The sequence below is a fragment of the Onychostruthus taczanowskii genome, unplaced genomic scaffold, assembly GCF_017590055.1.
Source record: "Onychostruthus taczanowskii isolate IOZ18803 unplaced genomic scaffold, ASM1759005v1 scaffold10, whole genome shotgun sequence".
Lineage (NCBI taxonomy): Eukaryota > Metazoa > Chordata > Aves > Passeriformes > Passeridae > Onychostruthus > Onychostruthus taczanowskii.
Window position 1 is genome coordinate 16,195,979 of NW_024496526.1, and position 71,336 is coordinate 16,267,314.

General features: G+C 44.4%; 1 protein-coding gene across 1 annotated transcript; it reads left to right on the top strand.

Annotated features, from left to right (window-relative positions):
- The first annotated feature begins 12,296 nt into the window (after positions 1-12,296).
- LOC121336338 (ly6/PLAUR domain-containing protein 6B-like) lies at positions 12,297-46,822 on the top strand. The gene is made up of 6 exons (XM_041405389.1): positions 12,297-12,374; positions 41,318-41,412; positions 42,488-42,633; positions 43,679-43,777; positions 45,158-45,288; positions 46,618-46,822. The coding sequence occupies exons 1-6, from the start codon at positions 12,297-12,299 to the stop codon at positions 46,789-46,791; spliced, it is 723 nt and encodes a 240-aa protein (XP_041261323.1). The 3' UTR covers positions 46,792-46,822.
- The last annotated feature ends 24,514 nt before the right edge of the window (positions 46,823-71,336 follow it).

A 71,336-nucleotide genomic window follows, 5' to 3' on the forward strand; every position in this document is an offset into this window, starting at 1 on the left:
TCTAATTTGAGCACGGTTTTACTCGAAGAACTGTTTCAACAACGGGCGACGAAGGTCCCAAAGAAAAGGGCTCATCAGATTCCCCTCGCTGGAGGAGAAATACCTCACACAACCATGACTGAAGTACTCCTCCACGGGGGGCAAAAAAGAGGGAAACAAGTGGGCAGGATAATCTGAATCTCCCCTTGCTGTGAGTGTTGTCCTCAGTGCGGCGGCGGGAGCCATCGGCTGTGCGGGATGGCAGCGCTGCCCGCGGGGAGCCGCGGGCTGAGGCGCTGCGTGGATTTAGCCCTGTCTAGTTTGTAAAGTGTGTACCGTGTACTGCAGATGTGTATTCTCTGGGCTCTATGTATCTTTACAGTAGTGTTCAATTTAGGAGAAAAAAAAAAAAAAATAGAGAAAAACAAAACAAAAAAAAAAAAAAAAAAAAAAAAAAGAAATAAATGGTGGACACGTTTTGCTGGTAACAAGGGGAAATTTATTATTTTTTTTTTTTGCCATTGCATCAAACGATGCTGAACTGTATTAAACTCTTGATAGCAGACCTGAACCCTCCTCCTCCCCCCAGCCCGTGGAGAGAAGTCTTTTATCTTCGTGCTGAAGTTCTGTCGGAGATGGATGGATACACTGGCAGACTGCATGATGTATCATTCGAAATCCGTTACAGTGGAAAATAAAACTGAACTGAACTCTGCCGTGTGGGCCTGGTGTGACACGGGACAGGGCACTCCGTGCAGCAGGGACAGCTCCCTGTGGCAGGGACAGCACTGAGGGGATGCCTGGAGCTGTGTCCGGGCATGTTCAGGGTGGGTGTCAGGGAAAGGTTCTTCCCCCAGAGCTGGCACTGCCCAGGCTCCCCAGGGAATGGGCACATTCCCAAGAGCTCCAGGAACGTTTGGACAGCGCTGCCAGGGATGCCCAGGGTGGGGTTTTGGGGTGTCTGTGCAGGGCCAGGAGCTGGATCCATGATCCTGTGGGTCCTTCCAGCTGTGGATGTTCCCAGATTCCATGGGGGACCCATTCATTGGAACCACACTCCAAAGCGGGCTGAGTCCACGCTCTGGATTTCAGCTTTCCTTCTGAACCTGTAGACAGTCATTCACAAAATGATAAAATCCCAGACTGCTTTGGGTTGGAAGGGACCTTAAAGCTCATCCCATCCCACCTCTGCCATGGGCAGGGACTCCTTCCACTGTCCCAGGTTGCTCCAAGCCCTGTCCAGCCTGGATTTGGACACTGCCAGGGATCCAGAGGCACTAATCAAAAGATTTGGGTGACTGGAGAATGAACGCAGCAGAGTTTTAATTTTTTCTAATCAATAATTTCATCATCTCTACTACCTCTCCATGGATATATTCCTTCTTCCTCCTCTTTTTCATTAGCCTGGAGGATGACAGGGAGACTCTTCCTTTGTGCATGTATTTCCATTTTTATAGGAATATTACACTCTATGTAAAATTTCGTGTGTCCCTGCCACTTCCCTAAAGTCATACTCGGGAGCTTTAGAAACAGCTTACTTCCAGTAATTATTACTCTGAGCATTTCACAATTAAATCATTACTTTTCTCCTCAGCAATGCAAATTCCAGGTGCTCCAAGGTTTCTGTAGGAATGGATTGCTCTTTTCTTTCTTTTTTTTTTTTTTTTTTTTTTTTTTTTTTTTTTTTTTTTTTTGCTGCTGAGTAGACTCCTAATGAGAATTACGTGGTTTTTGCACCATAAAAACATAAACAGACTTAGAAATTAGTCCAGTAAAATTTGGAGTCGATTGTTAAAAATGATGAATAAATTTTGGATTGTGATAAATGTTGGTATCGCTGCATAAGAGGCACTTCCTCACCCTCTGAGAAGCTCCTGCAGGATGAGGATGGCTCCACCCGGGTAGAAGAGGCTTTCCAGTGGAGATGGTTTATATTAAGGACAGCAGGTGGGAAGTCCAAACATTCCCCAAAAGTCCTGCAGAGGAAGGCAAACACTGCAGGGTGCCAGAGCTCTTTCCATGAGTCAAAAAATATTCACCCTTCAAGATCTCCCCGATAAAGCTCATGCCTGGAGGATGAACTCAATTAGAGAGCAGACGGTTTGCAAGTGTATCCCTACAATTTCGTTTTCGGAATGCGGGATTGCAGCTGTTAATTAACTCTATGAAAACAGCACAAATTACTGTATCCATTTCCAAGATCCACCTTTCGCAAGAGCGCAGGGAAAACAAAGGAATGGGAGCTGCATCCCTAGAAAAAGACCCACCGCAAGGCTGCCGCTGATTCAAACACTTTAAATTTACTTCCCAGCAGAGCTGATCCCAAGGCAAGCCGCGTTTATCCTAAAATGAGAATATCGGTAGCTCGGGATCCAGATCCCTGAGGGTCACCTTGATGCGCTCTGACGGAAAACAGACGCGCGGGTCCCGGGGCAGGGGGTGTCGGGGGGGTTTCAGCTCCAGGGACCCCCGGGAGGTTGGGGAGCAGCCCCCTCTCCCCGCAGGTGTCGGGGTCCCGCCCTGCCCGCAGGTGCCACCGCCCCGGGGGCGGGCACGGCGTGTCCGAGCCGCCCCTCCGCCCCGGCCCCTCCTCCGCCCGCTCCGCCCGCGCGGCCGGGGGCGAACATCCCGCTGTCCTGCTGCTCCCTGTCCCGCTGTCCTGCTGCTCCCTGTCCCGCTGTCCCGTGTCCCGTGTCCCGGCACGGAGGGTGAGTTCGGGGAAGGGGCCCGGGAGGGGAGCGCGGAGCGGGGCGGGCTCGGGGTCGGGGTCGCGCTCCCGCAGCCCCAGGTGATGCTGAACCGCGTCCCTGCCCCGGCGGCAGCGGGCACGGCGAGGTGGCAGCGGAGTCTGGGTGTCCCCAGCCCCACGGGGATTGGACCCGGGGAGGTGGCACCGGAGTCTGGGTGTCCCCAGCCCCACGGGGACTGGAGGGGGGCACTGAAACCTGGGTGTCCCCAGCTCCCGGGGAGGTGGCACCGGAGTCTGGGTGTCCCCAGCCCCACGGGGACTGGAGGGGGGCACTGAAACCTGGGTGTCCCCAGCTCCCGGGGAGGTGGCACCGGAGTCTGGGTGTCCCCAGCCCCACGGGGACTGGAGGGGGGCACTGAAACCTGGGTGTCCCCAGCTCCCGGGGAGGTGGCACCGGAGTCTGGGTGTCCCCAGCCCCACGGGGACTGGAGGGGGGCACTGAAACCTGGGTGTCCCCAGCTCCCGGGGAGGTGGCACCGGAGTCTGGGTGTCCCCAGCCCCACGGGGACTGGAGGGGGGCACTGGAATCAGGGTGTCCCCAGCCCCATGGGGATTGGAGGGTGGCACTGAAACCTGTGTGTCCCCAGCTCCACGGGGAGATGCCACCGGAGTCTGGGTGTCCCCAGCCCCCATGGGGAGTGGGAGGTGGCACTGGAATCTGGATGTTTCCAGCCCCCATGGGGATTGGAGGGTGGCACTGAAACCTGTGTGTCCCCTGCTCCCGGGGACTAGGGGGTGGCACCAGAATCAGTGCCCCAGCCCCACCAGAGGGTGAAGTGGCACTGAAATCTGGGTGTCCCCAGCTCCTGTGGAGTGGGAGGTGGCACTGAAATCAGGGTGTTTCCAGCCCCCACGGGGACGGGGAGGTGGCACCGGAATCTGGGTGTCCCCAGCCCCACCGAAGGGTGAAGTGGCAGTGGAATCTGGGTGTCCCCAGCCCCCATGGGGACGGGGAGGTGGCACTGGAATCTGGGTGTTTCCAGCCCCCATGGGGATTGGAGGGTGGCACTGGAATCTGGGTGTCCCCAGCCCCATGGGGATTGGAGGGTGGCACTGAAACCTGTGTGTCCCCAGCTCCACGGGGAGATGCCACCGGAGTCTGGGTGTCCCCAGCCCCCATGGGGAGTGGGAGGTGGCACTGGAATCTGGATGTTTCCAGCCCCCATGGGGATTGGAGGGTGGCACTGGAATCTGGGTGTCCCCAGCTCCCAGGGACTGGGAGGTGGCACTGAAATCAGGGTGTTTCCAGCCCCCACGGGGACGGGGAGGTGGCACCGGAATCTGAGTGTCCCCAGCCCCACCGAAGGGTGAAGTGGCAGTGGAATCTGAGTGTCCCCAGCCCCCATGGGGACGGGGAGGTGGCACTGGAATCTGGGTGTTTCCAGCCCCCATGGGGATTGGAGGGTGGCACTGGAATCTGGGTGTCCCCAGCTCCCGGGGACTGGGAAGTGGCACTGGAATCAGGGTGTCCCCAGCCCCACGGGGATTGGAGGGTGGCACTGAAACCTGTGTGTCCCCTGCTCCCGGGGACTGGGGGGGTGGCACTGAAATCAGGGTGTTTCCAGCCCCCACGGGGACGGGGAGGTGGCACCGGAATCTGGGTGTCCCCAGCCCCACCGAAGGGTGAAGTGGCAGTGGAATCTGAGTGTCCCCAGCCCCCATGGGGACGGGGAGGTGGCACTGGAATCTGGGTGTTTCCAGCCCCCATGGGGATTGGAGGGTGGCACTGGAATCTGGGTGTCCCCAGCTCCCGGGGACTGGGAAGTGGCACTGGAATCAGGGTGTCCCCAGCCCCACGGGGATTGGAGGGTGGCACTGAAACCTGTGTGTCCCCTGCTCCCGGGGACTGGGGGGGTGGCACTGAAATCAGGGTGTTTCCAGCCCCCACGGGGACGGGGAGGTGGCACCGGAATCTGGGTGTCCCCAGCCCCACCGGAGGGTGAAGTGGCAGTGGAATCTGGGTGTCCCCAGCCCCCATGGGGACGGGGAGGTGGCACTGGAATCTGGGTGTTTCCAGCCCCCATGGGGATTGGAGGGTGGCACTGGAATCTGGGTGTCCCCAGCTCCCGGGGACTGGGAAGTGGCACTGGAATCAGGGTGTCCCCAGCCCCACGGGGATTGGAGGGTGGCACTGAAACCTGTGTGTCCCCTGCTCCCGGGGACTGGGGGGGTGGCACTGAAATCAGGGTGTTTCCAGCCCCCACGGGGACGGGGAGGTGGCACCGGAATCTGAGTGTCCCCAGCCCCACCAGAGCGTGAAGTGGCACCAAAATCTGGGTGTCCCCAGCTCCCACAGAGTGGGAAAGTGTCACTGAAATCAAGACGCCTTCAGCCCCAGCAGTTTTGGGCAGTGGGAGCTGACACCAAAAGAGGGTGTCCCCCGGCCTGCTGGTTTTGGGGAACAGGAGGGAGCACCAAAATCAGCATGTCAGCAGCTGTGGTGGTTGTGGGGAGAAGGAGGTGTCACGGAAAACAGGTGTCACCAACCCTGGCAGTCTTGGGGAGCAGAATGTGGCACCTAAATGAAGTCGTCCCCAGCCACACAGCAAGCAGGAGGTGTCACCAAAACCAGGGTGTCCCCAGCAGCTGTGGCACTGGCAGGAAGGAGGCAGGCTGTGGGAAGCGCTGGGTGTGCAGCGTCAAGTGCCTGGGACCCAGTTCACAGCCTGTGTTTAACAGGTCCCTTGTAAAAGTGCAGTTATTACACATCTCCTGATGATTATAGAGCTGTAAAAAGAGCTGGGCTCCGTGTTCCACAGGTGTGGACGCCAACCTCGGGCTCTTTAGCAGTGGGGCTTCACCGTAGGAAGTGACAGAACGCCGTAAAAATGTACTTAGTGCAGCAAAAACTGTGAGTGAAAAATACAAGCTGCCCACCGTGAAGGCTGCAAGGGAATTTTGGATAAGGGCCTGGAGTGGAAGGACGATGGGGGAATGGCTTCTCACTGCCAGAGGGCAGGGATGGATGGGATTTTGGGAAGGAATTCCTGGCTGGGAGGGTGGGCAGGCCTTGGCACAGGGTGCCCAGAGAAGGTGTGGCTGCCCCTGGATCCCTGGAAGGGTCGAAGGCCAGGTTGGAGCAGCCTGGGATAATGGAAGGTGTCCCTGCCCATGGCAGGGGGTGGACTGGGATGTGTTTAAGGTCCCCCCAACCCAAACCAGCCCGTGATCCTATAAAAGGACATGGGCAGGTGCTGGGATGACTCTGGCAGGTTGGAAAAGCACTGCCTTTGGCGTGGTGTTTTTCTTCAGAATGGACACAGACATCAGGTCCCTATTCCCTACATCCAGCTGCGTATCCTTGTGCTGAATCAGGCTGTAAATCCCTTGGAACAACACCCAGCAGTGGTGTGGGGGACTGGGGGGGATCGTGGGCGCCGAGGGCTCGGTTCTGCACGAGCCCCTGGGTGCTCTGCTGATGCAGGGAGTGAAAACAGTTCTGAAAACAGGAGTGCACGTGGTTCACGCAGACAGAACTGGTTTGCAAGACCCAGCTGGTTGATTCCTGAGGGCAGTCTCAGGAAAATGGGATTGTGTGATTTCCCATCTGTCAGAGGGTAAGGCAGCGAGCCGCCGAGGCAGAGATCAGAGCAGTTGCAGAGCCATGTGCTGCAGCCTCCTCCAGAAATGCCGTGCTGGTAATCCCAGATGCTCAGAGAATGAGTCAAGCTTCTCTCCCTCAATCAACATGTTTTTGTATAAAATCATAAAATATTAAGTGTTGAGATCTCTGTTTCTCAGGTCAGTTTTGAACCTCTAATTTTTCAAGCTTCCTCCGTGACTTTGAGCCTCCCCATTGTCACTCCTCTTCTTGGATGAGTTTCTAAGAAGAGGACAAAAAGATTAAAATGTTTGTGTTTCTCTCCCTCAATCAACGTGTTTTTGTTTAAAAATCATAAAATATTAAGTGTTGAGATCTCTGTTTCTCAGGTCAGTTTTGAACCTCTAATTTTTCAAGCTTCCTCCGTGACTTTGAGCCTCCCCATTGTCACTCCTCTTCTTGGATGAGTTTCTAAGAAGAGGACAAAAAGATTAAAATGTTTGTGATGACAGAGAATAAAGTGTGAGAACACAAAGACCAGCTCAGAGAAGGAGAATTCAGAGCTGCCTCTGTCCCTGTTTTGTGTGTCTGTCCCCTTGCCCAGCCAGGCCCTGTACCTGCAGCGCAGGTGAATTCCAGAGGTAATTGCAGAGGGATGTTTTATGGCACGGAGCAGGGGAGTTGTCCAGGTTGTTCCACAGCTTGGTGACTCATCAACCTTTGCATGGTGATATTTTACTCTTCAGCCAGCCCACAATTAACTCTCTTACCAGAGCTCCCCCTCTTCCCGCCGTGCCTTCCTTGCTTTAAGTCAATTAGTGCTTCCCAGCGTGATAATTGCTCTGCTCCCCGCCAGTGCCATCCTCTCAGTGACATCCCTTCCAGAGGGATAATCTGCAGCCTTTAGCCTCAGCCTGGCTCTGCAGGGCCCTCTCTCTGAGGTTTGACGTCTGGGTGATGCTGGCTGTCAGGAACGAGAGATCCCATAATCGGCTTACACGGGATGGATCCCGCCTGCTGATCCTCTTGGGATGAATTCCCTTTGTCTGGCAGGAGGAGGAGGAGGGAAAGCACGGCCGAGGTGGGGGAGATGTGATCTCTAGGTCAGGGAGGTGATTGCCATTGGCATCCCGAGGTACTGCAAGGAAAATAATCCCTTTTTTTTCCCTTTTCCTGTGCCCTTGAGAGCTCTGTAGGAGAGACTGCTGTGCCTTGTTAACTCAAGGTTGAGGCAGGCTATCCCAATCTCTTCCTGCCTGGTTTTCCATTTTCCCAAGTTTCAGCTGTGGGAGAAGAAAGAGGGAGTATTTCCTTTTATCCTGTTTATGTGATTGTGGTAATTACATAGGAGAACCCTGTCCAGAATCAGGAGTTACAAACTCAGAAGTCCCCAAGTGGAAGATTCCCAACCCATGGAAGATTCCCTTCCCATGGCAGGGGCTTGCAACAAGATGAGCTTTAAGGTCCCTTCCAACCCAAACCCATTCTGTGATTAAAAATTTTTTAAAATAATAATTTTGCTGCATGAAGTCTGACACTTCTGAAAATTCTCCTCTTTATTTTTTCAAAGTCTCTGTTCCTCAATAGTTTAATTCCTTTCCTCAAATCTATTTGCTGGATCTTGTGGACTCAAAGGAAAGGAATGCTTCGGTTATTCCTGTGTGTGCCTCAAAGGCCTCCTGGATGAGCTGCATGTCCAACAGCTCAGAAGTGGTGAAAAGGCACCTTTGATAGTTCCATGCCAATAAACTTCAGAAGGAATTTCAGGTGGCAGCTTTCCTGAAGGATTGAGGTGGATTGAGTGATGCATGAGATGCTGGCGGGTATTTTTCCAGTAATTGCCGGGAGAATCTTTTAGCCTAAATAAGGAAGTTTCACCTGGGCTTTGCCCATGATTTCAGCAGATGTTTGATCACCAGGATGGTCATTCCAAGGGCCAGATGCTGGAGGCCAGCTTGGACAGGGCTTGGAGCAGCCTGGGACAGTGGAAGGTGTCCCTACCCGTGGCAGAGGGTGCAGTGGGATTAGTTTAAGGTCCCTTCCAACCCAAACCATCCTGGGATTTTGTGATTTTCAGTGAAGGCTCAGGATAACTGTTGGCATTCCTTGCTTTCTTTCTGTGCCCATGAGCAGGGAGCACGAGCTACGATCCAACAAAACGAGATTGGGATTTCTTGCCTGAAGCCTGAGGCTTTTTGATGTGCTTGGGTTGAACTAGAGGCTTTGGCTTTGGACCGAACTGGGGGTAAAATGGTTTTTATTTGGGTTTTGCTTTGATGTTCAAACAAATCTGAACTGTTGTGTGAAAGCTGTTTGGAATAAACTTACGAACCCCGTGGCTGATATCATCTTATAGGTCTGGAAAAAGGGCAGTAAAGGATCAGAACCTGAGGGTTTGTGTTTAAAAAACCCCAAAGAATCATCCTGGAATGGTTTGGGTTGGAGGGGCCCTTAAAGCTCATCCCATTCCCAGCAATTCTCCTGGGGCTTGTACAGGTGGCAGAGGCAGAACCCAGTCCTGCCCTCACTGCTCTGCAGGGAAAATTGTGGTTTCTTAAATTCCGTGTTTTCACTGCCCAGCTCTCAATCCAGGGAAAGGCCCACTCCATCCTTCATTTTCATCCTTCATTATCTTGCATTTTGTGTAAAAGGAGTACATGTTAAAAAACAAAGTGGGAAGAGATCCTTGCAACAACGGGGTGAAAAATCAGGTGTATAAATAGATTGGACATTCTGCTTCTTCAAAATGTTGAAATAGAGTTGTTCTCACACTCTTAATTAGTTTTGCCCATAAATTAGTGTGTCTTTGAGAACAATTGTCTTTCCTATGTCAAAATGTCTGTGTTTTCCTATAAAGAAATGTGTTTTTCTTCCTTGTAACCCAGTTACACGATTATTTCCAAATGTTAGGGAAGCTAAGACTGAAATCCTTCAGCCTGCCTACATTTATATGGATGAAGAGTTAACAAGTTGTAGGAGCAGCCTTGCCCTAGGTTTAAGTGCAAGATATTGTAATTTTTGTCCATCCTTTCTAATATAACAGGCAAAAAACCTGTGTGAAACACCATCTTTAGTGGTATCACAACAATTCCTTCCATGGTGGCCCCATGGAACTTTTCACCCCTTCAATCCCTGCTACAGAGCGCAGGGCTGATGTTGGAACTGTGGTTACTGAGAATTTTACATTTTTTATATTGATAGGTATTGATTTTTAAGAGAATATTGTGTTTGATTTGAGGCTGTAGAGAAACCATTATAGAGAACACTTTTAAAAATAGACATGTATGTGTTAATTGTTGTCATAGTATTTATACCTGGTCTATTTCAGTATATCTGACAGGGATTTAACAAAGCTCTCAGAACAGTGTCCATAATTCAGACAGGAGGGGTTCTGTTGGAACCCTGGTGCTGGGAATTTCAGAGTTTCTGTGCTGCCAGGTGCTGACCCCCAGGAGAACACTGCACTGACCTGAGGCCCTGGAGAACCTTCCAAAATGGAATGAGAGAACTGGGATTGTGGCTGTGCAGTTTGGATAGAAGTGTGTGATATCACAGGGTGGAGAACAGAGTTTAGGGTTTAGAATATAGTGATATATAGGGAGCAAGATGGAGGCTTTAGGGTAGAGGCTGGTCCTTCTTCATCTTCTTTTCCTTCTTCACCTTCTTCTTCACTTTCTTCTCCATGGGTTTGGGTGGTTTTGTATAATTGGATAAAAAGTCCACACTGCAGGCATGGGTGGTTGGTTATTGGGTTAAAAGTGAAAATAATTGAGGCGTCATTTCTTAATTGGACAGTTTATCCTTTAAATGCCTTGTAGAGAGAGACACAGCCCCATTTTTAGTGTGTCAGAGTGAAGTGCTGCATTGTGAGACTGTGACAGAGATAAGAACTGATAAACACCTGAGTCCCAACAAGAAATACCCTCTCACACATTTAATCCCGACCTTACAAAAACCCCCAAAGGATCCAGGCAGGCTGAAGCTGTTCGGGGCTGGAAGGAGCTGCCATCCCAGCCTGGCTCCTCCAGGAGCTGCCTCTGGCTCTGGGGAGTTCCTGGTGCTCCAGGGCGCTTTTCCACCCTCCCTTCCTCACCTCCCCACTGGGGCCAGTCAGAAGCAGCAAGGCAGACACCAGATAATCTCCCCAGCCCTGGGGATGTGCCCTGGAGGGTGGTGATTACCTGCTCAGGAGTCTAAACACGCAGATGGGAGCACTTAGCACTTAGCGTCATCTAATCCCTTTTTCTTTCTTTTTTTTTTTTTTTTTTTTGGAAAAATGCTGCCCCAGTTTTGTCCTGATGTGAAGAAACCTGTTGTGGCAAATTGCACTAATTCAGAGCTCAGCTTAGCAGACTGAAATGGAGCTAATAGCTCAGAGAGAAGCACAGCCAGGGGCCTCGTGTGCCTCCAGAGTGCCTCAAACCTTATTTTCAGGGCCTGGTTCGGGTTAAATGTCATTTAAGGCTGGGCTTGAGGTGTTTTGGTGCTCGGGATGTGAAGAGTTTTCATGTGTTAAGTGGGGGGCTTGGGGACTGTGGCTGCTCCTTCTTTCAGCTGGCAGCTAAGAAAATCCATTTTATGGAATATCCAGAGCTGGAAGGACCCACAGGATTGTGGATCCAGCTCCTGGCCCTGCAAAGACCCCCCAAAATCCCACTCTGGGCATCCCTGGGAGTGCTCTCCAAACCCTCCTGGAGCTCTTGGGAATGTGCCCATTCCCTGGGGAGCCTGGGCAGTGCCAGCACCCTCTGGGGGAGAACCTTGCCCTAAAATTCACCCTAAATCTGCCCTGGCACAGCTCCAGCTGCTCCCTGGGTCATGAGATGGGAGCTGTCCCTCAGGAGGAGGCTCCAGGCTGGGATGAGGCTGCCCTCAGTCTTTTCCCCAGGCTGGACACACCAAAGTCTCTTTGCCTGTGGTTTGTCTGGTAACATTCCAAATCCACAGCACAGAAGGGAAAAATTCTTTCCGTTTCAGGAAGGACTTTTGCTGTGGGTTTTTTATGTTTTTTTATGGCTTTTCCTTGGTTTTTCCTTTCAGAGCATCAGGTGCACGCTCAGGTCCCAGCACTGCTGTTTTCTGGCTGGGATCCTTTTTCCCTTGGAAGTTCACTGTCTCCATCTGTTGTACCTGGCTGGAGAAATGAAACATCTTCCCAGGCTCATCCTTGTTCCTGTAATTCCCACCTTGGACTGTGTGGGATAATCCCCTCCTGTTTCATTAGCAGCTGCTGGATCCCAGCTGTCCAGGAAAACGTGGCTGCTCCAAAACTGGAGTTTGCTCCCAGGGCAGCTCCTGTGCCCATGCTTTAAAACCAAGCCTACACTCCAAAACCCCAAAAATTAAGATTACAGTGGTGCCTCCCTCTTTGGGAAGGTTTAGGGCAGCTCATCTGCCTCACGTGGATGTAGAGTCAAATCCAAGGGTGTTTATATCAATATATAAAAAGGAATGTCCAGTTTATTAATAAGACCCAACAGCAGAGATTCTGCAGAAGTCAAGGAAGCAGAATGTCCAAGCAAGCCCAGGAGATCCTGGCACTGCAGCTGCTCCTCTGGGATATCCATTTTTGGGGCTGAGGAATCTCCCCGTGCAAAGCTAATTCCAGCCTGGGGCTGCTTTCTGTTCCTCATAATTATTTTATTTTTCTGAGATTCTTGCGACACTGCCTGATACCAATCTAGTGTGATAACATTGAAAATCCACAGCACAGAAAGGAAAAATTCTTTCTGTTTCAGGAAGGACTTTTTCTGTGGGCTTTTATGTTTCATTTTGTTGTTTCTTTATTTCAGCTTTTATTTATTTGTGTGTATATATATATATACATGTAAATATATGTGTGTGTATATATATACACGTATAGATATTAAATTATATATATATATATATATACACATATATAAATTGTCTCTATAACATTTCAGAATTTTCTTTTTGGCTTCATTTCTTCAAATGAAGAAACAGAAATTCCTATCTTTCCTATCCTTCCCTGTTACAATTCTCACATTTGGAGAGATTTGTGAAACCATGGCTAAAAAATTGACCGTGGCACCAATGATCTCCAATGGAGAAAACCTTAAAATAGATGTTTATAAAATTCATGAGGTATCAAAGAGCTGCAGATTTACAGCTGATCTGCACAGACTTGAAAATCTCTTTTCTGTGAAGCAATAAGTGAAGTTAATAATTACAGCCCAATTAGACCAGGAGAGTGATGTGTGGAGCCAGGTAGGATTTCTCCTTCACTGGTTACAGGAAATGAGAGATTTGGGGTGCAGGGCTGTGAGTGTCCTTTGACCTGCACGCTCTACTACAGGTGGACAAAATACTCAGAGTAGTGAGGTTTTGGTTGAACCATCCTGCTCATTTAGCTGAAATCTGCGGTTTTTTCCTTTAGGAGGCAGAGATGAAGGGCTGTCATTGCCTCCTCGAGTGCCCCAGGCTCTGTGAACTCTGTGCTAAATCAAATGGAATTTGGGGCTTCCACTGTCCCAGAGTGCTCCAGCCTGGCCTTGGGCACTTCCAAGGATCCAGGAGCAGCCACAGCTTCCCTGGGAATTCCAGCCCAGCCAGGAATTCCCAGTTCCCAATCTCCCATCCATCCCTGCCCTCTGGCAGTGGGAGCCATTCCCTGTGTCCTGTCCCTCCCTCCCATGGAAATCATTTCTCTCCATATTTCCTGCAGCTCCTTTAGGTGCTGGAAGGCCACAGTGAAGTCACCCCAAATCTTCTCCTCTCCAGGCTGAGCATTGCCAACTCCCTCAGCCTTTCCTCGTGGGAGAGGTGCAGGATAGTCCTTGTGGATCCCTTCCAAGTCAGGATATTGTAACCAAACAGATGAAATTTTCAAAATCAGGACATAGCAGTTTACATTATTTATGGATTTGTCTTGTAGGGAATCAAACCACAGCTCCTTTGTTTTTGTTGTTTTTGTCCCTTTGTGTCCCTCCTTGCCAGCTGCAGTCACTCCTGCCTGTGGCATTGATTGTTTTGAACCAGCTCCTCACATTTATTTATCCCTCCCACCCACCCACCTGCCAGGTCTGGGAGCCTCAGTTCCTGAGCTGTTGTGAATTCTCCAGGGAATGCTGGAGCAGCCTTGACTCCCTTTCCTGACCAGCCCTGGCTCAGAAATGCCCTGGTGGTTTGACAAATGGTGGCTGGCTGGTGGCAAAGTATTGTTTGCTGTGGTTTGAAGCCACATTTCAGAGGTAGAGAAAAATATATCACTTAAACTTCCCAGCAGAGGAGGAAAAGGCCTTTGTTCACATATTTCAGTGCCACAGGATTTATTTTCCCCTGGCAGAACTTGGTGAGCCCTCCAAGAGCAAGTTCCATAACAGGATAATAATGAGATGTGGATTTTTGATACAGAGAAGTTTCTTTCCTCTTCTTCTTTTTACCAAAAGGCACACGGGGTAACTGAAGTCACATCAGACACTTTAAATGCATTTTTGCTGGGTTATGTAACAAATGAAAGGAGCAGAATTTGTCTTTCTGCATCAGAATTTGGTGCATCGACTGGAGCCAGCTGGGACAGCAGATCTGATCTGATCAAAGGCATTTTCCACTTCATTTCCATACCTTATCTTGTCTGTCTCAGCAATAAAACCTGAGGATTTGGTCTTTCCAAAGAGGGTTTTTACTCAGGGAATGGTCAGGCATTGATGTGCTGCTGGGAGAGGATGAGTGATTGCCTTTTGCTCTTGTTTTATTTTAAATAATTTTTTAAAACTGCATTCTGCAATGGGATATTTTTGTCCCATAACTGATCACCCGAACCTCTTACTTTGTATTTAGGCTGCTCTTGGGTTTTCAGACCTCAGACTCTCACCCCTTCCTTGCAAAAGGCCTTTCAAGGCTTCAGGAATTGCAGCTGTGGGGTGGGACGGTGCCTCCCCAGAAGCTGGATGACAGAACAGCCCTGGGATTGAAAGGAGCTGTGTTTTCCCTTCCTTTTCAAAAAGCCCAGGGCAAACAGCAGCTCCTCTGATGCCTGAATTCTATGAAAAAATACCCCAAGAGCTGCAGCGTGGCTCAGGTTTTAACCTCAGGTCAGCAGCTGGAGTCAGAGCTCTGTAAAATCCGTGCAGGAATACCACAGGAGTGGGAGCAGAGAGCCAGGAAGGACCAGGGCCACTTGGAGCTGGTTTTTAGGGTTGTTCTGTCTTGGAAAAAACCTGTCCTGTGGTGTCCAAACCCCAGAAAATGTCACTGGACACGTGAATTTATTTATTCACACACCCTTTGTGTGCCAGGGGAAGCACAGTTAGGGACAACCCTGGGATTTCAAGGCTGGGTGCTGTCAGTGATGGAGACAGAGAAGACTGGCAGGTGATCAGAATCCAAATTTATTGTGGGCTACCAATGCTGATCCACCGTTTTGGGAGCCTGGTAATGGTTACTGCATTGACTGGGTTAAAATCACATACACAAACTTGTGCATTTGAAACTTCTCTTGCTTGCAGAGTTTAATGACATTTTCTTTTTCTGGTAAACCAGTCTGGTTTAATCTTCTTGCAATCTTGATTTAATTCTCCAAGTTCTGTTTGCTCTTGCCAAGGCATTTTGTCTGTCAAATCTCTGATGTTAACCAGGTCCAAAGTCCATCATCTCTCTTGTATGTCCCAGTATCCCAACAGATATTACTGAGATTTTACACTCAGTTTTTACATAAATTTTGAACAATTTTTCAGTCTATAGACACAGACATCTATCTACACTTGGAGCTGGTTTTCAGGGTTGTTCTGCTTCGGGGAAAAAAAAAAAAAAAACAACCTGTGCTGTGGTGTCCAAACCCCAGAAAATGTCCTTGGACACGTGAATTTATGGATGAACACCCTTTGTGTGCCAGGGGAAGCACAGTTAGGGACAACCCTGGGATTTCAAGGCTGGGGGGATGCACTGTGGACAACCCAGAGGTACCCTGCAGATGATTTTAGGCAGCACAGGAAGAGTTTCCTCTCCTTTCCTTGCCTGGGGCAGCCCTGAGAGGAGAACTGGGGAATGAATTCAGCGATTGCTCTGGTGCAAAACCAGCAGCACTAAAACACAACCCTGGTGGCAAAGCCCAAATGCCCCAGCTCAAATCTCGCTTTTTTTACCTGATCACTGCAGAGAAAACTGAAGCAGCTTTACAGCAACACCTGGGCTGAAAGCAGGGCTTGAAAGGATTTTTTTTTCTGCTTTTTTGTATAACTAAGAAACAGGAACAGCTCAAGAGTTGCGCTGTGGCTGCTTTTAGCTGTGTTGACTTTAAAATTGTCTGGAGTGCCAAGTTTCATGTTTCACCTCCCGCATGTGCCCGGACATGTGGTTTAGCACATTATCCCCAACCACTGCAGCCTTTTTTTTTTTTGTGGGAGCACCGCAGGAAAAACGGGGCAGTGCGGTGGCAGGGAAAGCAAAGCATTCCCTCCCCAGCCACAGTGGATTATCTGGGGAATAATAAACTGATAACATTCCTCAGGCACAGCAAAACCCTCTCAAAGGCACAGGGGAAAAAAAAAAAAATAAAGCACAAAGCGATTTAAATGTGAATTGTAGCATCAACACCTCACCTGTTACAGGCACAGGGAGACAGTCCATGATCTTATCTAGGGTGGTTAACCACAGGCAGGGTTGTAAACATGGATTTAACCAGTTAAGACAATCCTGACAATGCAGGGAAGATCTCGGCTCCCTTTATTTTGGCAGCTAAGCACGCAAGTAAAAATTCCTTTGGCAATTAAACGTTCTTCTTAGAAGAGTTTATTGTGTAATCGCTTCACTGTGGTGGTTAAACTACTCACAAAGCCACATAGAGAAATGTATTTTTAATAAATATATATATATAATATTTACTAATAAATCTATATTATATATAGAAATAATATATTTCATACAATACATAACATACTTTCATATTTTTATACTCTTATATACTTTTTATATTTAAATAAATATGTACTTTTAAATTTTTATACATTTCTTTTATATTTTTATACTTTTATATACTTTTTCTATTTTTAATAAATATACACTTTGCACTTAGCTGGGTATTAACTGAGAAGAAAAAACCTGGCTTCTATCCACACAGAAGAAAGGAAACTTTCTGTGGGAAGAGAGCTACAAATTGGATTTTCTGCCTCCTCACAGAGGCAACACCACATTTTTGGCAATATTAAAGAAAATGGGGCTATGGGTTTGAAATCCCCAAACCCTAGAAATGACATTATCTATTCTGAGAAGTCACCAAGCATCCACAGAACTCCACAATTAGAGTACCCAGGTGGAATAACATTCATAAAACAGCATTCATAAAATCAGATAAAATGCAGATTGGCAATATTATGTACCCCAAGTCTGAGTGATTACTCAAATAGATCCTGAAATAGCCTGGATTTTTGGATTAAACACAACCTGGTAACCAACTGGAACTAACCTGGTAACCCCACAGCTCATCCTTCCCAAGATCCCCAGGCCTCAGGTCAACCCAAAAGCCAATTTTTCCCCTCATTCCCAAATTCTCCTCTCAGAGCTGTCCCAGAATTAAAGCAGGGCTGCTCCAAGCAAGGAAAGGAGAGGACACTCTTCCTCCTCCCTCTGTGCTGCCAAAAAAATCATCTGCTAGGCACCTCTGGGTTCTCCACCCAGCCTTCAAAATCCTATTTTCAAAATCCAACCCTATTAGGATTGTCCCTAATTGTGCTTCCCCTGGCACACAAAGGGTGTTCATCAATAAATTCACGTGTCCAGTGACATTTTCTGGGGTTTGGACATCACAGAACAGGACTGTTCCCCAAGGCAGAACAACCCTGAGAACAAGCTCCAAGTGCAGATAGATGTCTGTGTCTATAGACTGAAAAATTGTTCAAAATTTATGTAAAAACTGAGTGTAAAATCTCAGTAATATCTGTTGGGATACTGGGACATACAAGAGAGATGATGGACTTTGGGCCTGGTTAACATCAGAGATTTGACAGACAAAATGCCTTGGCAAGAGCAAACAGAACTTGGAGAATTAAATCAAGATTGCAAGAAGATTAAACCAGACTGGTTTACCAGAAAAAGAAAATGTCATTAAACTCTGCAAGCAAGAGAAGTTTCAAATGCACAAGTTTGTGTATGTGATTTTAACCCAGTCATTGCAGCAACCATTACCAGTCTCCCAAAACAGTGGATCAGCTTTGGTAGCCCACAATAAATTTGGATTCTGATCACCTGCCAGTCTTCCCTGTCTCTCTCCATCACTGACAGCACCCAGCCTTGAAATCCCAGGGTTGTCCCTAACTGTGCTTCCCCTGGCACACAAAGGGTGTGTGAATAAATAAATTCACGTGTCCAGTGACATTTTCTGGTGTTTGGACACCACAGGACAGGTTTTTTTTCCAAGGCAGAACAACCCTAAAAACCAGCTCCAAATGTAAATATATGTCTGTGTCTATAGACTGAAAAATGGTTTAAAATTTATGTAGAAATTGAGTATAAAATCTGTTAAAAATTAATTCCCAGCAGTCACATGAGGTAGGCAGATGAGGAGTTTGTCCTCTAACAGAATGGAGCTCATTGCAGGTTGTTCTGCAGAAGAAATCTGTAAAATTATAAACTTTGCAACTGTGGAGTAAAGTTCTGATGTATTTCCATTTGAAACTAACATTTAAATCAAGGATTTTCTTCTGAGCACCTGCAGGATTTGATCATCCCCCAGACAAAGGCAGGAGTAGGAATTGTGTGGATTGTGGCAAGTGTCTTTCACTTTCATCCCTCCACTTTCTTGCAGCTTTTTGATGTTTTCTTCGTGTACTTTGCCAGATCATTTGATTCGGGATTTACATTTCTTTGCTCGGCCTCGGCACCTGATTTCTAGACAGAGGAGGAACAGCTGGGCTGGGATCTGTTCCAAAATCCCTGGATGGAGAATGCTGCCTCCCATGGCATGGGGATAATTTTGGGATTGTCTTTGTTTTTAAAGGTGCTGCCCCACTGGAAACTCGAGGTTCAGACCTGAGTGAAAAGTGATTTATTTGGAGCTACTGAATGAGGAGGCCCAGCTCTCCTGGCTGAAGCAAAATTCATTTATTTCTGTATTCATATGGGATAAAGCAATCCAAAAAGCACAAATCCTGTGAGGCGCAGATGGGGGATCCAGGAAGGGGCTGGAGAATCCCTGAGGGAGCTGGGAAGGGGCTCAGCCTGGAGCACAGGAGGATCCCCAGGGATCTTTTCCCTCTCTGGAATTCCCTGCCAGGAGGGCACAGCCGGGGGGTCGGGCTCTGCTCCAGGGAACAGGGACAGGAGCAGAGGGAACGGCCTCAAGCTTCACCAGGAAGGGTTTAAATTGGATTTTGGGGAAATTCCTTCATGGAAAGGGTGCTCAGGTGGAGCAGCACCCCATCCCTGCAGGGATTTCACAGCCCTGTGGGTGTGACTTGGGGACATGGGACAATGCTGGGAATGGTTGGACTCGATGCTCTGAGAGGGATTTTCTTTCCATCCTTGACAATTCCAATTTTTGTTCCACATCACTAAATTAGCCTGGGTTTCCTGGAGCACCATTCCCTTGGTGGCTTCTCTGCTGTGCCTTATTCCCATGGTATTTTATTTCTCTCCATGATGGATTTGGACCCAGTCCTTGTGGGATTTGGCTCCCTGCTGGGAGGATTCCTGATGGGAGATGCCTGGCAAATTCCCAGCTCCTGCTGTTCCCACAGGCAGCCTGGAAATGGGTGGGGCTGAGCAGAGGAGAAGCACCAAAGGTACAAAACTGAGATTGCCTGCTGGAATGGCAGCTGATCAAAGGGAAATCTATAAAATGAGCAGTAAAGTTCCTTTGAAAGTTTCAGGTTTACTCATTTTACTACTGCAGGAAGATGTAATGTAGATACAAGGAAAACATGGGTTTGTGTGGGGAATATGGGATTTATTCTCTGGAAAAGGAGATAAGGGGAAATCCCTTCAGGATTTTTCTGACAACTGTGCTCCTACGAATGGGTTGTTTTCTTCTGGGAAAATTTTAAACTCTTGTTTATTTGGGTTTCTTTACCTGAGTTGTTTCCTTTCTGCATCAAGGATGCAGTAGTTAATCAGCTTCTGAGTCTGATTGGAGGAGGGTTAATTGTTAATCAGCATCAGCAGATGCTGAACTCATTTGGTGAAATGCATTTTCCCTGCATGTCTTTAACAATCTGCTCTGATAGACATGCCTGAGCTCATTTGGTGAATTTTCCCTGCATGTCTTTAACAATCTGCTCTGATAGACATTGATTATCCAGCTCTGCCGTGTGCCTGAATCCACGAAATCTCTGATGCATTTTGAAAGCAGTCCTTAAAATAGCAGTGAAATCCAGGAAATGCCACGTGGGACCCTAAAACCGGATAGCTCTGCCGTGTGCCTGAATCCACAAAATCTGATGCATTTTGAAAGCAGCCCTTAAAATAGCAGTGAAATCCAGGAAATGCCACGTGGGACCCTAAAACCGGAGTTTGGGATTCTTTACTGCTAGCAGGGAATCCACAGCAGCTGTCAGGGGCCTCCTTCTACCTGTGGGAAGCTGCCTGGGGCTGTGGAGAGGGAGGAGAGGGAAAAAAAAACTTTTAAAACCACCTCTCTCTGGAAATAGGGAGCTTTATTCTGCTTTACCAGAGGCGTTGGTGCTGACTGGGAATGCAGATGTTTTATATGCCACAGTCACTGGATAAAAGAGCTGATAAAGGGAAACAAAGCCTGGAATGCAGCTCCTCCTCCTCCTCCTCCCAGGTGATGCTGGGGTTTCTGTGGAGTTTGGAGAATTTTTGGGGTGTGTGTGGAGGCTTTTTGTGTGGATGTGGTGTTTTGCTGTGTGTGTGTGAGCGTGGAATCTTTTTGGGGCTGTGTGTGGAGCCTTTCTCTGTGTGTTTCTCTGTGAATGTGTCTTTCTGTGTGTAGTCTGTGTGAATGTGGAATATTTTTGGGGGTGTGTGGAGCATTTCTGTGTGTGTTTCTCAGTGTGGGTGTGATTTCTGTGTGTGTCTTTCTGGGAGTTTTTGTGTGAGTGGGGTATTTTGGGGTGTGTGTGAGGTCTCTGTGTGTGTTTGAGTGTGAATCTTTCAGAGTCTTTCTGTGTGTCTGTGTCAGTTTTTCTGCATGTGTATTTCTTCATGGGTTTGCTCTAAGCCTGTCTGTGTCAGTTTTTCTGTGTGTGTGAGTCTGTGTGGGTGTCTTGTTGTGTGATGGGGTCATTTTGTGAGTGTCTTCCTCTGTGTTTGTGTGTGATTTCTGCGTGTGTGTGTTTGCGTGTGTGATTTCTCTGTGTGTGTGATTTCTGTGTGTGATTTCTCTGTGTGTGTTTGTGTGTGTGTGATTTCTGTGTGATCTGTGTGTGTGATTTCTCTGTGTGTTCTGTGTGTGTGATTTCTCTTTGTGTTCTGTGTGTGTGATTTCTGTGTGTGACAGACTCAGAGAATGACACCCACACTGACTTTCTGGCTATGAGTGAGAGGTTTTCTGTGTGTGAGTCTTTGTGTGCATCTCTGTGCCTGTGTGTTTCTTTCTCTGTGTGTTTTTCTTAGTGGGGCTTTGTGTGGATCAGTGCTGGGAATGGTTTGACTCCATGATCTGAGAAGGATTTTCCATCCTGAACAATTCCAATCTTTATTCCACATCACTAAGATTAGCCTGGGTCTCCTGGAGCACCATTCCCTTGGTGGCTTCTCTGCCTTATTCCCACCTGTATGCGTGACTTTCTTTTTTTGTGCGTATCTTTCATGTGACTTTCTGTGGGTGTCTTTTTGCATGAATTTTTCTCTGTGTGTGATTCTCTCTGTGTTTCTGGACCCTTCCTGTTTGCAGGGTGGATCTTTGTTGTTCCCTACAAGTTGTCTCAGCTTCCGTAAATAAATTCCTATAATTATATTATTTATTTATATTCCTATAAATAGGAATTTATTCCATGGTGCTTGATGGAACACTTCTTTGGAGAAACCACATAAATCCAGGAGGAATTCCCTCACATCTCCCACACCTGAGTGTTGTTTAACTCCTTTGAGTGGAGCTCCCAGGAGGGGCAGAGCCCCTACACCAGTTATTCCCTCCCCTCCTGATGCCTCAGGTTTTAGCTTTTATATTTTTCAGACCCTGTGCTGCTTTAGTGTAAAAGGGATAATGTTTAAGGGATGGTGAGCTCTGTGCACAGAGCAGGGACACAAAACAATTCCTGCTCCAGCTGGGCACCAAGGACAAATGATCCAAATCTCAGCCCAGGAGCACAAACCCCGTGGGCTGCAGAGAGAAAAACAAGCAGGATGGGAGTGCAGGGGCTGAGCTGGAATTGGACACTGAACTGCAATGTGCACATGGAGCAGAGCTGATCCCAGGGAGAGACCCCGGGAGCGCTCGTGCATTTTGGGACCATTTGGGTTCATCCTGGGGGCAGCCCTGGCTGGGCTCTTGTGCTGCCCAAGGTGCATCCATGGAGGAGATCCTTGAATCAATCCCTGCTTTATTCTTTAGCTCTGTCCAGCCCCTGCTCCAGCTCAGCCTCCCAGGGCATCTCTCCAGACTGGATCTGTCCCGGGGCCGTCGGGATCAGCCCCTCGGATGGAGCCCTGGGAAGGGCGTGTGAGTACAGGCAGGAGGCTGAGCTGGGAGAGGGGTGGGAGCTGCTCAGACCTGCCAGCTCTGGGTGTGCCTGGGATCTGAATTTTGTGTGATTACGGCATGGAAAACTTCGAGGTGCCTGGGGAATCCTGGTAGCAGCTGAGAGGGTGAATGTGAAGTTTGCGCTTATTCATTGCTCTGATGTTTTTCCTATTTTTTTTAAAACATAAATTCCTTTTGTGGATATAAAATCAGGTGCTTGAAAAGAATTGTCGTTTAATATCTGTAAAAAAACCATCATGTCATTATGGGTCACTCACTTTAAGAGCTGGGCTTGATGATCCTGGTAGGTCCCTTCCAACTCAGAATATTCTGTGATCTCATGATCAGCTCCACTCTCCAAGGTCCAATCCCAGCAATAATTTCTGGTGGTGGATTGATGTGTAGGAATGCCATGGAGTTCCTGACTCTATCGGGAGTGGTTCCTGGAGTTTAGGGTTTTCTTCAGCCTCTCTGTTGGTGGGCAGGGACTGCAATGGGAAGGATTGGCAGGTTGTGCTTGGCTGCATTTTGCCATCCTGGGCGTGCATGAAACCCCCAAACCCCTCCCTGGCAGAGGATTGACCTGTCACTGCGCTGACCAGTGGTTTAGAAGGCTGGAATTGTTATTTTCTGTTTTCTTGGGAAAGCCCGGGGCTGTGAATATGCATCGTGCAGTGCAATCCCCCAAGTGCACCAGGCAGAGAAAATTCCCTGTGCCTGTAGCTATATCAGGATGTTAAATACCAAGGTTATTAATCTTTCCTCACCTCAGCAACTCTTAGGCCAGGCATTAGTGTGTTTTTTTGTGTGAGATTTAATTGCTCAGGCTTGTAACAACTCAAAACCTTAAGATCCTGTTTCCCCCTGTGACTTCAGTGCTGAGAAATTGGCTCTCTGGAAAAGCAGCAAATGGTTGTCTGGATTGTATTCCATTTTCCACGGCATATGGAGGCTCATGTGTGGGTTATGGATCAGTGGAGAGCAAGGCTCAGACTGGGGCAGGGATTTTCCAAAAGTAAACAGCAGCCAGGAGTGATGCTGGGAAGGGAATTCCAAAGTCAGGGCTTGCTGCACTCAACTTGAATTGTGTCAGCTCCATATTTGCTGTCTTGGAGAAATTGCCACAATAAAACACCTGAATGTTTACATTAACTTAATAAAAGAAGGTGTTTCTATAAATTAAATATGATTAGACCCATGAAATAAGAAATCAGAGTTGCTAAATAAACCTCAGATGAAGGCCAAGTGGATTTTTTTATTCCAGGGCTTTGGCTTTCATTTTGCATAAGCTCCAGGCAGCCAAGCTTATTTTTAAGAGTTTAAAAAAAATTAAATAGTTAGAAAAAAAATTTAAAAGGTCTTGACATCCAATCTGTCATCGTTGTCTTCTCAAGAATGTTCAACAAAAAAAGGCAAAAGGTTTTGTTGAATGACATTGATCTTTGGAGTTCTTATTTGGTTTTCTGCTCATTAAGCTCCTGACGTGGAAACGGACTTGAAAAGGCCAAGAACTGTGACACTGGATGCAGATTTTAGCATGTCAGCAGGTCTGGTAATAAAATATAGCCTGAACTTGATTTTATTACCTTTTCTTTTAACAGCAGGAACCAATATTTGAAAATGATAGACCTCAGTGCAGTGATGGGAGAGACAGCACAGGAGACATAAATCAAACCCTGTGAATTTTCTTGTTTAAAAAAGGGCACTTTTGGAAGTATTTGGGAATTCCATTTGTGAATTCCAGGCCTTAATTTGTGTTATGGGCATGGGAGCAAATCGAGGCAATTAAAATATTTTAAATGTGCACCTGCTTATTTTTTTGGAAGGCAGGGAAAAAACCCAAACCAATACCACAAACCTCTTTTTGTTTGGAAAATCCGGCAAATCTTTGCCAGAAATTAAGTGATAGGAGATTTTTATTCTGTGATAGAATGAGACCCAGCCAATGTGTTTGTAGTGAAATTTATTTCACAGCAAAGGAAGGACCAGGAGAATTCCCTGGAAGTTGCCAAGGTCAGATGTGCCTCAGCAAATGCCTGGATGGAGGCTGGGAAATAAGAAGAGACATCTGAGAATATGAGAGGTTTAAACCTTTTTTTTTTTTTTTTAATTAACTTGTACCAAGTGTAAGGCTTCAGCCCATGCTAGAATTAAAGTTTTGGTCATAAATCCAAGTATGGCAGCTCCTGGAAAAAAAAAAAAACCCAAAAAAACCAGAACAGTCCCAGGACAATCCTGCTTGAATCTGCTGATGCTTTCTTTTGGGTTTCTGTTAACCTCAACACATTTTCCCCTCTGCTTTCATCACTTTAAAACCCAACCAAACATGTGTTCTTTTTGCTGGGTAACGCTGCTTTGAGAAAAGGCTTTTTTATTGATCTCCTTCACTTCAAAACATGGTTCCACATTTGAAACCCAAAGCAATCTTTCCCCAGGGATTAGCTCTCCTCCAAAGACTTTTCACATTCTTTAAGCTGCAGTTTCTTGAAGTGTCAGGAATTGATGTGGAGCATGGGCTTGCTTATTGTCTCTGTCATCAAGAAATAGAGGAGTTGTTTGTTTTAATGTGTGGGGTTTTCTCCAGGCCAGGCCCAAGCAGTTGTTTGCCTGAAGTGAGCATTAAACCCAGTTTTACTTGACATAAAACCCTGGAGTGAGCATTAAACCCTGTTTTACTTCACATTAAACAACTCTGTGGTGTCTTCCACTGTGCAGAAGGAAACAATTCTTCTTGAATTCTCATTATATTCTCCCTGTTTCTAAATAAACCCCACACACTTGTCTGAAATGATTCCCCAATTAAAAACTGGCCTTCAAACGAGCTGGGGTTTGTGTGAAAGGGGGGAAAAGAGGGGCTCCATGTGCCAAGGGGTGACCTCCAGGTGTGGAATCCTCAGTAATTCCCTTGGCTCCGGGCCACGGAATCAGCCACCCCGCTTTCTTCAGCGGGCTGGGAAAATTGCAAATGCCAGCTTTGTGTCTCCTTGGCACTCAGGAGTTTCTCAGGAATTGATTCCGAGGGGGATTCCAGACAGAGTCCCTTTGTTTGTCCCCAAACTGTGCCAGGAGCTGCTGTGGGATTAATGAGCCCCCTTCTCTTGGGGATGCTGCTGACAATTCTGGGCTTTCATCCTGTGGTAGCCACCTCAAAGGAGGGATAAAACTCCATTTTTAATGGTTTTAATTGTTGTGTGGGGGTCATTAGCTGGGCTTTGGCGTGGGGCAGGTGATGATTTCTCACCCTCAGCATTGCATTCCCCAGGTGTTGTGGGTTGGGGGTTGTGGCTTTCTCTGCCTCCAGCACTGCAGGGATGAACTCGGTAAGAAAACTGATCCAGCTAAAAAACCAGGGGGAAAAAAATCAACAGCAAGGAAAAAATCCTTCAACCGCGAGTCTGGTAGTAAAATATACCCTGAACTTGATTTTATTACTTTTTCTTTTAACAGCAGGAACCAATGTTTGGAAATGACAGACCTCAGTGCGGTGATGGGAGAGACAGCACAGGAGACAAAAATCAAACCCTGTGTATTTTCTTGTTTAAAAAAGGGCACTTTGGGAAGTATTCCCCTGCCCTCTGATTCCTTCTTTCCCCCTTTATTCCACTCCATCCATCTCCTTTTCCCTCCACATCCCTGTCCTGCCCAGAAAACATCAGGGCCATGGGGTTGCTCCTCCAGCTGAGGAAATTCTTGGATCTCCCAGCTCCTCTAGATGATGGTGGCCAAGAAATCCTCTGGGATTTCCCTGACCCCAAGGCCTGTTCCAAAAAAACAGTGGGGAATTGGGAAAAAATTCAGTTTATAACAGGCTGGGAAAGTCCTTGATGCAAACAGCACCTCGAGGTGGTGCTGGGAGTGCCTGTGATCCTTTCAAATGGCAATTCCGGATATTTCTACCCAGAAATATCAGAATTCAGAATTTCACCCCACTGCCCAGGCTGTGCTGAGCTTAGACATTAGATTAATTAATTAGAAATTAGGTATTTTTTTATCAGCTTTCAAAGATTGCTGCCACTGACACGATTAGAAGAAATTTCCAAGATTTTGAGTGAATCTCTTCTTGAAGTGTAACAATTCAGTTTTCTCAGATTTTCTCTGTTTTCTCTACAACGCAGCAAAAGAGGATTTCAAGTCCCAGTTTGATTCTCTGGGCTGGGGGAAGGTGTCCCTGCCCGTGGCAGGAGGTTGGAGTTAATTGAGTTTTAACCCCAAACCATTCTGGGATTTTTTAAAAGCCCATCTTAAAAGTTATTTTTGGTTTCCTATAAGAAACACTATTTAGGAGTCTTTGAAATAGCTGTATTTTGCTGTGAAACTTTGCTAATTTATTTATTAAAAAGAGATAGGAGGGGATTAAGAAAGATAAAATAAAATCAAGCAACCTTTGTGTCCACTTAGAAAAATATTTGAACGTGTAGCTCCTTTCAGGGAAAGCCTGATTAATGAGCCCTGAGCAAAGACATTAATCTAGAGTGATAAAAACCTCATTGGTCACATCACCTGAGTTAATTCCTCTTAAAACCAGTGCTGGGATGCAGCAAGGGAGGACTCAGAGTCAGGATAATCAATGGAAGAGATTTTGTAAATGTTAAAAATGGAAATGCAGCATTTTTTTTTTTACCAGAGCTTCCTGTGTTGCTTTTCTTTGGACTCCAAATTTATGGAAAAGCACTGAAATCTCAAAAAAAAAAAAAAAAAAAAAAAAAAAAAAAAAAAGAATTTAATCACTGTTTCTGTGCTAATCTGGTCCATGGGAAACCAGTTCAGTTTTTATGGACATAGATCCTTATAAATACAGATATTTTTATGGATATTTGAAGGTTTTTACGGTAATTGTGGAAAATGCTGTGATTTTATCAGTGTTTAGAGTTACCTTTCCACTTTAAATCACTTTTTGATGGTGACTTGCAGCCTTCTCCACTATGGGAATATTACTTCCATGTGGAATACCATGGGAAAAATGAAAACTAAAATGTTGGTTTTTATGTCAGAATAAGAAAAGGAGCGATCAGAATGACTTAATCATCTGCATTTAAGTAAACTCCTCTAAGTGAATTTAGGTTGGAAAAGAAATTACTCCTTTCCCAGAATTCTTTTTCTCAAGTTCATTTCTGGCCCTAGAGAGGGTGATGGGAAATTTTGCTGTTTCTTTCACTGATCAGGAATTCATTTATTGTGAAATTCCTTTTGTTGTTCTTATAATAGAGCACAAATAAGATTTTAAAATTTTCCCCCCAGTTTCTCTCTTCCATGATTTTCTGGGGTTTAATTCTTAACTCCTCTCTGCTTCATTTTCATTTCAGCCCCAGCGAGGTGATTTAATTATTAACTTTTTTAGTAATTTATGTGGAAATTCTCCTTTTATTTTTTTTCCATGTGGTGCAAGACAGATCAGGAGTCCTCAGGGTGGCAGAGTCAGTTCCAGGTGCTGGAGCAGGAGCCAGCGAGTGGCTCTTGGGTCAAACTAAAACCACATCAAAATGGTTTGTGGTGCAAGAGGAAATGTTCTGAGTGACGTTTCCACTTAGAGAGAGAGAGACTGAGAACAAAAGGAGGTAAAATGAGTTGGAAAGGATGATGTAGTCTTCAAATGAGTCAGTTGGACCTGAAAATATGTTATATATAATATATTTTATATGTTAGATATGATACATTATACATTATGTATGGTGTATTTTATATATTTTTAAATATGTATTTTATATATATTAGATATATTGTATACATTTTAAAATTTATATTTTATAATATGTAATTATAATTTATAATGTGTATTTTATGTTATATATGTTACATAGTATATATATATTATATATTATATATTATATATTATATATGTGCAGCCAGGATTTTTGAGTGGCTCATTTGGTTGTGTTTTGTTGTGCTTGAAGATTCAAATGCAGGATTTCACCCTCCAGCCTCCAACTGGGCAGCTCTGCCTTCACCTTCTGGGTAATCCCACCAAAGATTAATTAAAGAAGCAAGGAAGAAGGTTATGGAATCGCAGGAAAAGGTTGGAAAAGCCCTCCTAGCCCATGGAATCCCAGCTGTCCCCAACCCCTGAGTGCCACCTCCACGAATTCCTGGGACACCTCCAGGGATGGGCACTGCAAACCTCCCTTGAATCCCTTTTCCTGGATTAAATCCACACTGAAATGTGAATTATGGTAAATGTGAGTGCCCAGGGTGGGAATGTCAGAATTCCTTACTCCTCGCAGTGCTCCAGGCCTGGTTCTTCCCGAATTCCCTTCTCCTGAGGCACAGCCTCTCCTCTTGGATTTTCTCTTTTCACAGAGATCACTTTCCCAAAACAGAGTTCCTGAACTGTTTGATTGCTCTGTTCCTCACCAGTTTCTGCTTTTTCTTTGTCTAAGAGAATCACGGAATCCCAGCCGGGTTTGGGTTGGGAAGGACCTTAAATCCCATCCCATCCCATCAACAGCGACACCTCCCCTCATCCCAGGCTGCTCCAGCCTGGCCTGGGACATTCCAGGGATCCAGGGGCAGTCCCAGCTGCTCTGGGAATTCCAGCCCAGCCAGGAATTCCCAATTCCTAAGTCCCATCCATCCCTGCCCTCTGGCAGTGGGAGCCATTCCCTGGGTCCTGTCCCTCCATGCCTTGTCCCCAAATCACTCTCCAGCTCTCCTGGAGTGTCACCAGCATACCCAGCTCAAACCCAGCAGCCCGTGCCTCCCAAAATTGGGGTTTTTTTTTTGGGACAGTCCCCACCCTTCCCTGACCCTGCTGCCAGAACCCCTCGGGCTTTGCCTGCAGCGGGGGCTGGATTTTAGGATTCCAGCTCGGCTGGGTGGCTGAGGTTCCAGCCCCAAAACACGTCAGGAATGCGAGGCAGCTCCCCAGCAAGGGCTGGGAGCGGCAGGGAAAGGCCAGGCTTGGTTTTAGGGCGAGCTGGAGTTCGGCTCTGTTTGCTGGGGGGGAAAATGGGGCTGCAAAATTGGGATTTCCTGGGATTTGTGTCACCTGCCACCCTCCCGCGGCCTCCTCCCCAAAGCCTCTCCCACTCCTCACACCTCCAGCTCCTCCTGGCCCTGTCCCAAGGTTTTTTAGGGATGCTGAGTTGCTGGATCAGTGCTTCAGTTCTGCCCTAAATAATTCCCCATCCCGCCACGTTTTAGGTAAAAATTCATTGTGCAGATCTTTAGGAATTTGAGTGTGATTCAGCTCTTGCATTTCCTGTGGGAGAAGCTTGGGGGTTTGCCCCCGCACTGTTTAAAATGTTGTTTAAAATATGGTGGAAGGATAGAGCTTTTGGATTTGTTTTTTCTTGCCGTCTTCTTCCCAAATCATGGAACAGTTTTGGTTAAAAGGGATCTCGTGGATCCTCTGATTTGAACCCCCTGCCCCTATCCCAGGGTGTTCCAACCTGGCCTGGGACATTCCAGGCATCCCGGGCCAGCCACAGTTCCTCTGGGCAGCCTCCCTCACATTAAATAATTTATATTTGAATTTCTATTTGAATTTATTAGAAAATGCAGCACAGGAACCATTTGGTTTTTTATTAAGACGCATTGGTTAAAAAACAAAATCCCAAGTAGAAAAGTGCGATGAGATTTGTGGGAATGTGGAAGATTTCTAAGAAGGAAAATCCCAAACAGAAAAGTGTGACGACGCGTAGAGGATTTCTAAAAAGTAAAATCCTAAAGGGAAAAGTGTGATTATGTTTGTGGGAATGTAGAGGATTTCTAAGTAAAATCCCAAAGGGAAAAATGTGACATTTGTGGGATTGTAGAGGATTTCTAAGTAAAATCCCAAACAGAAAAGTGTGACAACGTTTGTGGGATTGTAGAAGATTTCTAAAAAGGAAAATCCCAAACAGAAAGTGTGATGACATTTGTGGGAATGTAGAGGATTTCTAAGTAAAATCCCAAAGGGAAAAATGTGACAATGTTTGGGGGATTGTAGAAGATTTCTAAAAAGGAAAATCCCAAACAGAAAGTGTGATGACATTTGTGGGAATGTAGAGTATTTCTAAAAATTAAAATTCCAAGCAGAAAAGTATAACAACATTTGTGGAATTGTAGAGGATTTCTGAGAAGCAAAATCTCGAAGAGAAAAGTGTGACAACGTGTAGAGGATTTCTGAAAACTAAAATCCCAATCAGAAAAGTGTGACCACGTTTGTGGGAATGTAGAGGATTTACAAGAAGTAAAATCCCAAAGAGAAAAGTGTGACAACACGTAGAGGATTTCTAAAAAGTCAAATCCCAAAGGGAAAATGTGATGATGTTTATGGGAATGTAGAGGATTTCTGTGGGATTTTTGTGCAGTGGATGGAAAAACCCAACCCCTTTTCAGCCCTCTGGGAGGAAATGTCCCGGTTGTGCCAGGCACCCAGCACAGGGGGATATTTTCCAGCAGCTGGGACATTTGTTGTGACAAGTGAAGCCTTGAAATTTCTCTTCAGCATTTTTACAAGCAAAGCACACCATTTGCAGAGCTCTGTGAGGAAAGGGATTACGGAGCACCAACATTTGGATTCTGACTTCCCAGTCAGTGTCAAGCCTGGGTAAGCAAAGGCTGACGAGGTAGAGCAGGTTTTATTCTTTGTGCCCAGGATTAAGCCTGGCTTTTACAGGGGGATGGGATGTGTTTGTGACAGGGAATTTTTCTCAGAAAGCCTCACAACCTTTGGGGTCCAACAGCAGCAATCTGGTGGAACCGGTGTGTTCGGATCCGGATTGCCTCCAAAAAGTGGGAATGTTTGTTCTCACCCCGGGTGTGAATCGTGGAGAACTCCAAATTTCACACTTTGTGCTTTCAAACACTTCCTAGAATGTTGCAGTGTCTTCGCTCAAGCAGCAGTTTCAGTTCAATCCAAAATATCCAGTAAAGGGGTTTTTTGGGGGTTTATTTACAGTTGTATCACAGTCAATGTAAGTTCAGCACTTTATTAGTGTTAATTGTGACTATTCTCAATGCTGGAATAGCTGACATTTCAAGGAATAACTTTTATATATTTATATTTATATGTGTGTGTATTATTCATATCTATGTTTAATATATCTTTTCAATATATTTTTTTAAGTAAATGCAGCTTTGTCCAGCACCTTTAGCTGCTCCTCTGTTTTGTAGAGTGATCTTTGCTCTTTATTCCATGTTCCATTTATTTATTTTTTGTTTTCCTGCTGAGATATCAGGGGTCATGCTAAACCTGAGGGATGCATTTAGATGTGGCTGGAATAGGGAGTTACAAAATCAGATAATAATAGGGAAAATAGTAATAATAATAATATGGAATTCAAAAATTTTTGCAGCTTAGAAAAAAAAAAAAGGAAATAGAGAACACAAAAAGATTCCTGGATTTTCAGAAGTTTAGGAGAGCTTTTTGTTTGGCTCTGGGAGTGAGATGTGAGGGATTCAGTGTAAGGACATTTCTGCTGGGATTTGTGCTCTCTTGAGGCTCATCTTGGGTTTTCCTTCTCCTCCGCCCCTCATTTCTGCTCCTCCCTCTCACTGTTTGCTGAAGGAGGGGGTAAAACATTCCAATTTCTCAGGAATAATGAGGAGAGCAAGGAGAATAAAGAGAAACAAAGAGCCCAAAACCCAAATCAAGTAAGAAAAGGAGGAAATTTTTTGGGCGTTTGGAGGACACAGCCACGCCTCCATCTCCCTGCCTTGTCCCAGCCCCAGAACCTCCAACCTGGAGCAGAATAACCAAAAAATGGAGCAAAATAACAAATAATAACAAAAAAATGGAGCAGAATAACAAAAAAATAGCAAAAAATGGAGCAAAATAACAACAAAAACCCCCAAAAATGGAGGAAAATGCCAAAAGATTCTCCCAGCTGGGTGAGGAGCAGCATCCCAGGCCCTCCTGGTGCCGAGGATTCCTGTCCCAGCTTTGCAGGCCCGGGAGGCACTTGTGGCACAAAGCTGGAGGATTTCACCTGGATGGGATTCTGCAGCTCTGTTCATAATTAAATGGGGATTATTTTCTTTTCACCCCACCCTGTTTTCCCCAGCCTTTGAAGAGAGGCCAGAGGCTGCAGAGGCTGTCCCAGGGCTGGTTCTGGAGCCATCCCAGGCTCAGGGAATTCTGCCAGCTCGCAGGAATTTGTCAGATGGGGCCAGGAGATGATCCCAACGCCAAAATTGCTGCTCCTTGGGGTGGCACAGTGAGGGGAGCTTGTGGAGATGACATTTGTTTTCTAAAGATTTTGGTTCAGATTGGTCGTAAAGATGGAGGAAGAGCCTGGTTTGGGCTCCCAGCTCTGCACCAGGTTTACACCTGGGTGTAAATCCAGCCCTAAGTGGATTAAATTCATCCTGGTTTATCAATAAAGGTCCTTGTGCTCATCACCTGGAGGCTTTTCCTTCTGCTCAGCAGGAATTCCTGTGGCTCTCCATTTTTCATGGAAAAAAGGTTCCTTTTTCCTTCAATTTCAGCACTGGTTGGATAAATCCTGGCTGTTTCTCTTTTTTAGGAGTGGACATAATCCCACTAAATTATATGTTGGATTTTGAAATCCAATATATAATTTATATATTTAAAAATATATTTATGCATTATTTCCATATTGTGTCATTTACATACTCAATAATATCTATTTATATAGAAATATACATTTATACATTTATATATTACATCGTTTTATTTATATATTTATATGAAATATATTTAAATTATATAAAATAATACATTATTAATACATTAATAATACAATATGTTTAAAATAATACATTATGTTTACTATAATTAATAGTATATAATAATTAATAATACATTATATTTATTTATAATTATAGATATTATATCTATTGGGCATATAGATATTTTTGGGGCCTGGTACTTAGGGTTTGACTTTTTTTCCCAACAAATCTGCTTCTTTTGAGGTTATGGATTATAAATTTCCATGTGTGTCTATAAAAACACAACATTTCTGGCTGCCTTCAAGTACCTCCCAGTCTGTCAAGATTAAATCATGTTTAAGGTGTGCAATTATTCCTTAATATTGGAAAAATGGGAGTTCTGGGGAGTTGTCTTGGATGGGAGAGGTTTGCAAGTTGGAAATTGGACCCTTCCAAGTCTTAACCAGATAAATTGACATTTTTAATATCAATTAATGTCAATTTATTAGGTTTTATTTATTATGTGTCTTAACCTAATAAATGGACTTTTCCCCTTGCTTGAAACTGACTTTTTGGAGTGCATTTAAACCTTATTATGAATAATGCTAATTACTCATTTGGAATCATTTCTGTGGAGGCTCCTCCAGCAGTTAATTAATTTTCCTGTGCCTGGTTATTGATTACTCAGATTATTTCCATTAATCTGCCCTCGGTCCAGCCCTTTCCACATCTCATCTCTTGTCTTTTCCTCACTTCTCCCGTGCCCCTTTTTTCTCTCCAAATTTGGCTTTATTTGAAGGGCTCAGGCCATAAAACCCTGCCTGAGTGAACTTTTTGACCCCATTTTTGATAACAGCAGCTGGAGGGCTTTATCAGTGCCCAGCACTTTGTGCTGTCTCTGCAGTGTCTGATAAGAGCTGGAGGAATTCTACCCCAGCATCTCCTCACCTTGGTCCAGGAAAAAATGGCATTTTTATGCTTAGATGCCTGAAAAAAGCAAAATCTCCTCACCCTGGTACAGGAAAAAATGGTATTTTTGTGCTTAGATGGCTGCAAAAAGCAAGATATACGTGAATTTTTAAAATTTCTAGATTCATTCTTTGTCCTGTGAGGAAAAGTTTTTTCTTTTTTTGCTCTCTTCTTGGCCAACGAGTTTCTTTTTTGATCTAAAAATCCTTCCTGCCATAATTATGTATAGATTATTTTTGTGATTTGAGTTCTTTGGGATAAGCTGATGAATATTTTAATGGGATTTTTGCTTTCAGGGCTGTTCTGAATCCATTAGATGATGGGTTTCATCCTGTAGATTTTATTGTTCATCCTGCCGTAGGTTTTTACAGGGAGAACTCAAGGGTGGGTGCAGGGTAATAATTGCTGTGTTCTCATGGTTGACCTTTGTAAATTCAATTTTTTTTCTTTTGCACAAAAAAAGCTGTGTGGTTTCGTGGCTGAATTCTGCAAATTGAATTTTTTCTTCTGCATAAAAGCTGCAGAAATGTGGGATTTGCCTGGCAGTGTCCCAGGCCAGGCTGGACGGACGGTGGGAGGTGGCAGGGCTGGGCTGGGATGAGCTTTGAGGTCCCTCTCAACCCAAATCCCACGATTTATTCCGAGCCTAGAGGAGGAAATTCCCACTTCTCTCCCAAGCATCTGGGTTGAGATCCAACATCCCAAAATCCTAAAACTGAGCAGCAAATGGCAAAGCACAAACCCTTTTCCCTTTTCCCAAAGCGTTCCTGCTCTTTGCTTGGGGGCTCTGGCATTTCTGGTGCCTCCTCCCCTCCCCTGCTTTCACTGCCCTCTCCCACATCCCTGCTCCTTTCCCAAGCTGAGGAATTTTTAATTTTTCCATGAAGTTGCAGCTCTTCATCTTTAGGGTCTTCTCAGCATTTTTTTTGTTCCTATAAATCGTGAAATCGAGGGGAAAGCAGCACAATGCGCATGAAAATATTGATTTATTTTTGAGTTCTGTACCCCAAACGAATCAGGATTTGTATTGAAACAGAAGAGAAAGTTAAATTTTCATTATTCCTAATAACATGTTCAATTTCCTTTTGTTAACTCTATTAATTTTCATTAATTACACCCATTATCCCCAGGTCAGAAATTCCTTCCATTAATGAACTGAAGCAGTCAAGGATTTTGGGAGATGGTGAGTGAGACAGGACAGGGTGTATGAATATCTCAATTATATTAATGTATATATTATATATTTATATATTAATATATTCAATTATTTTCAAAGATGGAATGAATATATGTATATTATATATATATCTATAATTATATATGTATTAATATATTCAATTATTTTCAAAGATGGAATGAATATATGTATATTATATATATATCTATAATTATATATGTATTAATATATTCAATTATTTTCAAAGATGGAATGAATATATATATTATATATTTTTATATATATTAATATATTATTTAAAAATATTGAATGAATATATACATTATATATAATTATATATGATATTATTTTAAAAAATTGAATGAATATATGTATGTGATATATATATATTAATATATTATTTTCAAAGATGGAATTCCCTTCTATCAGAGGCAGAGGAAGGGACAAGATGCACAATTTTCCACACTGTTCCCTTCAGCTGCTGCATCCATTTCTTTGTAGCTATTACAACATTTAGAATATTTTAAGCCTTTATTTAGATTATTTCAATTCCCGCAGGCACTGAGGAGATATTTTTTTTGGAGCAGCATCCCTTTATCCTGACAATTAAACATCCCTGAATTGGTCAGGAATGTTGGCTCTGGTTTATTTCCCCTTTCAGCCCCCAAAATCCTTTCATGGTGGGCAAATGAGAGCCCAGAATTGCAGCATAAACTTCTCTTATTTCAAAAGGTTGTTGAACCTTTTTTCCCCTCTGTAATAAAGTTTATTGCTTCCTCTGTCTTACCCTGGCATTGTGGGAGGGGGAACATTTCCCCTGGCTGGGTCATTTTGTTCTGTAGAATTTTCTAGGCTTAAACAAAAAACTCTAAAAAAGGCCTTAAAGCTGTAAAATGTGCTCATTCAGCTCATTTTTTATATTCTCCACTGATTAATTTGTCCTGACCCTTGTCTCCTTATTTTATATTATTATATTTTATTTTAAATTTATTATAATTTATTATTATATTATATATATTGTGTCCATAGTTTATTGTTATTTTATTGTCCATATTTATTTGTAGGATTATTTTAAATTTTTATTTATCAATTTTTATTTTTAATTTTTTAAAAAATATATATTTATATAATACACTTCCAGGCAAATCCCAAATTTCTGCAGCTTTTATGCAGAAGAAAAAATTCAATTTACAAAGCTCAACCACGAGAACACAGCAATTATTACCCCACCAAGTGCACACCCACCCTTCAGCTCTCCCTGTAAAAACCTACAGCAGGGTGAGCAAGAAAATTTATGGGATGAAACCCATTTGGGGGCTGGTGCTCATCTGATGGATTGAGAACAGCCCTGAAAGCAAAAATCCCATTAAAATATTCATCAGCTTATCCCACAGAACTCAAATCACAAAAATGATTTATAAATAATTATGGCAGGAAGAATTTTTAGGTAAAAAAAAAAAGAAAAAAAAAAGAAACTCATTGGTTTATAAATAATTATGGCAGGAAGGATTTTTAGGTAAGAAAAAAAAAAAGAAACTCATTGGCCAAGAACAGAATAAAAAATTCTGCTTTTTCAGGAGGAGGTGCTGGCTCTGGAAGGGTTCAAACCCTGTCAGGAATCACCCCTGGACAGCTCAATTAACCTCAATTAACCAAAGCAGCTAATTAAACATCAACATCTGCATCTGCTGTGCCCCAGGAATTGCAGATTTTCGGGTAGGAATATCCACAGGAAGAATTCTCCCTGGAATAATTTTTTTTTTTTTTCCATGGAATCATTCATTGCTGCTGGTTTTGGGGAAAAAAAGGAGCTCCTGACACCACTCCCACCTTCCCAAGGAAGGAACCCGAGAGGAAAAAACTTTGGAAAATTTATTTTCTCATGGGAGAAAGTCAAGAGAAAAATCCACTCTCATCCATTAAGGGCGAGTACTGACAGACAACTTGAAATATTTAGGTATTGTCAGGTTCTTAATTAATAAAATCAACCCAAATCCTTCAAATCCTCCAAAATGGAATGACCTGAATTTCCTGATTTTTTTTTTTTATCCTTTCCCATGATATCTTGAAGTGCTGAGGGAAATCTGTGTAACCTGGTCAACATTGACCTGAAAATGTAGTAGTAGGAATTGTAATAATGATAATAATAATAAGAAGAAGAAGAAGAAGAGGAAGTGGTTTTTTCTGTTGGGTTTTTTGTTTGGTTGGTTTTGGGTTTTTTGTTTTGTGTTGTTTTTTGGGGGTTTTTTTTGCATCCCTTTTTCCTCCTGAACAGCTGGAAAAAGGCCCCAAGGTCCCGAGGTGACAACCACGAGTAAAGAAGTGAAGGGTGATGTCACTGCAGACATCAGAATTGGGTTCAAAAAGCAGCTTTTCAGCTTCAGCAGCTCAGCTCTTGTCCCTTAAATCTGAATTTCAGCTGAACGTGAAGAATATTCTCAGTGATGCTGAACCTTTGGATTTCCTGATCCCAGGGAGGGGGTCACTTCAGGCTCCAGCAGATTTTGGTGGATTTAGGATTTGAATTTTAGGATTTGAAGTAGATCTGCCTGCCAGCCCTCCCAGCAAATCTTTCTGGTGTTGGGTCTTGATCCTGAAATTGAATTTGGAAGGGAAAGTGGCATTTCCTGGACAAGGGGAAATCGTGCAGGTTTGTCATTCACATTCTCTGAAAAATCCCTTTGCCAGGATTTCTGTCCTGGGAAGCTGAGAAGCCTCAGAGAAAAAGGAAATAAATAATTATCTCATTGCTTCTCCTCTGTTTTGCTGCTTTGGAATGTGTTTGGAGATTGTTTCATTGGTTTATGTGAATTATTTTGACTCATTGGCCAATCAGGGCCAAGCTGTGTTGAGGTTTTGTAGAGAGTGACCAGTTTTCATTATTATTTTTTAGCCTCCTGTAAGTATCCTTTCTGTGTTCTTTAGTTTAGTATCCTTTAATATAATATAGTATCACAAAATAATAAATTAGCCCTTCTGAGAAGATGGAGTCAGATCCATCATTCCTCCCTTCACCAGGGCACCCCATTCTTGTTGGGGTTGTCTGGAGTGGCTCTTCCTGTGCTGGCTGGAATGAGAAATGGAATTCTGTGACATCTGTGCCCCTGTGCACTGCGCAGGGTTTGTTTCAGAAATAGGATTTCACGTGGAAATAAAACCCAGGGGTGTTTCTGAGGTTGAATTGAACTGCCTGAAAAGTTTTGTTTTCTATTAATAATATAGAAATATACATTCTGTTTATGTATTCTATCTGTTATTATAATTATTCTATTAATAATATAGAAATAGAATATTTTTATTAATAATGTAAAATAGTGCAGAATATAGAGCAATGTAATATTGCTTGATTTTGTTGGAGCAGTGTTGTTTTGTCCCACCTTTTTCCTGTTGGAAAATAGGTCTGGAGTGTGCAGGGATATCTGGAGTGCTGCTGAAAATGAGTAACGTGGCAGGATTAAATAGGTCTTTTATTGATGTGGTCTGGAGCTAAACCTGGAGAAGAAAACCACTGAAAATCAGAATTTTCTCTCCTGTGTTGGTGTTCACTCACAGGTTACTAATGGCCAGATCCACTGAGGTATTTGATGAAATATTGTGTGCGTTCCATTTCGTTAAACCTTAATAATCTGTACATTTAATTTTGTGAAACCAAGTCTCAAGGAAAAAAAATGCTGCTTATTCCTGTAATCTCTTTTCTCCAGAGCCATATTAAATTCCAGTTTCCAGCCTTGCTCAGGTGAGGGGGAGATTTAAACCAGTTGCAGGAGAAGTATAAGAGCTGCTCCAAACTCAACTTCTGGCCATCCAGAGCTTTGGCAAAGCACAGTCCTTTGAGGAAATGGAAAACTGGCAGAAATTTAATCTCCTTAATGGATTTTTAGACAAAATAAATTATTTTCCACGTGGGGAAAATCCATCCATCCACGATGGGGGATTCTGGATTTTAACCTGAATGCCAGTTTGAGCTGTGAGAGGAATAATGCACTTTTCATTCCATGTTTTCAGCTCACAAATCCTTCACTCCAGTGCTGCTTCCCAGGTTTATCGTGTTTGTCAGGGATTATTTTCTTTCTGAAATCACCTGGTGTGCTCGGTGCAGTCAGACACCTCCCATGCCAACATCCTCCCCCGAGCTAAACCACGTTGTGCTTCGCTTTTACAAGATCTCAGATAAAGAACTCGGTAATTTCTGGTAATTAAGGCCAAATCTTAGTTCCAAGTGGGGCTGTGGGTGCAGCCAAAGGAAACGTGTGGTGCTTGAAGATCCGGTGGATGAGTTCACTTCGGTTCTGTCACCGTTGCTCCTTGCAGATGTCTGTCAGTGCGATGTAAAATCCGTTTTTCTGGGGTGTGTTCCACTAATAACAACGTGCTGTGAGGCAAAGAGTGAAAAAATACAGACTTAACTCAGCAGGGAAAAAAAGATAAAACTTCCACAGCAAAGAGCTGTAAATTTGCAGCTCTGCAATAATTTTTGGGCTGCTTTAATCTGCAAAATATTCGCTTTCCCCCACCTTTTCATTTTAAACGTGTCTGCTTGTTTCCTGAAGAAAATTTTGGGGTTTTTAAGGATTTATTCTGCCACTTCTTCGCTGGCTGAGTTTTGCAGGAATTAAATGGTCTCCAGAGGAGAACAAGAGAACGGGGCAGCCAGGGAGCTGGTTTTGCCCCTTGAGCCAAGCTGAATTTCCTTTGTGGCCTTTGGGATTTGTGGCAGGGCCACGTCAGGTGTTGGGTTTTACCTTTCCAGCCCCGAACAGAAAAATTCCTTTCTGCCCGTGGATCTCTCCCGTGTCCCGAAGAGCAATTTAACAAGCTTAACAGAAGCACTTGCAATTATCTAACAGCACCTGAAAATTGCTTGCTAAATGACAGCAGGAAGTTTCATTTGCATTCCATATCTGATGTTCCATCTGCTAATCCTCCACTGAGCCTGCCAGGAGAAACAATGTCAACAGACTGGAATTTTATTAAAATCAGAGCGCAGGGATGCTGCTTCCCACTTTTCCATCGCACCCTGTGAGGTTCCAGCCTTCTGGAATATTTTAATTCCCTCAGCCGTTGTGTTCCTGGTTGTTTTCTTGAAATGGGATTTAGTCACAGGGTTTTTTATAGCGCTCAGCCCTTCCCTTTTGGGTTGTCTTCCCTCCCCCAGGAAAGCTGGAGCTCCCTGTTTGCTCCTGTTTATATAAGTTAATCTTCCATGTTGTGACATTTTTCCCCCCCCTCATTAATGAGAGCTCCTAATTGGGCCTAATGAAACATTTACTCACTCTGCTAGACAATATTATCTGCCAGCTCGACAGAGATAAGGCTCTGTGAAGAAAATAAGCTTTTGAAAGATCCTGGGTGAGATAGGAAAGCCATTTTTGGGCCAATATTTTCTTGTTTGGTTGGAGAACGCCCTGGCGGTGCAGCTGTGTAACCAAGCCATGGCAAACAAAATCCATTATTTATTGGCCTGCTTGGCAAACAAGGACACCTTTGACTGCATCAGGTTGGGAGGTCGATTTACTGAGCCTTGCCCCCAGCCAGAGTCACTTTTTTTTTGTGTTTATGTTCCCTCAGATTTTCCATTTGGCACGGGGGAAAGCCAGAGGAGCCTGGGGAGGGGGAGCCTGGGTCTGCAGCAAGCTGGCACAAGTGGAATTGTGCCTTTTATTTCTGCCCAGGTGCTTCAGATCCAGTTACAGCCCATAAAAGGAGAGTTTCCCTCAGCCAGCAGCAAATACGGGACAAGGAGAGAAGTCCTGGAAATGTTGGAATGATTCAATTGCCTCCCTTCCTGCGGAGTGAAATGGAAATAATTTTAAAATGCTTGAAGTGCGCGGTGATTTTGTGGAATTCTTGATCAAAACTGGGTTGCTTGAGCTATTCCAAGGATATAATAAGGATATTCCAAGGATTTAAATGTCCCAGGCTGGGTTGGAAGGGCTTGGAGCAAGCTGAAGGCATGGAAGTGGAAGGGAGGTGGAACTGGATGAGTTTTAAATTCCCTTCCAACGCAAACCATCCTGGAATTCCAGGATAAACAGTTATTTGTGAGGCATCCAGGAAGGAGAGAGGGCTTGAGGCACAGAAAAGACTCTTCTCATCTCATTACCAACATCCCTAAAGCATTTTTAAGGTTAGGAGCCTTCTTGGAGTCAGGAAATCTGCATTCCTGATGGTGCAGGGGCACAAGGATGGGGTGATTGGGATCAGGAATGTGGCTCTGGCAATTGCAGCCTTGGAATGACCTGGAATTCCAGGAATTGGATCAGCTCCACACACTGTGGGGAACTGTTTGTTCATCAGCCCCTCACTGGTTTGTCTTCACTCCCTCAGGTTCCCTTGCTGCTGATCTGTGCTTCTGTTTTGGGCAGAATCCTGGGGAAAGTTGGGATGTCCCTGGAATGGGAATGTTCACTGGTGTGGTCCCACCCAGGCCATCCCCTCAGCAGTGGTTTTCCTGGAGGAAACTCATCCTCAGGGGTGGGCTGAGCCTCATTCCTTCGCTTTTTGTCTTTTATTTGTCTTTTATGGCACTGGAATATCGCAGGAAGGCGGGAATTTCAATCCCCACGGCAGGCACTCGGTGAGAGCCATATTGTGTAGTTCAAGTGCTTCTGCAGATATTTCGTTATAAACCCCTAATTTTTATCTTAATCTAATGCTAATTTTTTTTTCTAGAAAAGAGAATTTTGATGATCTGTTGCTGTTTGTTCTCCACAGATTCTTCTGCCTACTCCTTCTGATCCTGAGCTGCAGCCAGAAGAAATCTGGACCATCCTATGGAAAAGAGTGTTGGAAGTACACAGGGAGCAGAGGTAGGCTGTGACTTTGGAATTTCTCCTGAAATAGATCCATAAAGCCAAGGTTTAATTATCAGATCTCGAGAAGTGCGGTTAAATTCACAATAAAATTCACAATTCCTAAAATTCTGTTGTTTGCTTGGTTGGCAAAACCATCTCCACTGGAAAAGGAAAAACCCCAACCAATTCAAAAAATGCAGGGAAAAGAGGGAAATTCCTGGAATTCACTGCTGAGCACCATTTCCAGCCTGGCCAGGGTGTGCCTGGAAGTTTGGAGGGAATGCCTTTGGCTCTGGTTTGGCAGGAGCCTCCAGTCCAGCTTGTTTGTCCTGCTGGGAATTTGCATGGGAGGAGTGAGGCTGTGATTTGTAATATCTGAACCAGGCTCCAGGGCCACTGGAATTTGCCACAATTCCCTGTGTTTGTCTGGAGGTGTGGAAATCTGAATACCAACCTGAGCAAAATGCTCAGTTCACCTCTCTAAAGCTTTGGCAGAGCACCCAGGGGGCCCCAAGTAAATGGATTTTTGGGGTGATTTCATCTCATCCCTGTGTGCCCTTCTCCAGCACGTCTGTGCCATCTTCCTTAGCATTCCCTTGGGATGCGCTTAAAAAGAAATAAATTGAATTTACACTTAAAAATTTTAATGCTGTGACAGTGCAAAGTGCACTTAAAATTCAGATGATGCAGCTTGTCTGAAGTGAAATTTATTTATCTCAGGTAAGGGATTGGTTGTTGGTGTTAAAATTGAGATTCCTCTGCGTTTAGTGCTGTTTATTCCACCCTGTTTCAAGTCGCATCTAAGGCACCTCAATCCCGTTGATTTTTAGGAATCCTCTTGAGGGATTTTTAAGGCTCAGGAGGACAAATAGATGAAAGGAATAACGTGAACTTGAGTTTCTTTTGCAAGTCCCAGCCCTCTGTGAGGGGTTCTGGCCAGCAGAAGGCACCACCAGCTCAGCTTTGCGCCGCTCGCCGGCGTTCCCGGCTGAATCGCCACGCTTCCAGCAGGATTTGGCAGGAAATTCATCACCCCCCACCTCAGGTCCTCACAATTCCCACTGAATGATGTGTCCCCGTGCTTTTGCAGGCCTGAGGCGTGGGGGTTTCCCTGCGCAGTGATGCCCGGGATGGGGGCGTTGCTGGCCGCAGCCGTTCTCCCGTTCCTCGTCCTCTCCGGACATTGGGCTTCAGCTGAGAACATCAACTTCTACAACATCAGGCCTCCACTAGACCGTAAGTAGCTTTTTTTTTTTTTTTTTAATGGAATTCTGGCCTTTTCTGTACAGAATTCTAGCTTAAAATTGTAAATATTTGCCCCATCCTCCCGGTGGTTTGGGTTTCAGCTGTTTGTCTCCAAAGAAACTTTAAAATAAACATTTTGCTTCTCAACCCACAGCACTTTGCACTTAATATCTGACAAGCTGACTGAATGAAAATGAATCAAATCATTGCAAAATTAGAGTGCACGAGGAGTTTGGCATTTTAAGGGCTTTTCTCGTATTATTTCTGTCTCCCTGCAGAGGAAATTATGCAGCGGTTTCCTTATAAATAATCCAGAACAGGTGGTTTTGGTCTTTTATCTTGTTGGGGGTTTTGTAAGGGGAGGAATAGGTGTTGCTGCATGCAATTAATTCACTCTGAAGGTAATTAAAAACCTCGTGGGACCTGTGAAGCCAGTTGGCATTAATGGCATCTCTTTTTTTTTTTTTCCTCTTATCTGGCATCACCAGTGTTCCATCCCTTCATTTGCATTATCTGCAGCCAGGAAAAAAAGGATAAAAAAACCAGCCAGGATATAGTAGCTGGAAATAATACCTGCCCCTAGTGAACCCTGCACCTTCCAATAATTCATTGAATTAATGGAAATAAGATTTTAAAAGACCTTTTGTTTAGAGAATCCAGCTTCTTCTGAATGGGAGTTCAAGCTCTGGAGCTGCTTTGGAAATGCAGTTTTTCCATCAAAGGAAAATGTAGATTTATGTTTGCTCCACGAGGAGGGAGATAAACTCTTCCTTCTTCCCTGCTTTTCCCACCACTGCCTCAATTTTGGATTATGAGAGCGAAAACATGAGGATATATTTTCAGTTCAAGCCTAGAGAAAACAAAAAGCTTTCTGCAAAACTTGTTTTATTTGTCTGACAGCGAAAAGATGTAAATATATATAATTCATTCCTGTAAATGCATGTGTGTACAAGCATAATTTTGAATATCTTAATTTTTTTTTTTCTCAATACTTCCCAACTGGCTGTATTTTAATGCTTTTTTAACCCTTTCCAAGCCACTCCATTCCCAAACAGTTTCAAGTGCTTTACCTGTGACAACGCGGTGGACAACTACAACTGCAACAGATGGGCTGAAGACAGGTGGTGTCCTGAAAGTGAGTAAGGCTGGATGAGGAGATATTCAATATTTGTGACATTTAACCTTGCTTTTCCCTGCCTCGCCCCCTTGGAGAGGTCGGGCTCATTCGTGGCACTAATGTGCCAGCACAGTTTTGTTGTTGGTAGTGCTGAGTCAGGTCATTTCTGCTGATGTGACAGCTTTGGCCATTCCAGTGTGTAAAGCAACAGGGAAAAGTTATTCATCTCCATCTCCCTCATTTTTATATAATATATATCAAAATATTAATACACAAGCATTTAAATGTGGTAATATTTTAATATTAAATTCAATGTTAATATTCAATTTATTATTAATATTTTAATATAACGTTATTTAAAATAATTTTCGTATTTTTAATAATAGATCAGTATTAATTACCTGTGTATGTTTCTCTGTGTATATATATATATAATGATGTGCCTCCCTAGAGTCAATTTTAATCTTGTTAAAAAACCTGAAGAATTTCCTCTGTAGCTTTATTCCCTCAGAGTGTAAAGTGACAGTAAAAAATTATTTATCTCCATCTCTCTCAGTTTTATGTAATATATAACAATAATATTAATATACAGATTTTTAATAATATATCAGTATTAGTTAACTACCTGTGTTTTTATGTGTTTCCCAAGAGTTCGCTTTAATCTTGTTTAGAACACCTGAAGAATTTCCTCTGTAGCTTTATTTTCTTCAGGGTTGTAAAGCAACAGTGAAAAATCATTTATCTCCATCTCCCAGTTTTATATTACAAAAAAATTAATATTCAAACAGATTTTTAATAATACATCCATATTATTTAACTATGCTTCCCTGTGTATATATACATAATCATGTGCTTCCCAAGAGTTAATTTAAAGATGTTGTTTAAAAAACTTGAAGAATTTCCTCTGCAGCTTTATTCCCTTTCCTTTGGATGCCATCCCAAAATTTCATGTTCTTAGTGAGCAGCAGGACCTGCCTGACTGGGGCTCACACCTGTGCTGGGGAGGATAAAGCTCAGAAATAATGGAAACGTTTCCTCATTTTTCACCCTGGTGACATTCGCGGGAACGGTGGGAAAGGGGAAGAAGCAAAGCAGAGGAATGAGGAAACCAACCTGAAACCACGCAGGAACGTGCTGCCAAAAAGAGGGGAGAAATAAAAATAAACGCGTGGGTGATGGCGCTAATTAGTAATTTCAATCAAAGCAGCCTTGCTGGAGGTTTGAAGGGTCAGCTGAGATTTCACAGGGATTAATTTCTTGCTAAATGCTCTTTTCATCGAGTTGCAAATCATTCCGTAGAGCGATTTTCTGGGAATGTTTCCCTGAGCTGTGTGTGGATGTGAAGGGCTGTTCCCAAGGATCAGTGGTGGCAATCCAACCCCTGATTTGCTTCTGCAGGCACTCGGTACTGCCTGACCGCTCACCTCTTCACGGCGCGCGGGGAGAGCACCTCGGTCACCAAGAGATGTGCCACGGGCGAGGAGTGTCACCTGGTGGGGTGCCACCGCCGCGGGGACAGCGGCCACACGGTCAGCGCCACGCTGCTGCTCCTGCTCTGCTCCTGCTCTGCTCCTGCTCTGCTCCTTCTCTGCTCCTTCTCTGCTCCTGCTCTGCTCCTGCTCTGCTCCTGCTCTACTCCTGCTCTGCTCTGCCTGCTCATGTCCTACTCATGTCCTACTCATGTCCTACTCATGTCCTACTCATGTCCTACTCATGACCTACTCATGACCTACTCATGACCTACTCATGTCCTACTCCTGATCTGCTCCTGCTCTGCTCTGCCTGCTCGTGTCCTACTCCTGCTCATGTCCTGCTCATGTCCTGCTCATGTCCTACTCCTTCTCTGCTCCTGCTCTGCTCCTGCTCTGCTCTGCCTGCTCGTGTCCTACTCATGTTCTACTCATGTCCTACTCCTGCTCGTGTCCTACTCATGTTCTACTCATGTCCTACTCCTGCTCTGCTCCTGCTGTGCTTGTGTTCTATTCATACCCTATTCCTGCTCCACTCGTACCCTGCTCCTGCCCGACTCCTTCTCTACTCATACTCTGCTTGTATCCTGCCCCTGGTCTATTCCTGCTCTCTTCTGCCTGCTCCTGGCCTGCTCCTGCTCTACCCTGTCCTACTCCTGCCCTGCTCCTGTTCTACTCCTGGGGCTGGAGGAGGCCATTCCAGGGCTGGTTTTTCCAGGAGGATGTGCCAAGAGCTGCTCTGCACAGGGGAACAATGGGATTTCTGCATGCTCTGCACCGGGGACAATGGGATTTCTGTATGCTCTGCACCGGGGAACAATGGGATTTCTGCATGCTCTGCACCGGGGAACAATGGGATTTCTGCATGCTCTGCACCGGGGAACAATGGGATTTCTGCATGCTCTGCAGTGGGAGCAATGGGATTTCTGCATGCTCTGCACAAACCACAAAACCTGGAGGGGAAACCTGAGTGGGAACAAAAGTTTTAGAGTCAGAATTTTTCGGCTTAAGAAAAGCTGATATGTTGCAGAGCATATTTTGAGTTGATGTGTTAGAAAGGGAAGCTCTGTTTTCTGCAGTGTCAGTGTGGCTCTGTGACATCCCACTCCGGCTTGGGGACACACCTGGGGATGAGCGACTCCAGGCTCCTGATTTGGATAATTGATTCATGGATAAATTGGATTTTGGGATGATTTTTAACATATCTGCTTCACCTTCTGCCCTGGCCAGGACGGGTCTGTTCAGCCCAGCTTTGCGACACTGAATGCGCATTTCTCTCTTAAAACCGCCCTGAATTAATCCCCCTGAATTAATTACCTTGAATTAACTACCCCGAATTAATTACCCCGAGTTAATTACCTTGCGTTAATGACCCTTTTCTCCCGGCAGGAGTGTGTTTCCTGCTGCGAAGGCATGATCTGCAACGTGGAGATCCCCACCAACGCCACCAACGCGGTGTTCGCCGTGCTGCAGGCGCGCAGGACGGCCGCGGGCAGCCGCGCCCTGCCCAGCCTGCTGGCACTGGTGACACTGGTGGCACTGGTGACAATGGCACTGTCCTGACACAGCACCCCCAGACAGAGCTGCTGGGACAGTCCCCGGGCCAGGAACCCCCAGGGTCTCCGAGGAGAAGTGGCTGATGTTCCCTCGTCCCAGCAGATTTAAGGAAAGGCGCATCCTGCACTCCTCGCGTGTTTTACTGGGAATCCTTCCCCGTCAGTATTGGAAATAAACCCCACAAAAAAACCCCAGTGGGGAGGACTCAAGGTTTAATTCCCTGTTTTCTGAGGAAAATGCACATTTTTTGGGGTTTTGGGACGGAACTGTGACAATCACAATCAAAAGGAGCTTTGAGTGGTTTGTCTGGAAAGGTGGGAACTGGATTTAAACCTTTTATGTGCAGAAACAACTCAGAGTTTCTTATCAAGGTGTGTTTGAGCTTATCTTGATTTCATAGCGAGCACCTCTGGTTTTCATAGAGAACAAATATGAGATTGGGTTTTTTTCTCCTTGATCAGAGCTCTTATTTCTCCTGGCAGTAATACAAAGTTAATTATCTTCTTTCTGTAAAATGTCTCATCCTCCTCTTGTTTTAAAGCTGTGGGAAATGTAGAATTCCTAAAAATCCTGTTGGAGCACCCAGAGCAGTATTCCTGATCTTCAAAAGCAAAAGGATTATTTCCTTGCAATTGAGTCTCAACTCAGAATATCACAAAAATATTATTTTTGTGATATTGGGATATCACCACTTTCAAATCACAGTTTCATGGTCAAGCAGCTTCATTATCCTAAAAATTCCAAGTGGACACTTGGAATAAATAAGGGGGGAATTCTTCTGTGTTCTCTCTTGATTTGCACAGGTTTTTTTCCAGGAATGTTATTGTCCTGGTGGATGTTTTCAGGAAGGATGGATCACTTAAACTGACTCAAAAAAGAGATTTGGAGCTGTTCCCTAAAAAATTCGAGTAGCTACAAATTTGGCTTCTTTTACATCCATATTGCCTTAATTATTTGCTGGTTTGTGTCACTAATTATATTTAGTTATAAAAAAGATTTTGAAATATTTCCAGGCCTGTTGACATTCTGAAATTTCCTCCACAGTATTCTTAGAATGCAGACTGAATTGTGACTGAATTCGGTCTGTGGCTCCTGGACGGGCGATTGTGCAGCTATAAAATTTGGATGTAAAAGCTTTTTCCTTGCCAAAGGAAATGGTTCTTGATGTCTGAGTCAAGGTTTTCCAAGATCTGGATTCTCATGAATCTCTCATTCCTCAAGATCTGGATCCTCTCTTTTCATATCTGGATTCTGTGCCGTCCAACAGGGCTGGAATTCTGCTCTGAAGCCAGGCTAGGAGAGCTGGGAATGTTCACCTGGAGAGGGGAAGGATGAGGGGAGAGCTTCCAGCACATTCCAGGGCCTAAAGGAAGTACAGGAGAGCTGGAGAGGGACTGGGGACAAGGGATGGAGGGACAGGGAATGGCCTCCACTGCCAGGGATGGATGGGAGATTGGGAAGGGATTGTTCCCTGGGAGGATGGGGAGGCCCTGGCACAGGTGCCCAGAGAAGCTGTGGCTGCTCCTGGATCCCTGGGATTGTCCAAGGCCAGGTTGGATGTAGCTTGGAACAATCTTTGTGAAGGCTGCCCTGGAGCAGAGGCTGGAATTCCAGAATAAAGCAGGGATTGATTCAAGGATCTCCTCCACGGATGCACCTTGGGCAGCACAAGAGCCCAGCCAGGGCTGCACCCAGGATGAACCCAAATGGTCCCAAAATGCACGAGCGCTCCCGGGGTCTCTCCCTGGGATCAGCTCTGCTCCATGTGCACATTGCAGTTCAGTGTCCAATTCCAGCTCAGCCCCTGCACTCCCATCCTGCTTGTTTTTCTCTCTGCAGCCCACGGGGTTTGTGCTCCTGGGCTGAGATTTGGATCATTTGTCCTTGGTGCCCAGCTGGAGCAGGAATTGTTTTGTGTCCCTGCTCTGTGCAGAGAGCTCAGCAAGCCTTAATGTGAAGCTCAGAACTGCACACTGAAGCAGCACAGAGTCTGAAATATAGAAAAGCCGAACCTGATGCATCGTTGGGACGGTGGGAGGTGTCCCTGGATGATCTGGGTGGGCTTTAAGGTCCTTCCCAACCCAAACCATTCCAGGATTCTCTGATATCCCATAATTACCTTCATCCTTCTGCTCCATTTTTGCAGATGAAAGGATTTTTTTTTTTTTTTCTGGTGGACAAAGCATTCCAGGTTTCTCTCTGCTCCACGGGGAATTCCTCCAAGTGGAAGTTGGCTCCCACATTTTGGGTCATTGAATTTTTCCTGCACAAATTGCTCCTAAATTCAATTTTGGGGAATAATTCTTGGAATCTCAACGAGGCCTCCAGGAGCTCTGTGGTCTTGTAGGGGTCGCTGTCAATAATTTACAATAATCTCAGTACTGAGGGTTTTTTTATAGTGGAATTGCAATTCCAGAGCTCTTGGGAATGGCAGGGAGGCCCTAAAAAACTGCTGCAGCAACAAAGAAAAGCACATTTCAGGAGGGCTTTTTTCCTCTGTTGAATGATTTTTTTTTTCCCCTCACTGGAAAGTGAAGAAATTATGAAATGAAGATTTTAAACCTCATAAAATGCCTCTGCTTTTGGGAAAGAATTGTTTGGGATAAACCCCAATAAATCAGCTGAAGGTTTAAGGATGCAGCCTGGGCCTGTGAAGGGATTTGACCTTGGATTTAATTTTTTTAAATCAGAATTTTAGAATTCCAAGAGTGGAGGATATTAGTGATGAGGTTTAATCATTGGGATGAATCAATCCCTTTGTTATTGCAAATCTTGGGATTATTTTTAACGGAGAATTGAATATGCAAATGCTCTTAATGCAATGCAAAGAGGCACTTGGTAGAAGAAATATGGAATTTAAGAGAGAACTTCAGTTTTTCCCCTTGCTTCATCTCTTTTAATGGAAAACCCTGCTTGGATTTGATGTTAAATGCTGATTTTGTAGGAAAAACATGCTGAGAAAAAAGAGTATTGAAATTCACCATATTATCGCCAGGATTAATGACTGTACAGAAATCCGACCTTAATTTATGGCAGAATTTTTATATTAAATATTTTCAGGTATCACAATTTTCAGATCTCTGTCTGAAGAACTTTAAAAAGTATTACTGGATTTGATAAAACCAATTTTCATTGATGTCCTTGTCTCAGTTTGGGTTCAGATGTTGTAATTTAAATTGCAGGTGTTGTAATTTAAATATATTCAATTTTTCATGTGATAAGACAAATTTTCAGTGATCTCTTTATCTCAGTTTGGGTTCACAGTTGTAGTAATTTAAATATATTCAATTTTTCATTGCCTAAATCCACCCCTAAACTTTGGGAATGATGTTTCTGTAAATCCATAAATTTTTGAACCTGAAAATAATTCAGAAATAATGACAAATCCATCCATTTGTGCAGTTAAATGTATTTTTTATGATATATATATGTGTGTGTAATATGATTTTTATTTACATTGCACTGGACAGCCTATAGAAGGTATATTTTTAAAACTTAAATCCTGATAAATTCTTCATTATTCAGTGTTTGGATGTTTTCTTATTGCCGTGTAACTGCTTTAAATCTTCTCCAGAAATGGCACTTTTAATAAAAAATATTCAAATATTTTCTGGTGAAGAACGTTTCTGGTGACAAATATTGCTTGGTAAAATCTTAATTTAAATTAATTTCTGCCCTGACTTCAGCTTAATTTAAATTTAGTTTTCTTTGCTGTATCCCAGGATTATTTTTGGGAATATTTGCCCTCCTTTTTTCGGGTAATTTATTCTGTTAGAGACCCTCGGTGCCCAGAGATATTTAAAAGCTTGAAGAAAACTTCATTTTATTTGCATTTTTTTTAAAACTCTGATTGCTGGAATCGTGGCTAAAAGAATTTTAATTGTGGTTTTGTAGTGTTTTAATGAAGATAAAAAGAAATCTCATTTATTCTGCTGTTGGCATCAAGGAGAGGCAGAAAAAGCAGCTGCAGGCTGGGGGCAGAGAGTGGCAAACAGAAAAATAAAAATATATTGAATATTCATAATTATTTTTGAATATTTAAAAGGGAAATTATTTAAGGATTTCAAGGTCACCTCACAAAGTTCATTTGGGGTAATTTGTGCCAATTTCAGTGGGGGTTGTTGGGGACTTTTATTTTTTAATTTTGTGAGGGGAGTTGGGATCTTTATATTTGTCCTTTTTTTTAGTTTTTTATATCTATTTATTTTTAATAGACTGTGTAATAATTTGGGAGTTTTATATTTATCTTGGAGAATTTTAAAGTTGTTATAATTTTTTTTTTTACTTTTTGTGGTTTTTAATTTTTGGGGGGTGATTTTCAAATTCTTTGGGTTTGTATCTCAATTTTTTACTGTTATTTTTTGGTGGCTTTTAAACATTTTTTATCTTTTTTTCTTCTTTCTTCTGCTTTTAAAAGTTTAACAAACCCAAGTTTCAAAGTTGGACAAATCCAGGTTTAAAAATTTGACAAATCCAAGTTTAGATGTTTGTCTAATCCAGGTTTGAATGTGTGACTAATCCAGGTTTAAAAGTTTGACAAATCCAAGTTTAAAAGTTTGACTTTACTCAGATTTAAAAGTTTAACAAATCCAAGTTTAGATGTTTGGCTAATCCAAGTCTAAAAATTTGACTAATCCAGGTCTAAAAATTTGGCTAATCCAGGTTTTAAAGTTTGACAAATCCAAGTTTAAAAGTTTAACAAATCCTAATTTAGATGTTTGATTAATCCAGGTTCAAAAGTTTGGCAAATCCAAGTTTCAAAGTTTGACAAATCCAAGTTTAAAAACTTGACAAATCCAGGTTTAAAAGCTTGGCTAATCCAAGTTTAAAAGTTTAACAAATCCGAGTTCAAAAGTTTCATTTACTCAGATTTAAAAGTTTAACAGATCCAAGTTTCAAAGTTTGGCTAGTCCAGGTTTAAAAGTGTGACTAATCCAGGTTTAAAAGTTTGTCAAATCCAGGTTTCCAAGTTTAACAAATCCAAGTTTATATGTCTGGCTAAACCAGGTTTGAATGTGTGACTAATCCAGGTTTAAAAGTTTGGCAAATCCAAGTTTAGATGTTTGACTAATCCAAATATTCCGAGAGTTTAAAATCTAATTCCTATTGTAACTTGTCAGGCCATTAGGTTTCTCTGCCTCCAGCAGCTCTGTTTCAATTTTATTTAAATTTCCAAAAGCTCCTGCGATCTCCCCTGTGAACATTCCTGAAAAGTTTGGGGTTCAGCTGAAATGCCACCATCAATGCCCTTTGTAATTTCATTTCATGGGCTTTATATTTTTAATTCAAATGTTCTGTTTTTTTTAAATTATTATTATTCTTAATCCATTTTCTTAATACCTCTTTCTATTAAACTTCTTTCAGACAGGGAATTTAAAAAAAAATATCCAGAAAAATACTGGATTCACATTTTTGCATCAAAATTGGCCTCAGCCTCTGGCTGTAAATGAAACTTGAAAAGTCTTTGGGCTTTAAAGGAGAGATGAAATAGAAATATTTTAATGGGAAGTGGGAAGATTAGTTTTGTTAGGCTCAAGCTAGACCTAAGAAAAAAAATCCAAAATAAGTGTGGAAAAAAGAGAAATTCTGCAGAAAAAGGAGGACTGGGAAAGTGCAGGAATTAGGAGAGAAGGAGCAAGGAATGTGCTGTCCCTGCACAGCCTGGGGAGAGAGAGGCTCTGGAAAAAACAGTGACAGGGAAATTTGGGAATTCTGGGGGGAGGAAAGGCAAAACGCGTGAGGAACCTTGATCTGGAGAAATGTTCCTTAAAGGCAGCGTGGGGACTGAAAATGCCCAGGGATTCATCCTGCAATTCCAGGGTGGGAACTGCTTGTGGGACCTGAAACTGTGGCTGGGACAGGGAGGGAAGAGCTTTGGGAAGGGAAGAGGTTGTAGGGCCCAGCTGTGACTGGGATCTGGGTTTGCACATCCCAGTTTGGGATCTGGGTTTGCACTATTCCAGTTTGGGATGCAGATTTGCACATTCCAGTTTGGGATCTGGGTTTGCACATTCCAGTTTGGGATCTGGGTTTGCACATTCCAGTTTGGGATCTGGGTTTGCACATCCCACTTTGGGATCCGAGTTTGAACATCCTAGTTTGGGATCTGAGTTTGCACATCCCAGTCTGGGATCTGTGTTTGCACTATCCCTGTTTGGGATTTGGTTTTGCACATCCCAGTTTGGGATCTGCGTTTGCACATCCTAGTTTGGGATATGGGTTTGCACATCCCACTTTGGGATCCGAGTTTGAACATCCCAGTTTGGGATCTGTGTTTGAACATCCCAGTTTGGGATCTAGGTTTGCACTATTCCAGTTTGGGATCTGCGTTTGCACATCCTAGTTTGGGATATGGGTTTGCACATCCCAGTTTGATATCCAAATTTGCACATCCCAGCTTGGGATCTACGTTTGCACATCCCAGTCTGGGATCTGGGTTTGCACATCCCACTTTGGGATGCAGATTTTCACATCCCACTTTGGGATCCGGGTTTGCACATCCCACTTTGGGATCTGCATTTGCACTATTCCAGTTTGGGATCTCAAAGGAACAGAGTGCAGCTGCTGCTGCTTCCAGAGACACCTTAATTCCTGACAATCCTTGTCCAGGGGAATTCCTGCTCGCAGCAGGATGCTGGCACAGGCAGCAGGACAATTCCCATCTGTCAGCAGCCCTTCCAGAGCTGTCATTACCCCTCAGCTCCCTGCAACTGCTGCGGAATTTGCTGTCCTAGGGCGAGGAATTTCAGAGATCCCCCCTGTGACCCCCGGCCCTGGCTGCCATCAGTCCTGTAAATCTCTCTGCCCTCAATCCAGATGATTTTGGAGATAGTAAAAGTGGCTGGATTTCATTGGGTTTGGGGCTTTTTTGTTAACTTTACTGTTGAAAAAAAAAAAAAAACAAAAGCCACAAAAAAGGTGGGGAGTAACTGTTTGGAGAAGGGTATCAGTGGTTTGGATAAAAGGATAATCTGATGGATAAAAAACAAAGAAAAAGCTTCCATAAATATCCAGAGTGCTGCTGAAATGGAGCCCAAACACCATTCCAGCATCTTTGGGTCCATCTGGATGTCTCATCCCAGAGCAGCTCCATCCCCCTCACAATGGAGGCTCCAGAACTCTCCTTGTCCTCATTCCCTTCATTTCTGCACCTCATTCCAGTGTGATGATTGATTATTCCCATCTTTTATCTTTTTGTTGTTGGTGTGATGGGGCTGAAGGCACCTTTGCAACCCAACAGAAATCCTTTTTGGATTCTTTTGGGGTTCTTTTTGGGCTGTTTTTGAGCTCTTTTTAGGCCTTTTTGGGCCCTTTTCAGGGTCTTCTCAGGCCCTTTTCACTCCCTTTTTAGATATTTTTCAGGTTCTTTTTATGCCCTTCTCAGGCTCTTTTTAGGCTCTTTTCAGGCTCTTTTAATGCCTTTTTCAGGCTCTTTTCACTCCCTTTTTTGACCTTTTCTGGGTTCTTTTTAAGCTCTTTTCAGGCATTTTTAGGTCCTTTTCAGGCCTTTTTTAGGCCCTCTTTAAGGCCCATTTTAGGCTATTTCCAGGCTCTTTTCAGACTCTTTTTAGGCTCTTTTCAGGATCTTTTAAGGCTCCTTTCGGGCTCTTTTCAGGCTCTTTTTAGGCCTTTCTTAGACTCTTTTCAGCCTCTTTCTAGATTCATTTCTGGTTCTTTCCAGGCTCTTTTCAAGCTCTTTTCAGGCCTTTTTTAGGCCATTTTCAGGCTCTTTTTAGGCTCCTTTTTTGGCTCTTTTCAGTCCCTTTTCAGTTTCTTTTTAGACCCTTTAAAGGTTCTTTCCAGGCTCTTTTTTTGGCTCTTTTTAGACCCTTTAAAGGTTCTTTCCAGACTCTTTTTTGGCTGTTTTTAGGCCCTTTTAAGGCCCTCTTTAGGCTCTTTTTTGGGTTCTGTGGGCTCTGTTTCCCAAATCCCAAGCCATATATGCAACAAGGACACGTGGCCTTTATCCTGCTTTTTTCCCTGGCCAAAAGCTGGGGGCCAACATCTCTCAAAAAGGGAAGAATTAATGTGGGGCCTCAGGCTAAAAACTCTCAGGTTTCCTTCTCCCTCACAAAGTGAAGCAAAAGGATCCATCTGCCAGAAAAACCCCCAAACTTCAGAACATAAACTGGGAGGGTTGTAAGAAAAAACAAAACTCTTTGGAGGGGGAAAACATAAAAAAAAAATCTATTTTTTGTTTTATTCTCATGGCTTGCTTTGGTTTTTCACCAGAAAATGCCTCAGCAGGTAAAATAATAAATTAAAATAGTATATTTTTTTTAAATCCCATTTTTTTCTCCAAACTACAAGTCCTGGTGTTATTTTGTGCCTTTTTAATGGGATTTTATTTGGGATTTTTGGTCCATTTAAACAGATTTCACCAGGGCTAAAAACATCAAACCTTATCTTGCCCTGGTGTCCAGATCCAGCTTTTTAAATCCCTGATACTCCCAATGATTAAGCAGTAATTGAACCCCTGGAAAAGCTTCTCCTCATAAAGATTTTGTGGAAAAAAACCTAAAATGAATGGTTTGAATATTGGGGGAATTCTAATTCTTCTCCTGCAGTTACACTGTGTAATTATCTCTATATTTTCTCTCTCTAAAGTAATATTTGTGTGTTAGAAGGGATATATCCAAAGGCAGTGAGCCTGGTTTAATTAACAATTAACAAATGTAATTTTATGTTATAAATGTTAAAAATGTTCCTAAAGAATAACGTTAAAATGTTAATAATATAGATAATATTTAAACAAGTAGATAAATATAAGACATCTTTTAGGTCTAAAACTTTACTATAATAGGTATAAAATAGATAATAATATACAAATACAGTATAGAAATAATCTATAAGTAAATATAAAATAAAAAATAATTTTTAAAATGTTAAGATAATTAAACCAGGAGCTAAGCTGGACTTGTTTGTCATCCCAGCCAGTTTTGTGTAACGCCTGGCATTAAAAAATTTAATTCTGGGACCTTCAAGGACCAAAATGTCCTTTGTGAACTAGAGAAGGGAGGGGGTGACTGGCATTCTCCTCACTTTCAATAACAAACAGGGCTGAATTTTGAAGTTGCTGCAATTTATATTTCACAGCAACCTTAAAACCCCCAAAAATACCAAATCCACATTTCTAGGCTGGTCCGTGGTCTGGAAATCAGGAGGAAAATTAGAAATGTTGCCCAGAGAGAATAAAATCATCCTAATTTCTATGAATCCAAATGGTTTTATTGCTGAAGCTGTCAGAGGTGCATTAAGAGCAGATTTTGGAGGGGTTTAAGCTGATGACTGATCCTGCCTGGGTTCAAAGGGGACAGCCAGCAGGAACACGAAATTCCTGCCAAATAAACGCAGAGCAATTTGTCTCACGTGAAAAGCTTGGCTGGCTCTGCCCTCCTCCCTCTGATTGTCCCCAGCTTCGATGCAACGACACCGGTTGCACCCAAAAATCCAGTAAAAACTACCAAGAAGGGGATGAATTTGCATTTTTTGGATTTTATTTTGGTTTTTTCAGTTGCAATCCAAGGCCAAGGCGTGCTGGGGAAGCACTGGGGTGATCCCGAGGGATGGCAGAGCTGGATGTCACCCGCTCCAGGGGACAGGGAACTGAAGCTGCAAAGTGCACGGCAATTACATCAAATTTGCTCAACTTTTTCCCATATCTGCTGAAATCTAGGAGAGAGGAATGGACTTTGGGAGGATGGGACCCTGGACAGGCCTCAATGGCTCTGTGTTTCCTGCCTGGATCCCCTCAGTATTCCCATTGTTAGCCTGAACTCCAGAAATCCAGGGAGGTGGAGCCCCTGGGAGGATGTTTGTGGGCAGGGAATTGTGTTTTCCCTCCTGCCCAGCCACTCCAAATCTGTACTTTTAATTCTAATTAGAGATTCAATCACTTTTATTTATATTATATTATATTATATTATATTATATTATATTATATTATATTATATTATATTATCATATACTATATTACACTATATTACACTATATTATACTATATTATACTATATTACACTATATTATATCTATATAATATTTAATTATGTAATATAAATATTATATAGATTATATAGAAATTTAAAATATAAATTATATAATATAATATAATATAGATATGTTAACATATTTACTAGAAATATATTATATTTATATTTACATTATATTTAATTATATTTGTTATATTTATCATATTATTATGTAATAATATAAATAATTTAAAATTAATAAATATTATACATAAAAGATTATAAATAACACATAATACTTATTTAATTAATATATTTATTTATAGCCTGGAATGCCTTTAAAGCCCCCCCAAACCTGCTCCTGGTGATCCCAAAGCTGCAGATTTCCCAAAGTGGTGTAACCCTAGCGTTGGGCACTGATAGGGGGCAACAATGGTGTTATTCATGCTGGGTTCAGGGACTGAAAATGAGTTTGGGGAGGCTGAAAATGATGAAAGGGGAAATCAGGGCTGGGCTCTGCTCCACAATTACAGAGGAAAAGGGATTTTGTGGGGAGAAACTGCATTTTTCATTCCAGGGAAGCAAGATCCACTGCTGGTTGTTTAAGCCATTTCCTAAGTGAAAATCAGATCAATTAAATATATTTTATAAATCCAGATACATAAATATATTATATATAAGGCAAATGTACGACATTAAATGTATTTAAAGTATTTGATAATATGCTGGACCAATAGATATTGGTGTTCATCCTTTGTGCTTCCAAGCAGCTTTTCCCTCCACCTCTTCCCGTCTGGGATCTGATTCTTCGGGATGTCAGAGCCAGAGCTCCTGATTTCACTCTGGATGGTGGCACCGCCTCTGCCTTCCCTCTCACTGGGAGATCCAGGCTGGATCCTGAAGGTACGAGTTCCAAAATTCCCTGGGAATGAGGGTTTCCTTTCTGTGTGCGGGTTTGGGGCTCACACACCTGCAGGAAGGGGAGGAACGTTTTCCCCATGGAATTCCTTACCGCAAAAAGTTTGTGTTCAGTTAAGACCAGCTTTGCCCAGGCTCTGGCTTTGCAGAAATGTGGTTTGGTCAGAGCCTAATTTACGATCTAAAGGGAAGAATAAAACCCCCTCTGTGACAGTTCACTGGAAATTTCCAGGAGATTTTTGTGTAAAGGTTTTCAGCACTCACCAAAACCTTCACCTATAAATCAGCTCAGGCTGAGGGAAGGATTTTTCATTTGCAGGTGCTGCAAACGTGAGCAGCGTTTGATTGTGGGACAACCTCTCCCTCTCTTAAAATGCCCCTCCACCTGTGGTCCAGGAAAATAGGATTGGCTCCTAAATCTCGCAAGAACGCTTCCATAAATTCCCCCACTAATATAATATCAGCCATAAATCATTTTGCATGAGCAAATTGCTCTCGAAGGCATTTTGTTTCATGTTCCCCTTCCCCCTCTCCAGTTTCTGCTATCAATCTTTAAGACAGTGATCTCTTTCCAGCCTTTCAGATTAACAAGATAAATTATTCACTAATGTGTTGGAAAAACAAGTTAGAACTCCCAAACGCTGCTTGGAGTGTCCTGCATCCCTGGAAAAGGGCTGGGACTGCTGATCCTTGTCAAGTTGCTCTCAAAGTCTGGTTTGAGGAGTTTTTGGAGTGTCCAAGGCCAGGCTGGACGGGGTTTGGAGGAAGCTGGGATGGTGGAAAGCATCCCTGCCACGGCAGGGGGGGAACGGGATGAACTTCAAGGTCCTTTCCAACCCAACCCATTCCATGAATCCGTTGTGCCCGGGCTGAATTAATTGTCTCTTTAAGGGTGACAACCTTGAAGGACCCTTCCAACCTGAAGGAATTTCCCTCTGATTTTGTCAGGAAATGTCCGTGGGTTGAGCAGCTCCCACCCACCCTTGGACCTCTCTCCGGTGTTGTGAGGTTTGAGCTCTGCTCTTTCTTCTTCCTCCCTCTGAGGTTTTCCATCCTCTGCTGGTTGGGCCCCTTTGTCTCTCTCTCCTTCCTGCCCTAAATCCATGGCATGGGAGGATATGGGTGTCTGCAGAAGGTTCTGGGAAGCAGGAGAGGGAGGAGAAGCACAGGGAAAAGCGGGAGGAGGAATGTGAGGCTGAAGGACTTGGGGAAGATCAGGATCACCAGAGCTTTTCTTCCTTTCCAGTGGACCTGTTCCCATTGAACTGGATTGAATCCCAGTCCAAAACTATGGTGGGAACATGGAATGGGTTGGACTGGGAGGGACCTTAAAGCTCATCCCATCCCACCCCTGCCATGGATTGAGCTGGATTGAATCCCAGTCCAAAACCATGCTGGGAACATGGAATGGGTTGGATTGGGAGAGTCCTTAAAGCTCATCCCATCCCACCCCTGCCATGGCAGGGACATTTCCACTATCCCAGGGTGCTCCAAGCCCTGTCCAACCTGGCCTTGGACATCTCCAGGGACCTGGTGAGCTTCATCTCATTCCCATTCCTGATTAAAATCCTTGCCTCTCCCATTCCTGAGCCATGGCTGCTACTGTTTGCCTGAGCATCCATCGTCCTTGAACAGGGAATAATTTTTTCAGCCTTTCTGTTTTTCGTGCAATGAACTCATCTTGGTGATGAAAATTTTTCTTGGATGAAAATAGTCCGGAGAAAATGAGTTTCCACTGTGCTATTTTAGGAACAGAATCATTCAAGTGGCAGCTAATGAGCTTGAAAATGTGCCAAAAAAAAATTATCAGCAGGAAAAAGTGTGAAAAGGGGTTTGGCTCCCACAGGTTTCCACTTCCAAGGAAGCAATAAATCACATTCACCATTTGAGATTCATAGTGAAGATTTGAAAAAAAAAAATTAAATCTGAATTTTTAATTTTGCGGGAAGAACCACAAAAGCACATTTAGGATTTTTTTAAAGATATCTGTGCATTCCAAGAGGAAAAAAAAAATTGGGAAAGCAGCACTTGTGCAAATCCTCTGCGGGGCAAGGGCTGGATTTCAGTGGATTGTGCAGGTTCTGTGTTGCCCAGTTACTATCGGGGAGCGTTTGTGGGAGATCTCATCTCGCATTCCTCCCTGCTCCTGTGGATCCCTGCTGCTCCCAGGTGAGGGATTTATCTCCGCCCTGATGCAATTTTCCAGCTCCTCTGGTTTCTGTGAGGAGCAGACAGCTCGGCTCCGTGCCTGGGACACGAAAGGGTCCTGGGGAGGGAGCAGAGAGGAGGAATTGTGTTTGTCCTTCCTTAGAAATCCTCCCACATATTTATTGCCTGCTCACCTGGTGGATGAGAGGATTCCTTGGAGCAGCTGTAATGCCACCACTCTCATCTGGAATTCCCTGGAAATTGCTATTAATTTAGGGGGAAAAAGTGAAGTTGTTGTGATAAATATAGTTTATATGTTATATAATATTGCATATACAAAAGAGATGGTGGGACAGGACCCAGGGAATGGCTTCCACTGCCAGAGGGCAGGGATGGATGGGATATTGGGAATTGGGAATTCCTGGGTGGAATGGAATTCCCAGAGCAGCTGGGTCTGCCCTGGATCCCTGGCAGTGCCCAAGGCCAGGCTGGATGGGGCTTGGAGCAGCCTGGGACAGTGGGAGGTGTCCCATGGCAGGGGAATGGGATGGGATGAGCTTTAAGATCCCTTTGAACCCAAACCAGCCTGGAATTGTGTTCAGAACAGCTTCCAGAGCTGGGCTGGCAGCAAGGGCTCAGCTGAACTGTGAAATCCACATCCCAGCTTTGCCCTCCAGCCGGGTTGGGTGGCAGTGCCAGGAGCCAAAGGGACCCGCAGGGGACAGCTCAGCACTGAGCTTGGGACTGGGAACGAGGTGCACGTTGGGCATAGCCTGGATCCCAGGAGTGAGTGAGGAAAAGGGAATGGAATCTGGGATCAAACCCTGCTGGGGAAGCTCCTGGCAGGAGCTCAGCCTGGATTGCATCACTTCGATCCCAGAATCTTCCAGGCTGGAAAAGTCCTCTGAGGTCATCGAGTCCAGCACTGCCAAGGCCACCACTTGTGTCCCCAAGTGCCACATCCACGTGGGTTTGAGATCCCTGCAGGGATGGGGACTCCACCACTCCTGGATCGTTGAATTTGTATCCCAGGAACTCTCTGCTCATCCCAAAAAAGAAGCAGGAAGGAAACACAGCTGGGCTTTCAGAGCCCTGTCACAGTCAGTAACCAGCACTGGAGTGAAATAACTGCACCAAATCTGTCCAGGCCATCTTTGCCTTCAAATTCCCAAAGTTTATCTCATCCTCTCTCACAAAGATTCCTTTTCAGCCAGCTTGGGAGCAGCTTAAGGGAAAATGAAGGGAACAAAGATGGGATCTTGGAGTGACATCCCTTAATGAGACCTCTTGAGCTTTCTCATTGACTCACAGCAACTGCAGACATCCAAAATTACACCAAGATTTTCTCCCCTAGCCCATAAATAGTCTGTGCTTAGGGTCCCCCACATTGTCTCCATCTTCTTGGCTTCTTCCCAGAGCTGCTTCTTTTGGCACGCTGGAGCTGATGGGAATGATCTTGTAGGAAGAACAAAGTGCATTTTTTTTCCAAAGGAAATAATAAATCTGCTGTGGGCTTTCAAAGCCAGCTGATATCATCAGCAAGGGAGGCTTTTTATGTGTTTTGAGAATGTAGGAAGAACACAGATGTCAGTTTGGACCATTCACATCTTAACTCTAAAGAGGTGCAAAGGATTTCCCAATGGATTTTCCTCTTTCTTTTGTTTATTTTATTTTTTTTTTAATTAAGCTCAAAAAATTGTGGATGGAATTTAATTATAGGGAAAAATTAGATATATTTATTTCATTTCCACAGGAATCCCAGGATGGTTTAGGGTGAAAGGGAGTTAAAGCTGATCCCATTCTACCCCTGCCATGGGCAGGGACACCTCCCACTGTCCCAGGTTGCTCCAAGTCCTGTCCAGCCTGGCCTTGGAGACACTTCCAGGGTTGGAACATCCACAGCTGTGGTTGATGCTAATTGAATTTTATTGCTGGTGGACTTCAGTTCAGGGTGGAAAGAGGAAAAACAGAAAGAAATCCTCAAAAGTTGTCCAAAGCCCCTTAGGAGCTCTCTGGTGTTTGCATTTTTCTGCCAATCTGAGAGGAAGAGTAGCCGGAATTCAGAGCCGTTGTATTCCAAATTTCCCACCAGAAATTCCACAAAACCTCCAACCCCACTTCTCCTTAGGCTCCTTCTTAGTTTCCACTCCAGGAATTAAAGTCCTGGTGCTCCTGGCAGACAATCAGAGGCAAACAGGGTCTCTTTCATTCCTGTCATTTGTCTTCCTTCTTTGGCAATGAAAAAAAAAAGACTGTGGGGAAAAAATTAACCCCTTTTTACACCATTTTTTTTTTTTTTTTTTAATTCTTCATTCCATGCTTTTTCCAGCTGCTGCTGATCCAGGAGTGCTCCTTCTGTGGAGCATTTTCCATCCAGCAAAAGGTCTCACAGCTGGAGTTTCTACACTCAGTCCCTGCCTCTGGAATTTTCTTCCTGGCCCAGGAAATCCTGGCAGAGCAGGAAAAACACCCTGTGAGTTGTTGGGTGGAATCTTCTTCTCCTTGGGCACGTTAAATTGGAGTTTAGAAATTCTGGGCTGTTGTTCAAACAGACCACACACCTCAAAACCTCCAACCCCATCCATGAACATTTCCACGTTCCCACACCTCCTTTGGGCAACCTGGAATTGTTTCTCCATGTTATGTTGCCCCTGTGCCCTTGAAATATTCCTATTTTTCCCCTCCAACTTTCCTTCACCTGCCCTTCTTTCTTACCTCACTCTTCCCTGGAATATTTCCTTGTTTATTTGAGATATTTATTTTTTTTTTAAATTGAACTAAAGATGTGTTGAGTTTTGTTCTATCACACAGTTTCTCTCACAGGGATGTCCAAGAGGAATTGGTTTTGGGAATTATCATGGAAAATTAAGGGATGTGTTGAATTCCTTTTATTTTTTAGGTGCTCTGCTGGTTGGGATGTTAAACTGGAGAGAATTAGAATTCATATTTATCACATTTTTTCCTCTGTTCAAATGATCCTTAAATCAGGAAGTGAAATGAGGCAGACAGGAATTCCCAGTTCATCCCGTTCTTCCTAAAATGCTGGGATTTAATAACACGTTTCCAGTTTTACTACTGGGAAAGTAATCAAAATGCTGGAGACCAGCAACACCATGGATTTTTCCTTTCACTCCTTCTGCAGGACTGGAAAATTCAGTCTTTAAACTGCTCCTTCTGGCTGTGGGTATCTGTTGAAGGTTATTAAATGTTGTTAATTATGTCACTAATTCCAGGTGAAACCCAGGACTGTTCGGGCATGCAGGAACCTCAACCCCACGTTTGCAATTTCCCCGTAAAACACCAGAAGCTTGGGATTCATCTCCGTTCCAGGTTGTGGAATCTTCTCCCAAAGGACTTCCTTTGGTGGAATTTTGGTGGGGAATTTTGAGCTCCAAGTGTCTGAACTCGGTGCTTTGATGGCGTTTCTTGGATGTAAATTTTAATATTTGGATGCTGATTTTGGGCTTTTTCTGGCTGTCACTGCTGGGTCTTGCTGATGCTCCCTGGGGTCAGCACACAAACACCTCAGTTCCTGAGATCTGGAGGAATTAGGGGATGCCTGCAGGGTCATAATTTGGAAAATCTTGGGATGCAGCTCTGGGATTTCTGGGATTCCATTAGCACATAGGGCTGGGTCATATCCATCCTCTTATCCACCAAATCCTTCTCCTCAGGGCTGCTCCAACACCCAGCCCCAATTCTACCAGCCCAAAGGTGCTTCGTGCTCCAAAATCTTGGTCTAAATCCAAAAGTTTATAGAAAATTAATCCCCCTTCAGGGACTACCCGAAATAACCAAACTGTTTCCAGAAACACCAAATGCTGGGTGCTCTTTGCTTCAGCAAAGGTTTAAATGGGATTAAAAGTGGCAGAAGGCTTTTAAAAACGAGGACACAGCAAAATTTAATTTGGTCAGACATGTTTTTTTTGATGCTGATAGTGGAGAGCTATAAATAGTAATAAAAAGTTATACTTAACAGCAGAGTTACTGATCCGAGACACAGATAAAGCCCAGCTTTGTGCTAGACTAGACTAGGTCTGGCGAACACAGAATGAAATTATTACAGTCCCAGTTTAGCTCTTTCCCCAGTGTTTATGGGGAACTTGAGGAATCATTTCCAGCAGCTGATTGTTCTAAAAAAATCAGCTTTCATCTCCCTGAGCCATGAGCTGAGCATTCATGAACCACCCCGAGCCAGAAATGAATAAAAACCATTGAGAGCTGGCCCAGAAGGCAAGGTCTGAGCTGCAGATCTGGGAGCCACTGGTGGGGTTCATTCCTGGCCACTTAGGGAGCGTCTGGAGCGTCTGGAGAGGTGTGTGGGACTAAATCTATTTTTACGGAGTGCCCACAGGCAGAGCCACAGCCCTCAAAGCCAGTCCTGGAGGAGCAGATGTCCCTCAGCAGCAGGACAACGCCAGGATTTGTTATCAGCAGAGCTGGAGCTGCCCTCTCTGAGCACTCATTCTTTCATGTGATGTTTTAAATTAATGAGTTCATAATTGCTGTTAACAAGTGGATTTTGATGCTGCAGGATTTCCCAGTTTGGCTTGCCTTGAGACACTCCAGCACTTGTGGAATTTTTGCTTCTTTTTGGCCAAGGTCAGGCCTAAATGTGTGAGATGGTATTTCTTGTTGGGACTCAGGTGTTTGTTAGTTCTTATCTCTGTCACAGTCTCACAAACCGTGAGATCTGCAGCACTGCGCTTTGACTCACTAAAAATGGAGCCCCATCTCTCTCTCTACAAAGCCTTTAAAGGATAAACTGTCCAATTAAGAAATGACACCTCAATTATTTTCAGTTTAACCCAATAACCAACCACACGTGCCTGCAGTGTGGACTTTTTTATTTAATTACACAAAAACCACCCAAACCTGCGAAGAAGAAGAAGAAGGAGAAGGAGGAGAAAAAGAAGAAGGAGGAGGAGAAGAAGAAGAAGAAGTAGAAGAAGAAAGAAGAAGAAAGAAAGAAGAACCAGCCTCCACCCCAAAACCTCCATCTTGCTCTCTATATATCACTATATTCTAAACCTTAAACTCTGAGTTTCCCAGCCTGTGATATCACACACTTCTATCCAAACTCCACACCCACAATCCCAGTTCCCTCATTCCATTTTGGAAGCTTCTCCAGGGCCTCAGGTCAGTGCAGTGTTCTCCTGGGGGTCAGTGCCTGGCAGCACAGAAAGTCTGGAATTCCCAGCACCAGGGTTCCCACCCTTCCTGGGCTGTTCTGGTAAATGCTGCCCCAAAGACCCCAAATCAGGGCTCAGACTCAGCACGTGGGGCCTGGCTGCTCCTCAGGAGAAGAGAGAAATGTCTTTCCCAAAGAATCACCCAGCTTTTTGTTTTTTTAATGCTTGACATCAATTACTCCTTTAATCCTCACCTCTGTCTGGGAGCCTTAAAAGGATTCACAGTTTATTCCATGACTGACGTGATTTTATGAGTTCTTTTCACAACGGGGTTTCCCACAAAGGTTTGAGATCCCTCTGTGCATGCACACCCAGGTAGGGAGGGGTTCACTCCTGTGGATCCTGATGGGATAAATTGATTCATCTAAACCTCCATGAGACAATTGTCTCCATGAGACAATTCGACCTCCTAATCTCCCTGCAGGACCACGAGGCTTTTGTAGCCTTCCCCAAGACTTGCAGCCCTTCTAATCCTGATTGTGGGCTGGGATTTTGTGATTTCTGTCCAAGTTTTCATCTTCCTGATGCTGTCTCGCTGCTCCTTTTCACTAAAGCTCCTTGTTTTGTTACAATTGATTCATTGGGATGATTCACAGGCTCTGGGAGCAGCAGACAAATTGTTCTGTTCATGGGGATAAATATGGAAATAATTAGGGTGTGTTATTAAATCCTGTGCAGCAGGTGAGGGTTTTGGGTCTGAAGGATGGCTCTGAACCTTCTCCATGAGACAATTTGACCTCCTAATCTCCCTGCAGGACCACGAGGCTTTTGGAGCCTTCCCTGAGACTTGCAGTCCTTCTAATCCTGATTGTGGGTTGGGATTTTGTGATTTCTGTCCAAGTTTTCATCTTCCTGATGCTGTCTCGCTGCTCCTTTTCAAACCCTTGTTTTGTTCTGATTGATTTGTGGGGATGATTCACAGGCTCTGGGAGCAGCAGACAGATTGCTCTGTTCTGTTCATGGGATCTGTGTGGATAAATATGGAAATAATTAGGGTGTGTTATTAAATCCCCTGCGTCAGGTGAGGGTTTTGGGTCTGATGGGTGATTTGAGCTGAGTCAGGAGGGTGTCCACCCTCTCTTAGCAATGCTCAGGGTCTGTTCCACTCTTCTAATCTCTGAAAGGAGATTTCTTTCCCTGCCCATCTATTTTTGGGATGAGGTCGCTGCCGCCGCCCTCTGTAGCGAACCACGGAATTTTTGCTGTGCCTCAGCCACTTCCACAGCTGCCACCTGATAAAATCCAGGGAGATGCTTCCTTTAACTAAAAGAGGGGAGATTAAATTGGATTTTAGGAAGGATTTCTTCCCTGGGAGGGTGGCCAGGCCCTGGCACAGGGTGCCAGAGAAGCTGTGGCTGCCCCTGGATCCCTGGAAGTGCTCAAGGCCAGGCTGGAGCAGCCTGGGACAGTGGAAGGTGTCCCAGAGTGGGATGGGATGAGCTTTAGGGTCTCTTCCAACCCAACCCAGTCTGGATTCTGGAATTCTTGGCCCAAGCAATGCCCTGTCTCTGGGCTGCTGTTCCTTCTTCCCCACACGGAATTCCCGGTTCCTGCCCTCTCCATCCCAGTGCCTGCTCAGCACTGAGCTCTGGTCCTCCACGCCCAGCCCTGACTCAGTCCTGACACCCAGATCTGCTTTTTAAATCTCCTGCCCGAGCAGTTCCTGCTCCAGAACTGCCCCAGCCCTGCTCCTGCAGCAGGGCAAGGACAGGGATCCTTCCCTGCCCTCACAGAGCTTTGTTCCTTACTCTTTCGAAGGTTTTCCCAAGACTTCTGATTCATTGCCTGTTCTTCTAGACCTCATTCCACTATTTTTTTTCAAGTCCTTCACCCTCCATCCTCCATCTGAATTTTGGGACACGGTGGTGTGAGGAGATCTGTCCTTGACCCTGACTCAGTGCTCAATTCCACAGCATTTTTCATGCAAAAGCCTAAGGAATTTTTAAAATTAATATTTATCCTTTAGTAACCTTAAGAGGAAAACATGGGCATCTCTGAGATGCCGTGTAGGCAAATAATAAGTTATTGATTCATTAATTTTGTGATTCGTGTGATTAATGTGATTTTGTGATTAATTAAGAGATTAATTGTGATTAAGTAAAAGTATTTAATTAATTAATTTTCTGACTCACAGGTTTGAGTCAGACTTTGCAGCTTTTTCAGGGCGTGATCAATGCTTGTGTCAACAGAGCAAATTTTAGGAAAAGGATCTTCCTCCAGAGGGTTATGGAGCACTGGAACTGCTCCCCAGGGAATGGGCAAAGCCCCAAGGCTGCCAGAGCTCCAGGAACGTTTGGACAACACTATCAGGAAGTGTTTTTGGGAAATCCTGTGCAGGGCCAGGGGTTGGACTGGATGATCCTTGTGGATCCCTTTCAGCTCAGGATATTTTGGGACTCTGTGATGATAAATGGCATTACGCAGAGGAGAGAACGCGTGGCAGTGCTCAAAACCCAGAGGTCAGAATCGTCTCAGACCTGTCTGAGGGAGGTTCCATTGTGGGGATGCTCTTCCCATGAACACTGGAAGAGGAAGCAGGAGCAGCAGGGAGCAGGAAAGACCGGTGGTGCCCCCTGATTTGTGTGCTGGGAGTGAGGATGGCAGTGGGAGAGAGGAGCTGCAGCTTCTCCCAAGAGCATTCCTGCCTTTCTGAGCAGCTCTCAGCTGGCAGCCGGCGCTGATTTCATAGTAATGCTTTTTTTTTTTTTTTTTTTTTTTTTTTTTTTTTTTTTTTTTTTTTTTTTTTTTGGATTTTTTTTTTTTTTTTTTTTTTTTTTTTTTTTTTTTTTTTTTTTTAATGAATTGGTGCTTAGGCTGGTTTGAATACTTTCTGGTTTGAATACTTTCTGGTTTGAATACTTGGTGTTTTGAATACTTGGTGTTTTGAATACTTTCTGCATGACTAATTAATGTCCCGAAATGAATTAAGTCGCGCTGTTAAACCTCACCCGGTGTGTACAAACTACCCTCGGTCGACGTTTTTATCTCGGAATTCTCGGGGAGGGGGCATCGCCTGTTATCTAAAAGCCACTTAGCCGAGCTGAGATGTGATGTCATGCTCTGGAAATACGTGGGGCTTTTTGAGCTCAGCCTGCCGGGACGCAGACGTGACTTCGCTGTGATAAACCTCATTAAGGTCCTTAAAAACCTGCGAGCAGCAGAGATAACAAACCGGGAGCTGGCACGAGATGAAACCCCGCAGCCTGGCAGCCCCAGCTCTGCTCGGGTGAAGCTTTGAGGAGCTCTGGGCTGGGATCAGCCGTGATTCTTCCCGGTGATTCAGCGCCGGGAGACGCTCCCGGCTGGAGCAGGGAGCCGGAGCTCCCCGCTGACCCTCGGCAGCAGCAGCGGAAAAAGGGGAATAAGGTAATCCCAGCGGCTGGAATGTTTGTGCTGTACTCTGGGATGGTGCTCCTGGCTCGCAGGATTCCTCTCCTCCTCGGCTGCTGACTCCCTGTGCTTTTGAACTCATCCTTTGCTATCCATAGATTTTTTTTTTTTCCCCCGCCTGGAACAAAGACAAGCAGGGTAACCCTCTGATTGTTTGATCTGTCCACACCAGCCCGGAATAAAATCTCGTTTTTAATGAAGCACCAAGGAAAGCCGGAGCTCAGCACAATTCCCTGCCCGCCGGAGATCCTAATCTCGCCTTGCCGGCAGAGCAGAGCGGGCACAGCCGCTCCATGAGCCGGCCCCGGCAGGGAGGCGAGCCCAGCCTGCTCCCACATTCCCGGATCCCGCATTCCCGGACCCAGCATTCCCGGATCCCGCATCCCCGGATCCTGCATCCCTGGATCCCGCATCCCCGGACCCAGCATTCCCGGATCCCGCATTCCCGGATCCCGCATCCCTGGATCCCGCAGCCCCGGATCCCGCATCCCCGGATCCCGCATTCCCGGCTCCAGCATTCCCGGCTCCCGGGCTGCCCCGGCCGCCGAGGGAGCGATGGAAAATCCCTGAGCCAGCGCCTGGAAAATCCGTGCGGCAAAGGTATGTCCCTGTCTCTGTTTAACCGCCCAAACCCCTTCTTTCTATCCCTTTTCCCTATTCTTTCCCCCATTCTTTTCCCTATTGTTTTCTCCATTGTTACAGCGGAAAAAAAAACCCGATTATTTTTTTGGTGGAGAAGTCACTCGGGTCGGCACGTGCTTAGCAAAACAAACCCGTGCCTGTGTGGGGTTAAAGGGAAAATGTCCATTTTGCCTTCGCTCAGCCCTGGCTCGGCGATTCCAGCCGGATTTGGGGACCCCTCGCTCCCCTCCAGGAGCAGAACCGGCTCCCCGCGGGATGAGCCCCGGGATGAACCCCGGGATGAGCCGGAGGGGTTTTTCCAGGAGCCCCCCGTGTTTGGAACCCGCCTTTCCCTTCCAAACCCCCCCTTCTCCCCCCGAATTCCAGGGTTTTTTTGGGTCACAGCCACAGGAGAGGGTTCTCCGGGTGGTTTTGGCTGCCGGGAGGCGATGGAGGCGCTCCCGGGCTGGTCCTGCCCCGCTCCCCAGCGGGGCTCTGGGGTTTGGCAGGAGGCTGGGACTGTGGTTATCACTGCTTTTTAATGTTTTTTTTTTTTTCTGAGAGCCTCTTTGGGGAAATGGGCCTCTTCACCAGTTGTTTTCCGAATGAAAGCAAAGGGAATAATTATATTTGTTGGGAGTAAAAGAGAGTCACGGTGCTGCTGCTGCTAAAGAGCTTCCTGCTCTTCTTCCCTGTTAATTAAAAATCCTGCTCTCGAAAAAATCATGGAATATTTTGGGTTGGAAGGGATCTTAAAGCTCATCCTGTTCCAATCCCGGCTGTGGGCAGGGACACCTTCCACTGGCTGCTCCAAGCCCCACCCAGCCTAGCTTTGGATTTAATTAAATTAAAAATGAAATTAATTTCATAGATAAATAGTTGTGTTTCCAGTTGTAGCCAGTGTATGTGCTCTTTCCTGCTTAAGTGGAGGGAATATTACCAATTTCTTAAAAATTATTACATTCTATTCCTAAACAGCCCTTGCTAATACAATGAGCTGGATAATTCTTTTCTATATTCACATAATTTCTCCTATATTTTGGGAATTTTTACTTGGCAATGGACATGGTCAGGTATGAAAACCTGCCCAAATTGTGGGAGTCCCTGCAGGAATACCCATAATTTGTAATCCACATTGGTTGATTTTTCCAGGGTCAGGAGCCTAGGCTGTGATTCATTTTTTAAAATCACTTCAAGATTCATTTTTCAGGCCACACCAGCTGCTGGGCTGGTGGATTGGGAACTTCCAGTGATCAGAACTGCCACAATAAATGCATTTTCTATATAAAAAATAATTATTCTGCCACTTCAGAGACCTTGTTCTGTGAGAATTGGTGCTAACCACAGAGATCCCAGTGGGAAGTGGGTGGAAATCCCTGGTGTGACTATTACTACACCTTCAGAACAACCCCTGCTGGATTTTTCCCTGCTTTTCCTGCTGTGGAAAAGCCATTTTGCACTGAGATGGGAGGATCTGGCTGGCTCAGAGCCGGTGCTGGTGGTGTCAGGAGGTCAGGCTGGCTCCGCGTCGCGCTCCAGCCCCGCGGAATCCCGCGGATCTCAGAGCCGTGCGTTATTTTCCTGCTGTGGAAACTCAGTGGTGCCGTTCCCTCTGCAACCAATGCTGGAAGCAGCCCAAGAAAATACAAATTTTGATATTTTTGCCTGGTTGTGGTCAGTGCTGAGCTTGCAGAGTCCAGCTCTGAGAGGGACGGGGAGCGGGGATGAGTTTTCTCCACCAGATCCGTGTTTTTTTGGTGGCGGAATGAGCTGAAAACAAATCCTCGGTGAGACAAATGATCCCAAAATGATTTAGCTCATTAGGACTCTGGGATAAAATGATTCCAAACATTCCCTCATTAGTTATGCAAACACTAAGGACGGGTTTAACCAGGCTTGCCCTCGAGTCTAACCCCGCTGCTTCCCTACAGCCCCAGGAGGTGCCAGCAGGGAGGGAATCCAACCCTTCCCATTCCCATTCCCACTGGATTTATTTTTTAGGCCAGTGCTGACATAAAAACATCTGAAAAGTCCTCCTGGCCATGCTACAGTGGGAGGCTTGTTCCCCGCAAATCTAAAACTTTATTTATGCGTCAGTGATCCGCTGGTTCCATTATTTGGCGCTCGCGTGTCTGATCTCCAGGCTGATTTCCTGCCACTCTCTGGTGTAAAAGTGAAGGATAAGTTACAACGGAGCTTGGAAACGGAATAAATTATTTGCTTTCAGCTCTGCTCGTCAGCAGGGCTGGGGTTTTCCAATGGAAACCCAAGTTGCATCCTGCCATTTGTCCATCAGCCCAGTTTCTCATGGCCT

Excerpts from the sequence above, each read along its gene's own strand:
- LOC121336338 (XM_041405389.1), top strand. The coding sequence starts at position 12,297 with ATGGCTAAAAAATTGACCGTGGCACCAATGATCTCCAATGGAGAAAAC. Across the intron at positions 41,413-42,487 it reads GAAGTACACAGGGAGCAGAG|GCCTGAGGCGTGGGGGTTTC; the intron begins GTAGGCTGTGAC and ends GTGCTTTTGCAG. Across the intron at positions 45,289-46,617 it reads GCGGGGACAGCGGCCACACG|GAGTGTGTTTCCTGCTGCGA; the intron begins GTCAGCGCCACG and ends TTCTCCCGGCAG.